General features: G+C 46.3%; 2 protein-coding genes across 2 annotated transcripts; one reads left to right on the top strand and one right to left on the bottom strand.

Moving 5' to 3' along the window:
- Window positions 1–26,941: 26,941 nt before the first annotated feature.
- On the top strand, window positions 26,942–32,000 carry PCBD1 (pterin-4 alpha-carbinolamine dehydratase 1). Its single transcript, XM_058810651.1, has 4 exons — window positions 26,942–27,020; window positions 29,897–30,028; window positions 30,378–30,458; window positions 30,964–32,000. Exons 1-4 carry the CDS (start codon window positions 27,018–27,020, stop codon window positions 31,060–31,062), a joined length of 315 nt encoding a protein of 104 aa, XP_058666634.1. The 5' UTR covers window positions 26,942–27,017; the 3' UTR covers window positions 31,063–32,000.
- A 445-nt stretch (window positions 32,001–32,445) lies between these two features.
- SGPL1 (sphingosine-1-phosphate lyase 1) lies at window positions 32,446–62,944 on the bottom strand. The gene is made up of 14 exons (XM_058810270.1): window positions 62,873–62,944; window positions 54,746–54,911; window positions 52,327–52,394; window positions 49,878–50,025; window positions 48,547–48,626; window positions 47,090–47,218; window positions 40,680–40,768; window positions 39,904–40,009; window positions 39,383–39,481; window positions 38,499–38,648; window positions 37,338–37,576; window positions 36,699–36,845; window positions 35,721–35,841; window positions 32,446–35,646 (listed from the first exon to the last, which is right to left on the bottom strand). The coding sequence occupies exons 1-14, from the start codon at window positions 62,873–62,875 to the stop codon at window positions 35,506–35,508; spliced, it is 1,686 nt and encodes a 561-aa protein (XP_058666253.1). The 5' UTR covers window positions 62,876–62,944; the 3' UTR covers window positions 32,446–35,505.
- Between the last annotated feature and the right edge of the window lie 8,732 nt (window positions 62,945–71,676).

Genomic DNA, 71,676 nt, shown 5'->3' with positions numbered 1-71,676 from the left:
CGTTTTCGGCACATTCCCAACCTTCTGGAGCTCTCCCTGTGCTTTAGGAGCAGTTTCTCATCTGGGAAACACTCTGCTGGTGGGATTGAACAGCACAGTGGAGGGAGGTGCACTGGGAGCCAGACCAGGGCTTCACATTCCCAGCTTGAGGCTTAAAGGAAACAGAAAATAGCCAGCAGGAAAATTAGGCACCAACAGCATGGAATTTCTTGTTCTCACCTCCCCTCTGGGTGCCCAGCATCTGGGAATGCCTAGAGGCCTTTCCAGATAAATCAGTGCAAAGGACAACCTCATCACGGGTAATACCAAACAGCTGAAGCCAGGAACAAATTGTTTTCTGCTCCAAGACTGCGCCTCTCATCACGAGTCCTCAGGGGACAAGAAACGGAATGAGATTCCCTACTGTCAGAATAAAATCAGGATGAGTGTTACAAGGAAATTAACACAACACGATGTCCTCGGCCATGGCAGCCTCCTGATCCAGAGGCGCCCAAATTCGGGCACGTGGAGGCCAAGAAGAACACCAAGAAGCTCAGGGAGGCAGAGCCAACCGTGTCTCAGAAATTCCAGCAGCACGATGGCATTCCAGCTCCACCTGCAGGAATTTCTGGGGCTGAGAAAGCCCCGAAGGTGAGGCGGGAAAGGCGGGAAGCTCTGAAGCGAGGGAGGCTGAGGCCGGTGGGGAGGAACAGGCCACAGGTGAGAGAAACAGGGAAAGTGGGCAGCCTGGGGGTTGTGTAAAAACACCATTAAATACCTTGAGAAGCCGAGAGGGGTGGGTTTCTTGCCATAATCCCAGAGGCAAATGCTGAATGCAGCTTCCCAAGAGTGCATTCCCTCCCAGCAACCCCCAAGAATTCCCTGCTCCAGGCCTGTGTTCACCTCCCCACACAGCTCAAGTTCCAGGAGGAGCATTTCCTGGACTTAGACTTTACTGAATTATTAAAGAACAATGGCAAAATGAAATATCAACTGGCAGAAGGGAACATGCGTGATACAACTTGCATTTAAAAAAATAAAAAGCAAAATAACTGCTCTAGATTGGGGAATCACTATTGGTATGTCCTTGCAAAATTATTCCCTCCTTTAATTAGAGGTTTTGGGGGTTAGGAGGTCAATTAAGTCTCTGTGATGCTTCAAGAATCCTGACATGATTTGGGCTTCAAGCTCAGGCTAAAAGAAGTAGAAATCCAGCTGGTTTCTCAAGTGCAAAACAATAACTAAATAAACTATTTATTGCAATACAACATCAAGTAACCCATTCTGTAGAATCTTTGAGGTTGGAAAGAGCTCCTAGACTGAGTCCAACCCCTAAAAAAGGGGAACACCATGAAGAGGTACAAAAAAGGCCTTCAGTACTTTCACACCTACAAAAAAAACCCCTCAAACTTATTCGATTCCAAGGGAAAACACATCCCAAACCTTCAAATCCGCACAGCTTTAAAAATCTGCAAAATTATAAAATTTTAATTTTTTTTTAATTAAAAAAATTTACTTTTAAAAGGAAGGTATTTCAATGTTATCTACGCAGCAGCAATCACAGGCAGGAAATGTATGAGCATGTTATGGCTCACATGAGAAATCCCTGCAGGAAAAGCAGCCAGGAGAATTCCCAGCATGGATCACCAATCCCAGAGAGAGCCTCACCCAGGGAACAAGGAAAACTGTGACCTTGAGATGAGACCACATGTGTAACACTTCTATAATGATGGCAATCTCCTATTTTTATAAAATAAATATAAAAATGTAAAATGTATATAAATATATAAAATATATATATATAAAATATATATATATAAAAGTATATAAGTATATAAATATATAAATATATAAATATAAAAATATATAAATATATAAATATGTAAATATATAAATATATATCTCCTGTGCAGATAGCTAGGAAGTCATGCATAAAATTCCTGCACCAGGCTTCCAAGAAAACCCCTCATTTTTCTTCTCTGCTGCCATCCCTGTATCAATCCATGGCAAAGCTGTGCCAAATGCCTCCTTTCCTCCCCACAAGACCTAAGTGCTGGTCTATATTCCAATAATTCTGCTTCATTTTAGATGAATTATCAGCATTTCCTCTGCTGGGCTTTACCTATGCAGACAGCAATCATGGGGGGAATAAAAAACGTGAAAAAAAAATTTAAAAATTCTGTACAACTTATTCAAAGGCTGGAAATGCCTCACAGCACAGGCTGGTTTTCTTGCATCTCTCTTCAAGCAGAAAAGCAGCACAATATGGACTCAGAGATCTAAAGTGGCAGCTGGACTGACAAAGAAAAATGTTTGGTGGGGTAGCACACGCTCAGCAAAACCAACAGCATCCTAAACTGGATCATTTTTACCAGCTTTAAAACCCAAATTGAGGCTTGTAGGAGACTCCAGAGAATACTGGTGATTCAGAGTTCAAAATGAGCCTTTTTTCCCAGACTGGCTTTGCAGGGGTTTTGGAGAGGAAGAGATGGTAGCAGTAACAAATATAAGAAATATAAGAAATGTAATAAATATAAGAAATAATATAAGAAATAACATAAGAAATATAACATAAGAAATATAAGAAATGTAAGAAAATAAGAAATATAATCAGTAATATAACAAATATAATGAATAATATAACAAATATAGCAAGTATAACAAATATAACATTAACACACACACGGACAGACTGAACACCAACAGATTGATATTATCCCACTGAAACACAAACAGAAGCCAAAATGCCTTTTGCAAGGACAGAAGCTGTTCTGAGAGAGCCACCTGGGGAAAGAAATCCAACCAAACATCCAAAGGGAACTCCCCACTCCCTGCTCTGCTCCAGCACAGCTTCACCACCAAGAGCTTGGTTCTCCTGTGGCTGGGCAGAGATGGTGCTGGCCAGCCAGAACAGGTTCCTGTCACCCTCCCAGGGCCACCCCTCCCAAATAAGCACACACCACCATGAAGGATCAATTAAAACCAGCAGGAGCAGAGGAGAAGCTGCAGTTCCATCCACTGTTCAACTTCTCCATCCCAGTTTTCCTGATTTTAATATTTTTGGGATTGGTACCTTTTGCCTGTGAGCAACAATAAAATTACTGATTAAACTTTAAAGGGGGGGCTGTCTTAGAACCAGAGGAGAGGCACAGCAGGGTAGGGATGCATTATTGAAAGGAGGGTTTGTGTTTTCTACCCCAGCAGCCACCAGGAGATTTACCAGGCAGAGCACGGTGCTGCTGCAGAGCGAGAACCTGAGTGCCTGGAGATGAACATTCCGTGGTAATGCATGCCTGAATAATCCCTTTATTACACCTTCTGATTGTAACTTTAACAAGGAACAAGTTTTACAGCTCGTATTTTGGAGAGCTGCAACGGGGGGTTTTTATAAGCATGCCAAGAATTCACAGGAGAACGAGTCTCACCTAAGTTAACATCTTCTATCAGGGGACTAAAGAGATTTTTCACATAAAATTACCTATCACATGCTGCCTATAAAAAGATGTCGCTGTAAACATCCTGCTTTTAACCTCGGGGCTGGAAGTGAGCAAAAAATTCCTCTAGGAAACCTGTCTGGCAAGGTCTTCCTTCCCTGCCCAGGTATCCCATTCCAGCTGCTGGAGCAGGGCTGTGCTGAGGATATGCAGCCAGCCCCTGTGTTTGCCTATCATTTAAAGTCCACGTTTCTCCCTTTCTTTTTACCTTCTAAATCAAAGAAGAATTAACCTTTGCTGGGGAAAAGACAAATAAAAAAGCCTGCACAGCCCATCTCCTGCAGTGTTGACAGAATTGTTTTCATTTGCAAGCAAATGGAAGTTGAACTCAAACGTCAAATATTCATTTATCAGCATTAACCCAGCTGCCCCTCCCCTCTTTGTCCTCACTCACTCAGGCCTTTTCCTTGTTTGCCTTTCAGTGGGCTCATCAATGCGAGTGCAGAGTCGGTTTTGTGACACAGATTAGCCCTGAACTCCTCTGGTGGGACTGTCTGTTCTAGGCAGCATTTAAAATAAGTAAGTAAGTAAATAAATAAATAAATAAATAAATAAATAAATTATATATATATATATATATAAAAAATATTATATTATTCTATCTTATAGATATTCTTTTATAGCATTATATAAAATATATTATACATAATATATTATATATAACATATATGTTATATATAATATATCATAAATTATATATTTTATATACTATATATAATGCATATATAGTATGTATGTAATATATTATACATTATAAATAACATATGTTATATATAATATATAACATTTATGGTATAATATATAATATAGTCTTATATAATGTATTATATAAATAATCATATTAAATATAATACAGTTTTGTATACTTTATATAATTATATACATTAAATTATATATAGTATAATTATATATTATATATTATAATATTATATATACAATATATTATATATAAGAATATATCTATTATACATTATATATTATATAATATACAATATAATTTATTATTGTAATATTTTAGCTTTTTAATACATAGAATTTTTATATATGTAAAATTATGTATATTATAATAGATATGTATTCTATAGAAATTATATTCTATACATATAATATATTCTATACATAGAATTCTATTCTATATATATTCTATTTTATATAATATATAATTTTATATTATATATAATATATAATTTTATAATATATATCATTTCATATAAATATATAAATATATAAATGTATAAATATATTAATATATAAATATATTTAAATATATAAATGTATAATTATATAAATATATAATATTCCCTGCCATCCAGGGCAATCCATTCTCATCAATGCTGAGACTCCCAGAATCTGTTCTTCACTCCTTTTTCATTTGGAGATGTCAATGCCTGTTGTCATAGCGCGATTGTTTCCCTTAATCACCCGCAGCACAGCAGTAGAAAGCGCTCATCTTTTCGGGGGGTGGGAAAAGCCACTGGCTCTATTCCCGCCCCTCTCCATTCCAGGGGGATGCTTTTGGCCCTGGGCAATCACGGCTTGTGCTCTCATCTCCCGTGCCAGCCATAAGGATCCTTCCACCGGGAAATTCGGATTTCTCTCACTACAGTTGCTGCTGCCGGAGAGACGCAGACACAAGGAAACGTCCTAGGATGTGCCAGAGAAACCTTAGGAAAAAGCCATGAAAAACCTGGGCATTCTCTTGCTTTGAATGTGGGAAATGGAAAAATAAGTGGGGCTTTGTTGTCGCCTCGTTTTTGCCGAAGCCACAAAGGCGAAGTGCAGAACGTTCCTTTATCGCTCTCCAGAGCTGCTCCTCGGTGCAACAAGCCACTCACCATCTTTTCACTTCTGTAATTGTTGGGGTTTTTTCACCCAGTAATCACAAAGAAAAGCTGCTGAAAGGTGCAGGCAGCAGACTTCTTAAAGAGCTGTTGACAACTCCCAGGAAACTTTTACATTCCGAATGCATTCTGCCCACATTTCCTGCATTTTCTGTGCTTCTTAAGCTCCTCAATTTAGCACACAAAGCTATTTGCATGAAAATAGCATCTTGAGAGTTTCTTACAGAAGACTTACTATACCTTACCTTAAAAAGAATAAAAAATACACCACATAATTGTAGAATTATGTGTCGAACATCTCAGGTAGCCGGGGTGAGAGGTGAATGAAGCACAAAACTGATTGCAAACATTCTTCTTTCACTTTAGATCCCATCAAGCTCTCATTCTCCAGCTGCCACTCACAATGGTGCTCCTGGATGCACTAATCTAGTGCCATTATCATTCTCTGAAGGCAAGAAGCACTTTTATTAAAGCAAATACAAATTAATTTAATGGTTTCGCTGTCTGTGTTTCTAAAAGTACATGTAGATTTCCTCTTGACCTGCAGAGAGAAAATTCTGTATTGATACATTCTTGGGTAAACCCACTCATAATGAAAAACAAACATGCCATCTGGTAAGCACCTTTTCCCCAAAGTCCCGGAGAAATGGAACCTGTGATGCAGCACCCAGGCCAGCTGAGTGTTAGCTGAGAGATTAAATCTCCTTTTAGAGGAGATAATCCTCAATAAATCCACCAAACTACAAATCCCACCAAGATAAAATGTTTTGGGTAGCCAGCAACTCTCACCTAAGGATGCTGCACCTCCAACCAGCATCTTAAATTACACCATGGAGTAAACAGGATAGCTGGCAGTTCAATATCCTCCAGATTAAAAAAAAAAATAAACACAAAAAAAAATAGCCAGAAGGACGTGTTAACCAAATTTTACACTTGCTGGTGTTTCTGGGTGAAAGTCTCACAAAGAGAGGTTGCTCCTAATGCTGGAGGTTGGGATGAGCAAGCAAAATTTTACTTGCTTAGGACTTGGAATCCACATTTCTGCTCCACAATTCCTGGCAAAAAAGAGGAATCTGGCCTCAAGCTGTGCCAGGGGAGGTTCAGGCTGGACATCAGGGAGAATTCTTCACAGAAAAGGTTGTTAAACAATGGAACGGGCTGCCCAACGAGGTGGGGAGGTGTTCAACAAACAGCTTGTGGCACTCGGTGCTCTGGTCTGGGTGACTAAGAAGACCAAACAACCCCAAAAAAACCCAACAAAAACCACCAAAACACCCACAAAGAATATCAAAACACTGGAAAGAAGCCCAGGAAGCACCTGGACTTTTCTTTGTGGACATCCCAGCTCCAACCCTGCCTTTCTCACAAAAAATGTCAGGACCATCTCCTAAAATGGCACATAGGAAGAACTTCTTGTAGTGTGAACAAATGCTGAATTATACTGACGACTGGCAGTATTCAGCACATCACACAAATTCATTTTTTTAAAAAAATCACAAGGACACCTCCAAACAGCTCTTGAGTAGCTATTCTCACTATTCTCATGCAAGTGTTTGCGTGCACAAGTGCCAGAAAAACACAAATAGCAAGAAATACACCAAAAGTTGAAAAAAGAAAAATTAAAAATCATTGCGAGTAGAGGAGCTCTGTCCCACAAGGCAGCCAGGAGACGTTTATTTTTTAACACTTCTGCCTGCTATTGCTGCAAAGGCAGGAAGAAAAGACAAATTAGAAAGATGAGAAGATGGCAAAGCACAAGGTCAGCAATAATGTGACTCTGAGGTATTATTGAATCCAGTCAAGGTTAATCACAGGAGCTGTGTTTTTACCTCGCTGCCTTCACCAGGTGCCTTCACATGATGTAAGGATCCAGCCCAAGAAACATTAGACCCTCTCATTTCTGCCTCACCGAGGAGTCTTTGCGAGACCCTGGGTAATTAAACTAATAAACCACAAGTGAAAGCCTGGGCTGGAGCCACTTTTTGACAAACACATTGTGTCACGTTAAAAACCTTTATCCCACCGTGGGCATGGGAGCAGGGGAGGAGAACGAGACAAACCAGCTGATTTTCAATTAAGAGCTGAAATAAAAATGAAGTGCTTTTAGCACTCGGCCTTCCAAGTGCCAATACTCTTAAATAACACCTTAGGTACCTGGCCATCCTACAGCCCTGGTAAATCACCTTCATTTGTTTAAAGCTCAGCGGCACTTATTTAACAAGCATGACTCAACACAGAAGGAAGCATTTTGGGCAAAGGAAAATGTCCCTGAAGGATGCTGGGAGGAAAAAAATTCTCTTTGGATTAGAAATCACACCGCACAGCAGCTTCTGGCCAGGCTTGGAGCATTTGGAGACCGTCTGTCTCTGCCCAGGGTGAGGCAGGTCCTCGAAATGCTGATGTCCCCAGAGGTGCAGCAGCTGCTGAGGGGCTGAGGTTGGGATTGCAGGCTCCTGCAGGGAGAAGCAAACACCTCAGAAGGTGCCTGAGCTCAGGACACCCTAAAAACCCTCCTCACTTACCACTTCCTCCTAGCTGGCTTTGCTCGAGGACATCTGGAATCTTTAAAGCATCACTGGTGGTTCTGGCCTGGAGGTTGAAGGTTGAGTTTGAAAAATGGGTGCTGATGTCCTTACCAACAATCCAATGGATGGGTGAGGGTCTTTAGGAAAAATTGGGTGTTAATGTCTTAAAAATGGGTTTTATGTCAGTACCTGGGTTTGTTACAGAACCCAGTCTGACTTCTGAATTTTTAATTAATGTAATAATTAATTACATTAATGTAATAGGAGAATTGGGCCCACAGGAGCCAACTGCAGAGCCCAGACAGCCTGAAATTTAATTTTGGGGGAAAATAATATGTTCAAGGGAGGGAATGTGTGATGGGCAGTTCAGGAAAGCTGCACCCTCCTGCTACCTCAGCCAAAGGAAGAGGGCAACATGCAGCCAGGAGTTCAGCACAGGAGGCTGAGTCCTGTGAAACTGAGAGAGACCTCATATGGATGTGCCCCAGTGGACTCTCCCCTTATCCAAATTAATTGCAGTACTCCTCTGTCTCCTTTGTGGACCCTGGCCTTTCTCAGCATGGGTTTTCTGTGCAAGCTGGAGCCCTGTTTTGGTGGGTCAGCAGCACCCAAGGTGTCAGTGGGATCCACTGATGGTGGATAGCTCCAAAGCCCCATCTCTATCACTGTTTCAGTCCCTGTAACATTTCACAGCCCATTTATGACTGTCCCTTGTAATTCAGCCATCTCCCACCATCTGTGCACACACTGTGCAGATTCCAGCTTTTCCCCCATGAGCATCCAGGCATCCTCTGCCAGCTCCCCTGCCCTGGCCTCTCCTTCCTCACCAGCTCCACCTGGGTGGGTGTACCCCAGGCACTGCTGCCACCTCACCACCCTGGCTGCTTAGGGCTGAGGGAAGCTCCTGGACCTTCTCCACCACATTTTAAACGCTTTGAGCCTCACATTTCATTAATGGTGACTCCTCCCTGTCATTATCTTCAGCTCCAGTCTCTGTATCCAGATCTCTTTGATCCATTTACAGTAAGATCCACTTACCCCAGTCCCTGACCCCGCATCTTTTGATGCAACACACAACTAAGTCTTTGTGAGAGCCTCTTTCCTTGTGCCAAAGAGCTCTCAGGAGCAGCTCTGTGTTACAGCCAAACCCATTCAAAGGCCCCTTCACACACTCATCCTGAAGCTCTCTTTCAACCAGTTCTCCTGTGGAAGTGCTCTTGTCCACACATGCTCCAGGCTCTCTTTGTATGTGCTCCATACAAAGCCTCTCAGAGCCTCCAGTGGAGTTTATGGACCAATGTGCATTAACCTTTCCTCTAAAAAAGCTGAATATGGAGAACCAGGCTTATCTCAAAGCCTAATAAGCAGTGGAGAGCAGGAGGAACAGTGTTGAACTGCCTTCTTGGGATGCCTGGATGAGGGAAACAAGCATAGAAGTATTTTGAAAGGGTGCTCCTTCATCTCTCTCAAAACTACCAGTAATCAGGATCTAATTTTCTCTGTCCTGTTAGAGCTTGTTAGATTTCTTGAGAAATTAATACCTGTCCTTAAGGTTAGGATGATACAAGTGCCAATGATTTTTCAATGGCTCAGCTTCAGCCTTTTAGAACAGCAAAATTATCATCATGTATCATTAGGTAAAGCAGAAGTTTCATTATTTAAAGGAAAAAAAAAGCATGCATTAATACTCTCTATAATAAATGCAGAAGCACATCTGATGGAATCATAAAATATCCAGAGCTGGAAGGGGCCCACAAGGATTATCAAGCTGGATTGCCAAATTATTATTAGCTGGATTACCAAATCCTGCACAGACACCCTAACAACCCCACCCCATGGCTGACAGCATTGCCCAAATGCTCCTTGAGTTGTGCCAGGTTTGGGGCCGTGACCATTCCCTAGACAGCCTGTTTACTCTCTGACCACCTCAATTCTGGACACAAACATTTTTCAGAATTCTAATAATTATGAGGGAGGGGTTTACATTTTCCATTCCAGGAGGCTCCTGCCTTCCTTAGCAGACACCTGTCTTTCCAAACCACCCAGTGAGATGTGGCCCTTTCCTTAGGGATGCACCCATACTGTGGGGAGTGGAAAAAGGCCTGGAGGCTTTCAGTGCACAAGAGCACTCCACTCCTCCACACACCCCAGCCCAAAGGTCAGGACGATGCCAAGCCATCCACCCCACTCTCCAAACCACACAACCTGAGGCTGGGAGCCCTGGCAGTCCCAGGACAGGAGCACAGAGCCCTGGGAGGGGGATGCACCCCACACTGCCCCAGCCCAGGGCTGAGTGCTGAGTCTCTGCCCCTCCCTTTCAGAAGCAAGAAGTAGAAAAAGGGACAAGGCTGCCATCATCATCATCATCATCATTATTATTATTATTATTATTATTATTATTATTATTATTATTATTATTATTATTATTATTATTATAGGTTTCAGAAGCAGGAGGGATGGGGGAGGCTGGAAAATGTCACAGGCTTCTTGGGGACGTGACACAGGCTGGCTCGTGGGCAAATTAACACAAGCAGAGAACTGGCTCGGGCTCATCAGGGTAATGAAATGTGATATCCACTGGAGGCAGCAGGGGCAGGCACAGCTGCACTCTGCTGCAGCAGCAGCGATGCCCTTTAGACAAAAGACTCCCTGGTGAAATGCAAAACAACTCTTGGGCAGAGTATGTTCAAACAGGATCCGAGGACAGCAAACCCAAACCTCCCCTAGGCAGATCCCTTCTGTTTGTTTCTGGGCTGCACCAGGATGTGCCTGAGAGTGTTTGGGGAGCAGATGCTCAGCAAACCTGCCATTTTCCCTTTCTCCTCCACAACAGTCCTGTTGTGTAGGGTCCAGAACAAAAGGTCTCACCCCAAAACTCCTTGCTGACTGCACAGGTACAGGCCACGTTCATCAGCCTTTATGAATGACTTACAGCAACTGCTGCACCACTCAGGGAGGCAAATCCACCTGGCAAAAAACTCTGCCCATCCAGACACCTCTTCTCTCCTCCAGATCAACCCAAACCTCATTTCCTGTGAGGACAGACGAATTTCAGCTCCTTTCACACTCTCCTGTTCAAGAGCACCGGTTGTTGGGATGGTCTGTGTCATCTCAGGGCCAGCAAGGGAATATTCCTTGCTAACAACTGGGACTGCCATTCCCACCTCTTCAGAAATGCTTTTTGGTGCTGTCCCTGCCTCTGATCCCATGGCACATCCTTCAAACAGCTCCCAGACTCTCCCCAGGCTTGCAGATGAAGACTTGTCTTTTGAGCAATTGCATTTTTCTGTAATTCAACCTTCTCTCATGCCCTCTGCCTTGCCCTTACCTCCACATCTTCTGTCATTACAACCAGGTTAATTTTTCTAGGAGCAGGATTCCTGGAAAACACTTTCAGAGGAACTTCAGGGACATCCTAGGAAAGGTTCTCCAAAACAACTCCATTTTTGCTCTAACATGGCTTGAGCACTGTACACACGTACAGAGAATGAAAATTCCCATTACCCTATGGGTAACAGCACCTGAGAGCTCCTCTGCCAGTCTGCTGCAGCTCTGAGTAAAAGGGAGTCACCAGCCCTGGGGAGAGGAAAAATAAACAGGGATCACAGCTTTATCTTCACTTTTCACACTTTCCTTCACAGAGGAAATGCTGCATTGAGGTGTTGGGTGAAGGATAACACATCCCACACTCCCCCTCTCAGCTCAAAACGTGTATCCCTCGGTTCCAAAATCCCAAATTGCTGTGCTCAGGCAGGTGATCCATTTGTTAAATCATTTCTTTTGTGCTGCCTGGACTTGAATGAATTTTAGTGAATCCATATCCAAAGATGCCAACCCTTGTTCCTGAAAGCCTGAACTGCTGTGGCATTCTGTTTGCCTCAAAACCACATCCTGGGCCTTGACACCAGCAACAGACAGACATTTGTTTCTCCACACCGCTTGTTTTGGGGGTGTTTTTTAGGGCTTTAAATAAGCTGTTGCCAAAACGTTGACTTTGCAAACAAAGTTTCCACACGGAGCAATTTGTCTGCTGCGTGGCACCTTAATTTGGATGTGTGTTTTGAGGAGGGTTCAGCAGCAGCCAGGCTGTGGGAGTTACATAAATCAGTGCAATATTCACGTCTGTGTGTGCTAACAAGGAATGAATGCCTCCCTCCTTCCCTCCCAATTAGCATTTGTGTGTGTCACAGGCACTACTCCCTGTGCAGGATCCGAGCACAGAGCTTGTCACATGGAATTGCACTGATAAACCACCTGGTTTGGTGCCCTCTCTCCTGTCACACCCCACACCAGCTGCCGGGGGTTTACCTCTCCTGATGATTGACCATGATGGAACAGCACCACCACCCGGGACAGATTTCCTATGCATGAGGGGGCCCCTCCTTTCCTTCTGTGTTTTGTTGTGTGGATTTTCATCCTGCATCACTTACCTGGGAATGCTGTACGTTGAGAATACCTGCTGTGGTTTTCTGGGAGGGACACGGCAGCATCAGCCATGAAGATGTTCTGGGGGCTGGAGCATCTCTGCCATGGAGATATCTGGGGTTGTTCAGCCTGGAGAAGAGCCCAGGGAGACCAGAGAGCCCCTTATTGTGCCTAAATGTGGTTGTATAAAAAGGAGTGAGAGTGGCCTTCTACATGGGCTGATAGTGACAGGACGAGGGGCAATGGTTTTAAACTGACAGAGGGAGGTTCAGATGGGATATTAGAAAGGAATTGTTCTCCATGAAGGTGATGAGGCCATGGCACAGGGTGCCCAGAGCATCTGTGGCTGCCCCTGGATCCCTGGCAGTGCCCAAGGCCAGGCTGGACAGGGCTTGGAGCCACCTGGGATAGGGGAAGGTGACCCATGGCAGGAGAGTAGAACAAGATGGTTTTTAATGTCCCTTTCCACCCAAACCATTCTGTGACTTTGGAGTTTTGCATTTTGGCTCATGAACTGAGTGAACAGCTCTTGATTCCTGCACTGCCCCTCAGCTGCAGGTGACCATCACCTAAACCTCCCAAAAAGAGATACCTGCACTGTGACTTGCCTGGGGGGGGTGACTTGCCAGTGTCATTCAGTGACCTGAACCCCTCAGTTACTGCGCTGTCTCTTCTGCTGATGAAATTTGTCTGGCTCTGCATCCCCCAGACACATCACTGATGGGAATTCTCCATCCCACTGACAAAACCCTTCCTTGATGTCATGGTGCTTACTCATTGCTTGGAAACCTGCACATGCTTTGCCCTCCTCATCAATTTTTAGCAGTGGCTTGGTGCCATTTGCCCTCCCTTGATCATTCCATAAAAAAAGTGATTCTTTCCAAGCTGGGCAGTGCTGTCCCCCTTGGTCCAGCAAATTATTTATTTTTAGTTCTTTAGAGGACACAAAAGTTCTCCATCCAGATCTGTAGAAGCAAAGGGAGACGACCCATCCTTTGATCAGCATCGAACTCCAATTTATTGATCCAACATGCACATTTTATAACTGTGTTAATTAAGTTCATACATATTGCAAAACCCGAGCTCATCATTGGTCACAGATTACACAGCAACCCCTCCTTTTGTTTTCAATACCTGTGGTTTGTTATTGAGACCAAGACTTGTTTTCTCATCCTGTTATGAACGGTCCTCAAGGCCTCCATGTTTGTCACTTTTGCTTTCCCATAATATCCAAGGACAAAATATTTACTTGTTATTAAAAAACAACCTGAGAACTTCTGCTGTTTACAGAAACATGCCTGAGAATTTTGTTGTTTACAGGAACAGGCTTTGAGAATTTGCTGCTTACAGCTGCCCCTTACCTTTCAATCAGCTGTATATGATTATGGCATGTCTGAACAAAACTCTATACGCCATGTCTGAGCAAAATTCTCCAACACAGATCCCCACAACTATACATACTTGGTGTGCCTTGCTCCTTGCAAATAAGGAAAACATCTTGCTGGGCTGGATCAAGCATTTCACAGCAGAAGAGAAGCAGAAGAGTCCTTGTGTCACATTCACATTTTCTGGAAAAATCCCTTCGCCCAGGATTTTTCTCCTGGGAAGCTGAGAAGCCTCAGAGAAAAAGGAAAACAACAATTATCTGATTTGATTCTCCTGTGTTTTGCTCACATGGAATGTGTTTGGAGATTGCTTCAGTGGTTTCATGTGAATTGTTTTCACTCTTTGGCCAATCAGGGCCAAGCTGTGCTGGGACTCTGGAAAGACTCACAAGTTTTCATTATTATCTTTTTAGCATTTTGTAAGTATATTTTCTGTATCCTTTAGTGTAGTTCAGTATAGCATTCTTTAATATAATATAGTATAATAAAATAATAAATTAGCCTTCTGAAAACATGGAGTCAAATTCAAAAAAACCCACAGTTTGGATGTTGCAGGGATCCCACAGCAAGGAGGGGAAGGGGATGGGCTGCCTTGCAGAGTTCAGCTTTCTCCCTCAGCCAGGAAATTTGCAGCATGATTAAAATGAAATGTTGGTGTCTGTGTTGCACATTGAAATATTGATGGAGGGAGGCATAAAGCATTTTATGAAGGGAGGCTTCCATTCTGTGATTTACTGCCCCCAAACACAGTTTTCACAGAACCTGCTTGGGAGGAAAAGGGGAGAGATGAAAGAGCAATTGGGGTTTTATCACTGCAGAAAATGGGAAGGGAATTGGGCAAAGTTAAATACGATGGATTGAGATAGTCTTTGGCTCTGAACTTCACATACAGCAGGGGCTCTCTCACACATGGAAAAGATCCTCTGAAGTCTGGGAACGTTTTTCCCCCTTTCCTGGTGCCATAGCAATGCTGGGAAGGGGCTACACAGCTTTTAGCTGCAGTGAAGAAGAGGTCAAGCCCTGTTTGTGATGAGATTTGCAGTGAAGCACTCACAGCTGGGTGGGAAGGCACAGCAAGGGCTCCCCATCTCCTTTACCTGCCACTCTCTCATTGTCCCTCAGCCTACCAAGCACAGCCAAAATGCTACTTTCAAGTTCCATTTCCTCTGCTAAGCTGAAGAACTTGGCTCTCTGAGCTGACTTTAAACTTTTACATTTTGACCATACCTTTGACTTCAAGTGTTTACAGGTACAATTTTAAACCCCTGGCACAAAGCAGCTGTTGTCCCACAAGTTGAGGTAGAAGGGGAAAAAACACAGAAGCAAAACCAACCAGGTTGAATATTCAAAGCTGGCTGGGTGGAAGAGCCTTTACTAACTACCCATCTTGTGAAAATACATTTCATTTTAAGGTTTCAGCCTGTTTTAACATAGAGATGGGATTCATCCAACAGGGCAACTTCCTTGCAAGATGAATTTTTATATTCCATGCTCCCTTTACAAGTAATTCACTCAGAGCCATGCAACAAAACACTTTATGAAGCCCCTGGATTTACTGGCTCCTCAGCAGAAAATATCAGCGAGAGGTCTGTGGAAAATTAAATATGTGCACATATTGAGAAAAACAGTAAGTGATAGATACCACTCAATGGAGTTTTATGTGACCAATTGCTGTTGGTGGATAGGTGATTTAAAGGTTGCATTAAATATCTGAAGCTTTAACTAATCACTGTATAAATAACTTACAGTGGTGGCTCCAGGAAAGCCACTGATTTTCATCTTCTCAGCAGACCCACATCAACAGAGGAGGATTCCAAGTAAGATCTACAGGAGGATGGAAAAAAAAATTAATAATTCCAGGTGAGGAAACACTTCCAAAAAGTGTAACTCCTCCTTCCTGGTGTTGGGGTTGTGCAGACAGCTTTGGACAGTTTAGGGGTACACATCTGTGTGCAGATGTGGCTCCACCACTGGTCAAGTTAATTGCTGGGACACGGATAAATACTCATCTTCACTTTCCCTCCTTCGTGGCCCCACAGACATTCTTGGATTCCTTACAGATAATCATACATTATTTACCACCTTTAAAGAGCATCCTGTCTCCTTTTCCCCCAAGGATGGTCACTTGGGATGAGGAGAGGAGCTCAAGCTCCTGCCCACCTTCTCCTTCAACTACCACACAAGGGGCAGGGAGGAGAAGAAAGAAAAATATCATCAAGGTCAGTTTTCACAGGGATGAGGAAGAAAAGCGCCCTTTCCCTGTCCCTTTTGGCTCCTGCTCCTGATGCTGAAATCCAGGAGCTAATGAAGATAGATGGGTTCGTCCATACTGGTGGGGTCTGGATGCTAATGAATATTATTTAATGGTCAAGGGCTGTCACGGGGCACATTGATTAATTAGCAGCGTTAGGAGGAGAGTGAGTCCAGCAGCACATCAGCTGCTAAGAATAGAACCCAAATCAGCCAGGAAGCAGAGCCAAAAGGATGAGGCAACTGCAGGCTCAGAGCTCACCTTCACCACCAGAAACAAAGGCAAAAACTCTTCCAGATGCATTTTGTGCACCTCCCACTGTGACCGTACTCACAGGGGTCTGAGGATGAGGGAAGAGACGAGGATCTGACTCCATGTTTCAGAAGGCTGATTTATTATTTTATAATATATATTACATTAAAACTATACTAAAATAATAGAAGAAAGGATTTCATCAGAAGGCTAGCTAAGAATAGAAAAAGAAAGAATGATAACAAAAGCTTGTGTCTCGGACAGAGAGTCTGAGCCAGCTCACTGTGATTGGCCATTAATTAGAAACAACCACATGAGACCAATCAGAGATCCACCTGTTGCATTCCTCAGCAGCAGATAACCATTGTTTACATTTTGTTCCTGAGGCCTCTCAGCTTCTCAGGAGGAAAAATCCTAAGGAAAGGATTTTCCAGAAGATATCATGGCTACACTCCCACCTCCTGCTAGGAGGAAATGTGCTGTTGCAGGGTCAGGTGTCCCCAGGGAGGTGGAAGTGACCAATCCTTGACCGTGGCTGTGGGAGGTTGTCCTGGATTGCCAAGCAAATTGTGTTCTATTTACCATCTGTAAAGCAGCTGTCTTCTGTTCAGTGGGCAGATTTCCTTATCTCTTCCACAACTGGGGAGACATCTGCTGATAACAGCTATTGAATGTCACTGCATAGCTGATAAGAGCTATAACATCCCATTGGGAGACGCTTCGCCCAGGGGGAGGAGCCAAGCATTGCTACCCAGATACAATCCAGAGGGAGGAGCCAAGCATTGCTACCCAGATATAATCCAGGGGGAGGAGCCAAGCATTGCTACCCAGATATAATCCAGGGGGAGGAGCCAAGCATTGCTACCCAGATACAATCCAGAGGGAGGAGCCAAGCATTGCTACCCAGATACAATCCAGGGGGAGGAGCCAAGCATTGCTACCCAGATATAATCAAGAGGTTTTGAGACACCAGCATGGCTTTCTCCTTGGGATTCCCCAGAGGAACAGCAGCTGTCTCTTCTTCCCCTGGATCTTCAGAGGAAGAATACATCCTTCTCTACAGATCCCCCTGCTCCAGCAGAACCACCCCTGACACTGCAGGAGGGCTGCAGCCACATTTCCAATGGGACTGCCACCAACACCCTGACCCACAGGGTGTCAGGTTGGGTTCTGACTCTGTCAGTGTTGTTCTACTGTACTGCATTGTTTATTTTATCCTTTTATATTTTTTCCTTCCCTATTAAAGAACTGTTATTTCCTGCTCCCATATTTTTTTGCCTGAGAGCCCCTTAATTTAAAATTCATAGCAATTGGGAAGGGTGGGGAGGGTTTACATTCTCCATTTCAGGGGAGGCTCCTGCCTTCCTTAGCAGGCACCTGGCTTTCCAAACCAAGACAGAGGTCAGGGAAGGGATGCTCCTTTCCCTAAGGATCTGCTGCTCCTTTTCTGCCAGGGGATCTACACCCCTTGCAGACCTGACAACAGACCTCAGCACAGCCCCTCTCTGTATCCTCACAAGGTAGGCAGTTGTAAAGTTTCACTCAGAACTGAGTCTTAAGCACTGAGGTTTCAATTTCTCCTTGCTTCAGCTCCCTACCTCTACAAAGAAACCTCCCCCACATCAATTTCAAGCATAATCTACTCAAAACATGATATCCTTTTCCCCTGTGTGGCTACACAGCCTAGGAAAAAAACACAAACAACAACCCCACACAACAAGCAGCCTGTTATAGAAGTTTTCTACACTACTGGAAAACAAACCAAGAAACAAATTGACAAAAGTGACCCCTGGGAGGGGAGAGCTGCACTTAGGAAAAGCTTCCCAGGTGTGTGGAGGAGTGCAGGGAATGATGAGGAAACAGCTCTACCACATGTACACGCATTTGTTAGAGCACACACTGACACAGCTGGGAGACACTGACAGCTCTGCAGAGTAAGACTAATTTCTGAGCACTGAAAATCATCTTGGTGGAAGGCTTGGGAGTAAAAATTATCCAGCCAATCTGACAGACTGGTCATAATTTTGGCACCTAACATCTCAGTCATGCCTGAGCCACAGAAAGCAGAGATCTTTTCATGGTTTTTGTTGACATGGCAGACTTGGCTGCTTGCTACAGAGGCTTGGAAAGTAAGACAGGTGGGTTTTGCACTGTGCTTACTGCCAACAAACACACAGGCAAAGAGGGGAAGGATCCTGGCCTGTTCCCCAATTTGCTGGTTTCTCACAAGCTCTAAAATACCCTTTCTGAAGCTCTGTAAGGAAAAACCACAATCCCATGCTCTAAATCACAGCTAAATCTCCCAGCAGTGTAAACAGAAGCAAGTGAAATAAAAGCCAATCCCTTAAATAAACCTGGAGTACATCTCAGGTTGTCCCTCAAATTTTATCAGAAGATGGTGCCACAAAGACAGCAAAAAACTTCTCCCCAACTCCTCCCTCTTTCTGGTAATGAACACCCAGAACCACAGCACCTACAGTCACATTTTTCTGCTTTGCAGCCCAGAAAGCAGCAGGTTTGCAGCAGGTATTTTACAGCATCAATTAACAAAAGCTACGCACCACTAATCAAAACAGGAGCCTGCTGCTGCCGTCCACACCTGAGCTCCAGACACAGCAATTCAGATCCCAAATTTTGCTGTGCTGATGAGATGGGCTCTCACTCCTTCCCTCTCTGTGAGCCTCACCTGTGCCCAGGAGAACTCCAGTGGCACCAGGAGTGTGGCAAAAAATGCCAGTGCTTTTCAATATCCCAGTTCTCCCTCCTGCCCTCAGCTGGATTTGCCCACAAAAGCCAGGCTGAATTTGCAAGGAGTTACTGGGGTGAGACCCTCTCCAGTGTCACAGATCAGTCAGATAAACCCTCGGTTACCTGCTTAAGAAGGCAGAGCAGCTGCAGACACCAGGCTGGAGTGGATCAGAAGAGACAGCTGAGTTATTGCAGAGCTCCCTGTGGCCTCAGGCTCTGCAGCACCTGTATTTATTTCCATGCTGGGCATTTGTTGCATACTGCTGATCAATACCTGGAGAAAAACCCTCCCTTTGCTGAGTGATGCTGCTGCTACTGACACAGAGGTTGCTTTTGGATCCTGCTGCCTTTAGTCCCTGCTGCCATGGTGGTCAATATCACATCTCCCACTTGCCCTGGAGCTGTTCATCCTGTTTGTTATCACAACAGGAGCAGGGGTTTGGGGAGAAAAGTTCCTGTGTTTTGTTCTCCCTCTTCTTCTGCCCTTGGCCACTGGGTCTGTTCCTTCTCTGCTTTGCAGGCAGTTTGTCCCAAGTCACTGATGATGCACTAGGGGTGGATTCCCTGGTGTGCCCTCCCAGTGGAAACCCTCCCATGCCATGGACAAACACTGTGGGACACACTCCCCCTCCTCTCCTTCCCTTTGTGGGGACCTCTCCAAGGACAAGCACCTTCTGAGGGGCTCAGGGCTGAGAGAAACCCTACAGGACACAGAGCTCCTGCATGCTTTGGGTTGGAAAGGACCTTAAAGCCCTTTAAGCCATGAGCAGGGACACGTCGCACTAGCCCAGGGTGCTCCAAGCCCTGTCCAAGCTGGCCTGGGACACTTCCACGGATGGGACAGCCACGGCTGCTCTGGGAATCAGTGTCCCCACCTGTCATAGACATCTTTTATGGAAAATCCTTTCCTTGGGATTCTTCCTCCTGAGAAGCTGAGAGGCCTCAGGAACAAAATGTGAACAATGGTTATCTGCTGCTGTGGAATGCAACAGGTGCATCTGTGATTAGTCCATGTTGGATGTTTGTAATTAATGGCCAATCACAGCCCAGCCAGCCTGGACAGAGAGCCAAGATACAAACCTTTGTTATCATTCTTTGCTATTCTATTCTTAGCTAGCCTTCTGATGAAACCTTTTCTTCTATTCTTTTAGTATAGTTTTAATGTAATAATAAATAAAGCCTTCTGAAACATGGAGTCAGATCCTCATCTCTTCCCTCATCCCAGAACTCCTGTGAACACCATCACACCCACCCTCAGAACAATTTCTTCCTAAAATCCCATTTAAATCTTCCTAACATCTGAATTCCACCCTTGCAGGAAGCAGCCAGCTCTGTCCCAGCACTGTGACCACCACCCTCCCTCATTCCCCACGGTGCCTGGGCCAGCAGCAGCAGCTCCCTGTGAGAGCTCTCCTGCCACAGGACACGAGCTCTGTTATCTAATTTGCTATCCCCAGCAGGTGAGGCACGGTGGCTTTTTGGCTTCTCAGGATTGCCACTACACAGTTTTCCCATTAATTTTGATCCTGCTTTGAACAAAGAGCGCAGACAGCATGGTCCAGTGGTCCTTGCCACTAATAGCAAGAACAAGCAGAGCACAAGGATTCAGTCTGTGAGAAGCAGCACAAAGCTCATTAGGCTGGGGAGGAAGGGAAGAGGTAAGGTAAATAAAAGAGTAACCTCATCAAAAGAGTATGTTTAATGCTAACAAGGGAAAAAAAAAACAGTGCTGCACCTGACATGAATACCATGAGCTTCCAGTAGCAGGTTCTGCGTTAGGAAAAATGCAAAATGGGACAGTGTGTCTGCAGCAGCTCCACATACACCACGCTCTGTGCCGGGGTACTTCCAGCAGTGTGCTTCCACAGCTCCCCTGCTCATCCACCACCCTCCTGGCGTGGCCACAGACGAACCCATCCAGAATGAAACCATCCCCAGGTGTAAAATACCTCACGAGTCTCTGAGCACCCAAGCACACTTCCACAGACAATCTGTGAGAGACAGGCACACCCCCAGCCACCATTTATCACCAAAAACCCCACTCTGTCTGCTCTCTCAGCCCTGATCAGGGGGAAAAATACTACTATGAAACCCACCCAGAGGCAGATTTAGGAAATAAAATCCACAACTCTACCGTACAGCAAAGCTCCTGGAGTTGGGCCCTGTCCCCTCATCATGTGCCATGACCTATAAACTTGTCTTTCTCCAAGGAAATGGCTGCCTTAGCAAATCTTTTATCCTCTCACCTTCTCCTGTGTGCTACAGTCACTCCTTCCTCCCAAACCATCCCCAGGTGTTAAATACCTCAGGAATCTCTGAGCAACTCTCCTCACCTGGCTTTGCAGCCTGACAGGTTCCTGGTTCTGATCAGAGGCCTTGTTTGCCCAAAAGCTTCCCTGCCTTCTCTAATCCTACCCCATAAAACATTTGCACAGACAGACCTCACCTTTACATCCACACCCAGGGCCCCTCTCCTGTCCCCTGATTTCTTTTTCCCTGCAATTGCAAAGTTGGGAATAACATTCCAGGAATTCCAGGACTTGAAAATAGAAATGGCAACCCAATGATCTGGGGTCACTTCATCAGGAACTGGAGTGATAGGACGAAGGGGAATGGTTTTGTGAAAAATGCATATTTTATGATTGGCTTTTCATAAATATTAAAAATGAATATAATATGTGTTGTGTTAGAAAGTTACGCTGTGTTAATTTTCCTAAGTAGTGTGTTAAATATAGTTTTAGGTTATAACATACTGTTAAAATAGAAACTATGCTATGTAAAATACTTTTTTTAAAGAAAGCAGCAAGATAGCAGCCACAGGACACCCGAATCTTTCAGAGAAAGAGAATTTATTGCTCCATTATTGAGTTCTTCCTGCCTCACTCAGCCATGAAGACTCAGTCAGGATTCAGAGGAAGAAGCTGACACTGACCAGACAGAATCCTGTGTTTGAATGGAATTTATGCATCATGGATGAGGTGTAGGAATATGCAACAGGCTGCTGCTTTTAAGGGTTAATCCTCTGTTAACGTGGCTCCTTTTTTGGGCTTTTTTTGCCCAGAAGAGGTACCCACACTGTCTATAACTCTTTGTTCTTATTGTCACATACTGTCCGAAATCTTAATTGTCCAAATTATTATTACTCTAATTATATTACTATTTATATAACCATTTTATTACTGCTAAACTTTTAAAATTCTAAAAACAAGTGATTGACATTTTTCACAGTTTTAAACTGAAAGAGGGGAGATTTCAAGGGGATATTGTGAAGAAATTCTCCTGTGTGAGGGTGAAGAGGTGCTAGAGCAGGGTGCCCAGGTCCTGGTTTTTGGGACCAGGTGGGATGCTGAGAGTCCTCACTCACCCTGTGCTGTTTCAGAACATCTCGGTTTTCCAGCATTTTCCTGACCCCTAGTGACAGGACGTGGCTGTACAGCAGCAGCTTAACGTGCAGTGCCGAACCCTCCCTGAATAAAACAGGAAACAAAACTCCTCAACGTGGGAAAACACTTTCCAGATCTGTCTAGATACTCACTGTGAAAAATGTATGTATTTTATGACTGGCTTTTCGCAAATATATTAAATGAATAGTATATGTGTTTTGTTTGAAAGTTATGCTGTATTCATTCTCTTAAGTAGTGTGTTACATATAGTTTTAGGATATAACATAATGTTAAAATAGCAACTATGTATAGGTGATATTTTTTTCAAGAAATAAATGAGATTTCAGCCACAGGACACCCAAATCTTTCAGAGAAAGAGAATTTATTGCTCCATTAGCAGAAGAAATGAACTTCTTCCTGCCTCACTCAGCCATAGAGACTCAGTCAGGATTCAGAGGAAGAAGCTGACACTGCCCAGACAGAATCCTGGGTTTGAATGGAATTTATGCATCATGGATGAGGTGTACGAATACACTGTTGTTTTTAAGAGTTAATCCTCTGTTAAATGGGTCCCTTTTTGGGCGTATTTTGCCCAGAAAGAGGTACCTGGCCTGTCTGTAACTCTTTGTTTTTATTGTCTCATATCATCCTAATCCAAATTATCCAAATTTTTATTACTCTCTATTGCTATTTTTATAACCATTTTATTACTATTAAACTTCTAAAATTTTAAAAACAAGTGATTGGTGTTTTTCACACTCACTCACCCTCCGCCACCCCTGCAAATTTGCCAGAAAACCCAACCTGTTCAACAAAGAAATTTGGGCTGAAAGTCAGGAAACAAACTGGATGGAATACAAGGAGCTTCTTCCCTTGAGCACAGAGCTCCAGGACGAATCCATCAGCAAGCCAGGGCAAACCAGGCAGTTCGGATGGATTGCCTTCCCCTGGCACAATCACATCCTGTTGCAGGACCTGGGTGACCTTGGCAAGGCCACAGCCTCTGTGATCTCAGCCCTGTCTGCTGCAGACCATGGGGCAAACTCCTGGGAAGCAGAAAAGATCTGTGACATGGGTACATCACCTGCCAGAGCCCTTGTGTGTGGCTTCAAGAGCAAACACAGAATGCAAACAGAATTATTCTGTCCCAACCCTGAGTTTCCTAATCTCAAATTTTTGGAGGATGCAGCCTCCTTTTTACCCCAATTTTCCAGCCGCATTTCCCTTCTCTCTTTCCCCCTTGGCTGAGGCACTTGAGAGGTTCAGACTCCCAAAATGCCTGATACCAAAGATTTCCCTCTAATGCACAACCCTCTCTTTTAATTTCAATTTTTATGGAATTTAGGGAGTTTTCTTCCCCATTGTTTCTTTCATCTTTCAATGTCTATTTTCATTGATCAGCAAACCTAAAGTTTATTTGTAAAAGCAAATCTCTTTTTTCATTCATCAATCAGTGGAACCCTTCCCATTGTTCTTTTATCTCTCAGTGCTGGTTTTATCTACCAGCAGACCCACAGCTTGTTTGTAAAGACAAATCTGCCATTCCTCTCAGGATCCATGGCAAAGCACTCCTGGATACCTTGGATTCAGGTCTGCATCATCATCCTCCTCTGGGAAACCTGAGAAGTATTCATGAATATGGTGAATCATTTATTTGTCACTTGTCTCTCTGAATTCAGTCAGTATTAGGAAAATCAAAACAAAATGAGCTCAGTTCTGAATTATTGTTGTTCTGATCTAAAAGCAGGATCACATTCCATGGTTACATGTGAGTTACATGGATTTAAGAGCTCCCTAGATACCAGATAATTCATGAGACATCCCATTAAAATGAGTATCCCAGCTAGCAGAGGGAATGGGGACTGAGGACGGTTAAGCAGTTTATCCAAAGCCACTTGTAAACTGCAGCAAAACTCAGATTTGTCACAGAATCACAGAATCTCTGGGTTGGGTTGGCGGAGACCTCCAAGATCAGCCCCAACACCTCAGCCAAACCCAGGCACCCAGTGCCACGTCCAGGCTTTGTTAAACACATCCCTGGGCAGGCCATTCCAGAACTCCATCACCCTTTCTGTAAAAATCTTTTCCTAACACCCAATCAAGACCTCCCTTCAGCGAAACACTGCTCACTCCTGTATGCCCTGATATTCCTGAAAGCAGGAATTTCAGAAAGCACCTCCCCTCCCACTTTGGGATTTGTGTTCAACATATTAGAAGTGGTGATGCCATTTTACTGCTGTTTTTTTCACCTTATTTTCCATGCAGGGTACTTTGCCTGAGACAAAAGACCTTAGCCTGACACACAGTGTGAGCAGAGCAAAGCCCCAGTTTCTGCCAGCCTCCAATTTATTTTGGTCATTGCTCTGAGAGCCCCACTGGTTTTGATAAAACACTGCTACAAGAGGGAATCTCGCACACAATTAATTAATGATTCATTTCTGTTTATTGGGCCCTTTTGTCAATTTAAACCTGTCACACCGGCCATAAATCCCCTCCAGTGCTAAGCAAGCTCTTTAATTAAATCTATTTTGCCATGAGAGCAATGTTTCAGATTGCAGATGATGAAAGAGTTTGGCCCACCCTGGTTTAAAACACCCTTTGGGTCTCAGATTCTCTGGGCACCCTGTGCCAGGGCCTCCCCATGCCCACAGGGAAGAATTTATTCCCAATATCCCATCTAAAAGCAAATTTTGAGATGGGAGACAGAACATTGCTCCCAGGCAAAGCAGCTTTCAGGTCAGGCATGTTTTGTTAAAAAGTTATTGACAAAATAAGAATTTCAGTAGTGATATGAGACCTCCCTCCAAATATGCAGAGTCCTGTACACGTGTGGGGTTAGCTGCCACCAAAAGCAGCACAGCTGTACAAGAGACAAAAAGGAGAGGGGCAAAAGAGCAAAAATCTGTTCCCAGTACACAGGTTTGCCCCTTGCACAGGGTGCAAACTGCTCTGAGCAAACACCTTGCCCAACACCCCTCAGTTAATCATTAAACACAAACCTAAAGGGTCCCATTTCAGATGGGGCAATTAAAGCTGTGCAGAAGGGGAACGCAAACAAATCTACAGAGGGAAAATTTTTTAAAAATTAAAAAAAAAAAAGAAGTATTTGCTTCCCTCTAATGTGCCTGCTGGAAAAACAAATCATCTCTGCAGAACCCACAGTTCCTTACAGTAGAAAACAAAATGTGCACAAGAGTATATACAAGGGCTGTATATCATGTTGCACAAAAAAAAAAAAAATTAAATAAATAAATGTGGAATTAGTTGCTTCAGAGGTGAAGAAAGCCATGAGGGAATAGCAGGGGGCTGAATTGCTGTCTGCCACGTACAGCAGCACAATAAAAACTGGTCAGCACTGGAAAACTGCCCATCATGTGCGTGGGCTGAACAGATGACGAGCTGCAGGACATGGGCACAAATCCATCTGGCCTGGAGAGGGAAAATGCCAGGGAGCAGCACTCAGCATCCATGAACACACAATTCCCTTGGCAAGGGCAGAAAATGCCTTAAAAGCGCTGGGAAATGTTGTGTGGGGCATTGCTCCTTCTTCTCCTCCATTTGCAGGGCTCTCAGCCAATATAACCTGGCCTAACCTGGACAGGCAGCCAGGGAGTAGAATTAGAGTAATAAAATTTGGACAATTGAGATTAGGACAATACCAGACAATAAAAACAAAGAGTTACAGACAGTCCAGGTACCTTTTCTGGGCAAAATAAGCCCAAAAAAGGCCCCACGTTAACAGAGGATTAACCCTTAAAAGCAGCAGCCTGTTGCATATTCATACACCTCATCCATGATGCATAAATTCCATTCAAGCACAGGATTCTGTCTGGGCACTGTCAGCTTCTTCCTCTGAATCCTGAGTCTCCACGGCTGAGTGAGGTGGGAAGAAGTTTGTTTCTTCTTATAATGGAGCAATAAATTTTCTTTCTCTGAAAGATTCGGGTGTCCTGTGGCTGCTGTCTGGTGCAAGTACCTCATTCCTTTCTTGAAAAAAAATCCCCCATACATAGCTGCTATTTTAACATTGTGTAATATCGTAAAACTATATTTAACACACTACTTAAGAGAATGAATACAGCGTAACTTTCAAACAAAACACACATAATATGCGTATACACATACATATATATGCATATACATATAGATACACATATAATATATGTATACACATAGATATACCTATAATATATGTGTATATATATAATATATGTATATGCATATATATAATGTGTATATATATGTATTTATATATATGTGTGTATATATATAATATGTATATATATGTATTTTAATATATATGTATTTTATATATATGTATATATAGATGTATATATATAGATGTGTGTATATATATATATGTATATATATATATATATATATATATATATATATATATATAAAATATGTATAATTCATTTGAATGTGTGCGAAAAGCCCATCACAAAATACCCATTTTTCACATTAAGGGAGCGGCCCGCACAGAGGGGTGCGCGTCTCGGGGCCCAAACCCATGGCGGCTTTGGCGTGCGGGGCTCCCGGAGCCCCTGTCCGGCCATGCCCGGTGAGCGGGGCTGGGAAGGCTCGGCCGGCCGGGGGCGGACCCGGTGGCCTCGCCACGCCTCCGCCGCCCGCAGGAGCCGCACGGGATCCGGCACGGCGGGAGCGTCCATCACCGGGCGGGCACGGAGCAGCATCACCGTCATCATCACCACCATCACATCACCCAGGACCATGGTGAGTGGCTGCGGGGCCGCTCCGGAGGCAGCCGCAGGGTGCGAGGAGCGGCAGGAGGAAGGGGAAGGAGCGAGCGCTGCGGTTAATCAGTAACGCGCAGCTCCGCCGGCTCCTGCCGCTGCTTTTCCAAAGGCAGCGCTCGCTCTCCAGGCTCCCCGAGGGGGAGGGAAAGGATCAGCCAGGAATGACCCCCTCCCCGCATTCTGTAGGGCAAGGGCGACCCCCGCGTGTGCTCCATCTGCGCGGCCCCGTTGGAAATCGGATTTTCCACCGCAGCCAAAGACCCTCGTGGAACAGAGTATTCCAGGGCTGCCCCCCGTGCCTTTGCCTAGGTGGAAATTCTGCTTTTCATTAGGGAAAAATGGTTCTCTGGGAGGGTGGGCAGGCCCTGGCACAGGGTGCCCAGAGCAGCTGTGGCTGCTCCTGGAATCCTGGAAGTGCCCAAGGCCAGGTTGGACAGGGCTTGGTGCCACCTGGGATAGGGGAAGGTGTCCCTGCCCATGAACCGGATGATCTTTAAGGTCCCTTCCCACCCAAACCATTCCATGGTCCTTTAAAAGGGAAGATTTTAGAGCAAAGAGGGTTCAGATTCTCCCAATTGCCCTTGCTGGTTCCTTTCCCTCTGTTGCACAATGCATCTACTTGGTTTCCTGCTGGCAAAAAAAACCCCAAAAATTAAAATCCCAACTTTTTGGCGGTTGAGAGCCAGCAGAAGAAAACAAAGCTATTTCATTCCCCTAATGAGAAGAGTGTGTTTTTAGGGAGTGAGGGCACATGAAAGCATTAACACGCCATCCTAACAGAACCAGCAGGCTGGCCCATGTCCTGGAGTGGAGAAGGATGGATTGGAGCAGGAGGGCACGGGGTGCTCCAGGGTTTGCCCTCGGACACAGCCAGAAGAGTTGGCTCCGTGTGCCAAACCTCAGCCTGGCCATGCCTCCCGCTGGTGCTGGGAGGAGCTGGGCTGGAAAAAGCCCCGGGGCCACCCTCCCACAGAGCCACGACAGAGAAAAAGAACAATTACACCACGTCCTTTTGCTGCTGTGCCCGGGGAAGGCTGGTTTGGAACCCTGCATCCCTCTGCTCCAAGCTACAACTCCAGCTTTACCTTTCCTCCTTTTAGCACCGATACGGAGCAGGTTTCAGCCCCTGGTCCTAAATGCTGGTGCAGGAATCTCCTGCCCTGCTCCCTTCAGAGCCCCCGCGGGTGGCTTCCTGCCAGCAGAGCCATCCTCTGTCTTTCCCCACCTCACCCAGTTGCTAAGCTACCTGTGCCCGGCTTATCTCCCCATCAGCAGGGAAGGGCAACGGCTCCGCGTTTATTGAGCTCGGTCCTGTTTGCTCACTGCCTGCCCTGCCAGCACAGCGTTGACATTTGGGGCTGGGGACGGGGGTGACAGAGCCAGGGCCGCCAGGGGGTCATCCAAAATATGCAGAGGCAAGGAACACCCTTCCCCAAAAATCCTGCAGAGGCAAGGTACACCCTCCCCAAAAATCCTGCAGAGCCGCAATGCCCGGGGATGGGAAGCATCCCACCGCCAGTGACACTGGCACTCTCCATTCCATGCAGGGATACACAGACAGGCACCATAGGAATGGGGTGTCGTCATTCCAGTCTTCCCCAAAACATGCAAGAGCCACCCACAAAAACATCAGTTTCACAGCTGGTCCTTTGGGTTTGTGCAGCGTGTGAACAGGGAAAGCACAGGAGAGGATGATTTGCCTCAGTTGCCATTTCTGAGCATTGATGCCCAGGCAAAGCATCTCAAGGGGCTGCTGATCAAATACCCACCAAAAAACTGAGCCAGATTCGTCAAAACTCATATCCAACTTGCCACACTTGGCTCTACAGCACACAAAGGAAAATAAATTACAAGGATCTCTTTATCATCACTAGCTGGAAAGATCAACTCACCCAAACCAGGGCTCAAGGAGTGTTTGGACAATGCTTTCAGGCACGTGGTGAGATTCTTGGGGCTGTGCTGTGCAGGGCCAGGAGCTGGAGTTTGATGATCCTTGTGGGTCCCTTCCAACTCAGAACAATCTTTGATTCTGTGAAAGAATTTCAATTGCCAGAACGTGACATTTCAGAGAGCAGTGCCCCTTTGCACTCACTCCTGCCTTCCCCACTGAGCCAGAGCAGAGCTGGCTCAGGCAGCCCCCATCCCCAAGAGCTTCATTTCAGCTTCATCTCTGCCCATAAACACTCCTCAAAGCCAACAACTGCTGCCTCCCCACTACCACCCCTTAAAAAACAAGTACCAGCAGCTCTGCCCGAGGCACAGCTCAACCACAATCCCTCCCTCTGCCCTTTGTTCCTCACAGGCTGAAACAGCCTCTTAAAATCCATTGTAACATAAAGGAGAGGGGGGGAAAGGAGCTGAACTGCAGCTTAGTGTGACTCATCTCTGATCCACAGCACTTCTTTCTCCTCAAAAGCAGGCTCCCAATGAAAGAGAGAGAGAGGGAGAGAGAGAGAAAGGGAGAGAGAAAGGGAGACCCTCCTACTTCAGGAACCCTAAAGCAACTCTCAGATCTAGAAATGATCACAAGATCTTCTGCTTTTTAAGTTGTTGGTTGTTTTTCTTTTTTCCCTAGGGGATTATATGTATTTTGGGGTTTAACTTCACACAGGTATCATTTTTTAGCACCTCAGGCACCGTGGGAGGTGTTGCAGGTGAGAAGACAGAGGGGACCAGCGGGACTCTGTTGGTACATGCAGGATGTACTCCAGGCAGGGAGCAGAGGACATGGACGTTCCAACCCTCCCACCCACTCCACAGCTGCAACCCCACAACCCATGGGATGCCTCACTGCTCTCAACATCTGCTTCATCCCACTGCTGCCACGCTGACCTGCTCCTCTTCCCTCTCCAGGCAGGCAAAGCCCACAGGCTGAGCACGGAGGAGAGGGAGCAGCTGCTGCCCAACCTGAGAGCTGTGGGGTGGAACGAGGTGGAAGGCAGAGATGCCATCTTCAAAGAGTTCCACTTCAAGGACTTCAACCGGGTACGAGCACCAGGGACACGGAGCTCTGCACACTGAGAGGCCCCTCTGCAAAACTCAGCCAAAGAAAGCTCTCTGGGTCTCTCCTGAAATTGAATGGCTTGAGCAAAATACCCTTCCTAGGACACCAAAGGGACCAACCCCGCACAGAGTTTGTCTGGGAAACACTCCTCAGGAAGAGGAAAACAGATAGAAAACCCCCAGAGTAGCCCAGGCCTTGCATTTGGTTGGGTTATGTAGACACAGGCAGTGTAAAATTATTAGTAATGGGGTGAAAACTTTTGCAGGGTATATATTGCAGGGTAACATATTGGTTAACTTTTGAGAGTTAACTTTCCTTCTTACCTTGCAGGCCTTTGGCTTCATGACCAGAGTGGCTCTACAGGCAGAAAAACTGGATCACCATCCCGAGTGGTTCAATGTGTACAACAAGGTGAGGAACACGATGGTGGGGACAGAGCAGAGCCCTTCAGGGAGCAGCTCCCTTTTCTGAGGGACAAAACAGGAGCAGCAAGTGCTGTTCTCATCTCTCTTCCTTCGGATGCTATTCCCATATCACAGCCAGCCTTCAGCTACCACAGATCCTTTCCTGCTCCTTTTATCCCATCCAGCTGAGCAGTAGCTGCCAAAGGCTGGCACCAGCACTGCTTATTAAAATCTGTATCAAGTAGCAGCCACAGGAAAAGCTTCTGGGGAAAAGAGTGAGTTGGAAATGGGCACAGGTGGCTGCTGTGACCAAGGCAGGGGTGGCAGTGACAGTTTGTGGCCAGCATGAGCTGTAGGAAGGAGGAAAACCAGGCAAAGTGCCAGAGCGCCTCTGCCAGCCCAGGGACTTTGCTAACAAGTGTGGAGCTCCTGCCTCATCATATGCAGCACTGGGGAGAGCAGCTCTGCTGTTTCTGCCAACAACTCTGAGCCTGTCTGTCTGTCTGCCCTAGGTTCACATCACCCTGAGCACCCACGACTGCGGGGGTTTGTCGGAGCGGGACATCAACCTGGCCAGCTTCATCGAGCAGGTGGCAGCTTCCCTCTCCTGACCAGGGATCCCACTGACCAGCCAAAACCCCACTGTGCCACTGTGCCCTGCACCCAGAGCCTTTTCCCACTTCCAAGCCAGATCCTGGATCCAGAGAGCTCGGATGGATGGAGGCACTGCTCAGGGTGCATGTATCCATCTCTGATCTTGCAGGTTCCATCCTCAAACCCTTCCTTAGCCATGTGATCCCACGGCCCCAGCTGCTGAGCCTCTTATGAGCAGTCAGTCACATCACAGAGTCACAGGATGGCTTGGGTTGGAAGGGACCTTAAAGATCACCCAGTCCCACTCCCTGCCATGGGCAGGGACACCTTCCACCATCCCAGGCTGCCCCAAGCTCCATCCAGCCTGGCCTTGGACACTGCCAGGGATCCAGGGGCAGCCACAGCTTCTCTGGGCACCTGCCCACTCTCACAGGGAATAATTTCTTCCAAATATCCCATCTAAACCTATTCTGTGTGAATCCATTTCCCCTTGTCCTGTTACTGCCTGCTCTTGTAGAAAATCCTTCTCTGTGTTTCTTGTCAGTTCCTTCAGGCACTGGAAGGCTGCAGTGAGGTCACCCCAAAGCTTCTCTTGTCTGGGCTGAACAATCCCAGTTCTCTCAGCCTTTCCTCACAGCAGAGGTGCTCCATCCCCTCTGATCATCCCGGACTCGCTCCAACAGGTCCACGTCCTTCCAGAGTCAAGTTACACCAGTAAATCTGTCCAGAGCCTGCCCCCATCCTGCCCCTGTTGTTGCTCCTTACCTCCTAGAATGTGCTTAAACCCATTTTGTGACCCCTTTGGCTTCTCCGTAGCGAAGCAGCAAGGTGCTGTGCAGTTTGTCATTGCTGTAACCCCTCTCCAGCAGTATTACACCAGGCACGTGGTCTCACCCCCACTGGAGCCAGCCTTTCCTGGGATACCAACTGAAAGTGTTTACAATAAACATCTCATTTAACCTGGTGGCTCTTTGCAAAGAGGCCTCACTGACCAAATGACACCAACAGGTTTCCCTGGCTGCTCTCAAGGTGGTGATGCTGCCACAAAAAACCTTCACACAGAAGTGGCAGGTGCCTTCACCTCAGAGTGACTGGGCTCTGAAAGACCGAGAGAGGATCAAAGCCAGGGCAGGTAAAAACGGCTTGTGTAAAATCACAGCCAAGGCACAAATACAGGGAAAGGACAGCCAAAAGGCACAAGAGCAGCATGGCACCAGGGCAAGGGCTGCTTATGGTGGAATACTACCCAAAAATGGGGTTGCGGTGCAGGATCTTCACTGATACAATGATCTCACGTGAAACCAACAGCATTTGATTTCAGCACCACAGTCTGGGGAAAAGCACTACAAACACCCAGTTCAAGTCTCTTTTTGATTCTCTTTTTTAAACCCTTTTAAATTCTACAAAGTATTAATAGAAAATCCATAGCTCTTAACTTCCAGCATCCTTAAACATCACACACAAGATGCAGACATGGACAGCACTTTCATTTTGACAGAAGGACAGAGCAGCCCTCAGGCAGTTAGTGAGATTCATAAACCATCCTCCCTGCCACAGACCAGGCTGTGCATTAGCAAATTCCAGGAACAACAGGTCCACATTCATTCAAACAAGCACTGAAGCAGAAAAATAAGAGCTCAGTGAGCCTAGATAGCTAAATGCACCATTTTAATACAAACGAGGCCCATTTTCACCATCTCTCCAGCCATTTCAGCCTCCAGTTCAACCAGGGGCAAATCAGAGCAAAGCAGAAAACCGCCATCAGATCAACTCATCCCATTTGTCCATTAAAAAGTCCTCGTGGATTTATTGGGCAAGGTGTTATTGTGTTGTACGCAACCCTTCCGCTCCCCTCTCCCCCAAGTCATCAGAAAAGTGCAGATGAAATCCATGGCATGAAGACACACATCTCTTCTTGGTCCATCCCATTGGATATTCTTCATTCTAGTACCTAAGAACAGGTGAATCCCTTGGGAGTGCTTTGTACAAGCCACAAATTGAGTGTCCTGCTTGGAAAACCAGGAAATCCCACAGGAATTAACACTGGCAAGGATCCCTCCAGGTCTAAAAGTACCGTCCAGTTTCAGATCATAATCCAGTTCATCAAATTCTTCTCCTTTTTTGTCTTTAAAACAATCACACAGCCTGTAAATCTGTTTTTCCAGGACCATTTGGCATGATAAAATAGATGCAGATTACATGTTAGGTGACAAGGATGAATAAAAACTACACACCAGGGAATTACAGTGGCCTACTCCTGACCACAGGATTACACTTACAGTACAGGACAAATACACATGGAACAATTAAACCCACAAATATTAATAAGCAAAGCCCAGAATAGAGTACATTGACTTACAAATAACATCTTCAAATACATCCAAAAGTGTGAAATGGAGCACTGATCTGTTAGATCCACCTACTTCCTGGGAGGAAAATGCAACCAGGGAAGGAAGAGAAGGGAGTTTTGCTCTCCTTCAGCCCACCCCAATCCACCCCTTCTTTCTTTTAAAGCAGAAACAAAAAGAGTACCTCCCTTTTTTTTTTTTTTTTTTTGTTTTGTTTCATTAAATCTCGGTTCCAAAGAGAACCATCACAGCAGCCAGACACTGAAGACTGTCTCCAAACTCAGAGATACAGTAATGGTCACATTGGCAAGACCTTGAGAGAATAAATAGGTCCAGTACAAACTACCAGAGCTGATATCACCATCAAGAGACTCTCAGGCAATTCAATGATTTCAAAAGGGCTCAGAGACTTGCATGAAGTCATCAAGCTCAGGGCAGATGGCCAACATGCTTGTGTCTCCTAGCACAGGGAATAAAGCTGTTGGAAAGCCAGGATCCTTCCCAGAGTGGCTGGGCTGGTTTGTGCAGGAGCTGGTCAGTGACCTTCTCATTCCTTACAATTCCTGTGCTTCAGGCTAACAGGCTGGAGCAGAGAGATGCCTTCAGGTGCTCTGCACAGGACTGTGCAGACACGGCATGAAGTCTTCACCCACGTGTGGGATTCTGCCTGGGAAACTCTGCTCCATGCAAAAAGCTGAGAGGAAACATGGGAAAGCCCTGCAGGAGTAACTCCAAGGCTACTTGAGAGATTCTGGCTTGTCCTTGAGGCCACAAGGCTGTGCTAGGAAAACTCTCTCACGCTAAAAACAGCGGGGAAAAATAGGAAGGCTGAGCCATGCCCAAGGCTGGAACAGCTCTGACTTGCTGCATCCTTTCCCCTGCTTCTCCCAGCATCTCTGTAATACTGTGAAGGGACTGGCTCATTACAACTACTACCTAACAGGCAAGGGTGCTTCTTCCTCTGAGGCCAGCCTGCCTTTGAGGTTTGTTTTCAGAATTAGTACCATAAAGAAACGACCAGAACGAAGGTCATGGTCAAACAGCTGAACCCTCCAACCCTCCCTGGCCTGCCACAAAAAAAAAGCCAGAGAAGCATCAAGGCACAATGGTGAATGCCCTTTTGAGAATGTGCCTTAAAAGAATCAGTGCAAAGAGCTGAGATTACTGCTATTACAAAAGTCACCTTTTTGATACTAAAAGACCATGGTTAAAAAACTATCTGCACACGACGTCCCTGGCTGTGACAGGGGCCAGGGCCCTGCCACAGCATCCTGAGGGGACAGTGTAAAACCTTCAGGTTCTGAACAGTGAAATGAGCTTCGCACCTCCCTCCAGATTTGTGCAAGGGAAAACAGCACTCCTGGGTGGTCAATGCATGTCTTCTACGAGAGGCAGGGGAGCAGAACAGCCACGATGTACCCAGGGGTTTCAGTACCTTCCAGTTCCTCTCCCTGCACCACCTGCTTGGTTTCTACTTCTGCTGTTGTTCAAGAGATTCCAGGAAAGGAGTTTGTGTTGTTTTTTTCTCCCCCTCGGCAGATATTGATTGCAGTCTCACTCAGATTTCAAAGGGAGGCCATGACTACCTTCCCTCTGCCAATTTATCAGCTCTGCATTACACAGGTATAAGGCTCCCAGCACGGTCTGTTAAATGCAGAAGCTTACAGCAATACTCAAGAGAAAACAATTTCCAATTTACTGTCTGCCATTAGCTTCCAGGAAGACTGGAGCCATGGAACACGATGTGAGAACTCAAATTTAACACTTGGCTGGACACTGGCTGAATACCAGGTCTGAGGAGGAGAAATAACACGGAATGAAGTGACACACAGAATACCTAAGGAATTCGGAGCTGTGGAATGGACATTCAATTCACCATCAACAGCCATGATGAAAACAGACAGGGGGGAGGGAGGAAAAGCCCTAAAACTGAAATTGGGCATGAAAACAATGCAGATTTCAGAAGAGACTAAGACAGGGAAGGAATTCTTCCAGATCAAGCCACTCTCAGACCTGCAATTGTAGGAACAAAGGAACTGCAATCTCTTTCCCTAGGAAACCTTTGGAGCTACCCCAGTGCTGGCTGGCAAGGCACAGATTGTTGCACTACAGTCAGTGGTGGCTAGGAGAGCCGTTCATGTGCTTTTCAGTGCTCAGAACATCCGTGCTGTAGAGGCCATCCAGGTAGGCCTGGGAAATCTCTGCCACCAGGCTCCTGTCTGGGACGGACTGCGCCATTCCATAGATGGCTCCCTGAGCAGAGAAGAGAGGCTGTTACACAGGAGAAACACCAAACACCCCCTCCTCACGGTGTGCTGGCTCCTCACCATGCCCGTGGTCTTGGCGTTGAGGTCCTTCATGATGTCCTGGATGCTGTCCCTGACATCCTTCAGGAACTGCTCGGCCACGCCGGGCTTGGTGTGCAGCTGCGTGATGCAGAGATGGATGCTGGCAGGCAGGCAGAGGGCAGACATTAACCACCTCCAGCACACACAGCTCCGTGCTTCCTGAGCCCTTCTGTGGCCACTGAGAACTGTGCATCTCCTTGAAACAGCACTCCCACTAAGGGCAATCCCTGCAAAATGCTTGCTAGAACCAGCTCCTTCTGCCTTCCTTCCTTCCTGACTTCACAATTAGGTTAAAGTTTCTCACTTCAATCCAGGTATCTCTGGTGAGAAAAACGCAGCTGCCTGCAAGCATGGGGACCCCGCCATCATCTCCCTCTCCCTCCTCTGCAGCTTCTAAGCCATCACCAGAAGGAAGCACCCACCTCTGAGCTACCACCTCAGGCTCCCTGGACTTCACTTCCCATGGCCACTCACAATTCTTTTCAGTGCAGTGCAGTTGCATCTGGGAGCACTGGCCCCTTCTGCCCACAAAAGTCCAATTTCCTACTTAAGGAAAGTCTCTGACAAAGATTAATTTTACATTGAAAATGATCAGCCATTCACTGTTGTTTTGATTTCCTTCATCTTCAGCAGGCAGAAGGAAGACAGTAAAAATCAATAAATCAATCTACAAGCCCTCAGTTAACTAAACATGAGATAGAGTCTTGGTTATTTACATTTTTCTGCTTGTATTAGATAGAGCTAAGAGAAAGTCCTCTGCCAGGCTCATTAAATTTACTATTATTTTATCTTCAATGCTGTATAATGGCAATTATGAAAGTGATTCCTGCTCTGTGGAGGAAAATTCTACATACAATTTATCAGCTATGGACAACAGTATTCAGCAAATCACGAGAGCTACGTGGCCTGAAGTTGAGCATCTTGCTAAATACATCACTCCCTGGTCTCCACACTCACCTTGGTGGGAACTGTAGGACATTCAAGTTCCATCCTTTTGCAGCTAAAAAATTAGATAATCGATAGATGTCGAAAGTGTCCGAGCCAATGGACAGGACAGACACCTCTGGCTTCCCAAAAATGAAGATGCTGTCAATTTTTCTCAACCTTGAAAAGAAGGAGGAGAAATGACTGACCAATGTTACAGGGTTCAGACATTCCGGAGCCTTAAAGGAAAAGCTACAAGAGGGAGCAGATGGCAGCACATTCCCACCCAAAAATCATGCACCCAGCCTGGGCCATTGGGGCTTGCCGGAGCACCTGGGTTACTACATACCCCCTAAGGTCAAGTAAACCCAGGAAGAAATGGAAAAGAGGGAAGACAGAAAAGCAAGGGAAGAGAGAAAATCATCTTCTCTTACACAGCCACCCAAGCACCCCAACAAGGAAGAGTATAACCCTTCTTTTGTCCTCCCTCCAGATTCCCCCTCAGCCATGGCTCAGGCAGAAGGGATTCTCAAAGCCAAGCTGAATGAAGGTGCCTGCACCCCTCAGCTATCTGGGCGCAAACAAATGTTCTAGAACTGCCCAGCAGGTACCAGGGAAAAACAAACCAAAAGCAGTTTGTGAGGAGGGGTCCAGCAGCACCCAAACCCTTACTCTGACTCCAGGAAACGAGCTGTTTTAATGATCCTCTTGGTAGCCTCAACGTAGCCCGACTCTCCGATGTGCAGCAGGGTTGCCCAGCATGCAGCTATGATCCCACCAGGCCTGGAGCCTGCCACCGAGGGGGAGGCATAAATTCCTCCCTGCCAGTCAGGGGCTATGAAGAACTGGTACTTTCTGTACTCCTTGTCACTGTAGAGCACCACCGAGGAGCCCTTGGGAGCGTAGCCATACTGCAAGGGGCACAGAAAGGGTTAGAACGCAGCAAGAGGGCACAGGAGTGCACCCAGGTCCGCACCAAGATCCCTTTTGTTGATGTGCTGGTGAGCAGAAGGCTCTGCAGAGGGCTTGGGACAGGCTGGATCCAAGGGCTGAGGTTCAGCAAGGCAAAGTGCAAGGTCCTGCCCTTGGGTCACAGCAAGCCCCTGCAGCTCCAGGCTGGAAAGCTGGAAAGGGCCTTGGGGTGCTGGTGACAGTGGCTGGACATGAGCCACCACGTGCCCATGTGGCAATGGCACCTGGCCTGGATCAGGAATAGTCTAACCAGCAGGATCAGGGCAGTGACTGTCCCTCTGCTGGGGACCCTTGAGGGCTGTGTCCCGTTCTGATCCTCCAGCCAGAGAGCCCTGGAGGGGCTGGAGTATGTCCAGGTAAGGGAATGGAGCTGGAGCCCCAGGAGGGGCTGAGGGAGCTGGGAAGGGGCTCAGCCTGCAGAAAAGGAGGCTCAGGGGGGCCCTTGGGGCTCTGCACAGCTCCTGACAGGAGGGGACAGCCAGGGGGGTCCGGCTCTGCTGGGAGAAAACAAGGGGCAGGACAAGAGGAAATAGCTTCAAGTTGCGCTAGGGGAGGTTAAGGTTGGAAATCAGGAGAAGTTTCTTTGTGGAAGGGGAAAAATGGGCTGTCAGGGTTGAAGGGGCTGCCCAGGAAGGTGGTGGAGTCTCCATGCCTGGAGGTGTTCATGGAATGGCTGGATGTGGCACTCAGTGCTCTGCTCTGGTTGATGAGGTGGGGACTTTGGCACACTGCACAAAGCACATGAACAGAGCAGCCCCCACCCCTGCACCTCAGTGCTCCTCCACACAGCAGGGAAGAAATGTCTGAAGGCCAGGATGGAAACATGATTCACAGCCCAAACATGAAGCCCCTTCTCCTCACCTTGTGGGTGTCAGCAGAAATGCTGGTCACACCTTCCACACGGAAGTCAAAGGGACGCTTGAGGGGGAACCCTGCCTTGTCCATGAAAGCAATAAGGAATCCACCCAGGCAGGCATCCACATGGAAGGGGATTTTATACTTCACTGCAAGCTGTGGGTGAACAAGAGATCAAAATGATGTGGCTGGAGCACCCAAACTCCAGTCACCAAAACGTATTTGGCATTGCACAGTCAAATGGTCACTGAACCCTTTGAGAACATCACACCCCTCTCAAGCAGTGGAGGACAGGAGATGTGGAAGGGCTGGCTGGCTGTGGGAAGCCTTTTCCTGCCTTCCACACACAGGAAAAACAATGTGGCATTTTGGTAGTTTGCTGTGTTTGCCAAAGGAATGTGACAACATTGTCTGAAAGGAGTATCTACAGTAAAATAAAAGGGTGTGAGCCAAATGAACAGAAGGTCAGAGGCCCCGGCTGGTCACATACAAAATAAATAACTGGAGTACAGAGAGGAAAGAAATAAATCAAGAGGTGTGTTCAGAAAATAAGATCCCAGGCCTTTGACTCTTTCTCCCTCCACACCAATTTTGCTACAACCAGCAAAGCCTTTTCACCAAGTGAGCCATTTAGGTGTTCTTTCCTTTCAGGTAGCAAAGCATGAGCACTTCTGGTTGGTCTCACAGTCACACATTGCCCCTCAGTCCCAAACTGCATCCCACGTACCCTGCTGCTGCTCAACAGCTCAATTTGAGGACAGTAATGCAATGCCCTTCCAGGCAGTGGGATCCCCCCAAATTCACTGCTCAGCATCCTGGAACCCCTCCACTCCTCCTGTGCTGGTTTTACTGCTGCAACACACAGGTTCCTGGAGGCAGGGGTATCCTACCTCTGCCACCTCTTCAATGGGGTCCATAATTCCATGTGGGAACTGGGGAGCAGAACAGACCAGCATGGCTGTGTTCCTCGAGATGGCTCTCCTCATTGCCTGAAGATTTAAAGAGAGAAGATGCTCACATTCCATTTACCAAGTGCCATCCTGCCAAAAAAGATAAAGAGTGAGAACATGCAGAGTTCAAGGCATACAAGAGTACAGAGAGGAAAGCAAGAAGCTACAACCACTCATCCTCTGGGAAACACCATAATATTTTTGTTCACCCTCCTCTGAAATCTGGGGCTATTTAAGAAATACATAAATTATGTGAGTCTAAATGAATCCCACAGGAAAAAGGGTTATCCAGTTATTTCAAATACAACTTCATCTGCAATGACACTTCCTCATGCTGTTTTTCATTGTTTCCACAAACATTCCTCCTTCTTTATCCACTGACTCACTACCTGGACAGGCAGATTTCTTGCCTAGTTGCTGTGCAATGTTAATTTCCTCACAGAGAGAGACTGAAGTGATACCTGAACATCCACTTCCATAGCCTTGGTCAGTGGTATTTGGATCAGCTTCATCCCAAAGTAGTGTGCTGCCTTATCAAAGGCGGCGTGGGCACTCACAGGCACCAGCCTGGAAAAGGAACAGATCAAATGAATGCAACATTTGCTGTCTCACATCTCCAGTGGCAGTGGCTGAACAGCCTCAGTTAACCCTGTTTTCTGAGGCCTCACATCATTATCAGAGCCTTAAGTGCTAGAGAGGGAAGAAAAGAACCAGCAGTGTTTTATTTGCTTTAGCATTTTCCCCTTAAAGCAATTAACCAGAGAAATATTTCCCATGCACCATCTAGAAAAGCGACAGCACATTAGAGACAGCAAATCCTCTATTAGCAGTGTAATGATTAGCACAATTCCTCATTTGAGCTCCAACTCCAGCCTCAGAGTTTTCAGGCTAAGCCTTCTTTGATGTGAATAAATCAAACCCCTTGAATACTTCAAAGGGCCTGACAATCTGTGCTCAAGAGCAGAGCTGATCTAAGCAGCTGTCTGGAGCAGCAGACAGGTATTGCCAAAATACAAAATACAGCTGCCCCTGCAACATCTGTGCCCCCCAGGCTGCTTGATTTAGAACTTCCTATGCTTTTTGAACTCTTCCTTCCTTCCACACAGAGATGGACAAGGAAGAGGTGGCAATGAGCTATGAAATGAAGGATTACTGAGGTCCAGCAGCATCTCAGCTCAAGGGGACAGTAAATCCCACCAGCCCCCCCAAAGGAAAAAGCTGTGGTGGCACAACTCACATTTCTGGCTGCTTGATGCCTCTCTCATAAGCCAGGTCTCTGTACGCCTTGCAGGCCATCAGGATGCTCTCAGTGCCCCCAGATGTCATCTGTAACCAGAAAAGAAGCAAACAGGAAAAATAACAATGGGTGTTACATGAGGGAAAAGCAAAACGGGGATGCAGGAACAGCATTTCTTGACTCTGCTTCAAAGTGCACAGGACAACTCAGGGTTTAAAGGGCAGCAGAAGGCACTGAACAGCACGAGGCAGCTTTCTGACACTTAGCTTGAAAATGCACATTTAAATGCTGAATCCTCTATTTAAAAGGGATGGGGGAACGGGAAAACAAACAAAAAGTATAGAATTCCAGAGCCCAGCAGGAGGGGACACACTGTACAGTCACCTCACCAAACTGCTGGTACTTAAGCTCTTGATTACCTGGGGATGTTTATCTGCATTACAGATTAATTGTGCCACGTACACAGAAACAAGGTTGACTCTGTGTTAAGTCAGCTGCAGTCCAGCAGGGTTTATTAGGTCTGGAGCAGTGCCACGCTGAGGCACAGCCAGCTCAGGGCTGGCACGACTCCTCAGCTACAAAACCTTCCCAGAACCTGGAACGCTGCAGCACTTGGACCTCTCCCACCTCTCCCGTCTGCTGAGGCCAGTCCAGGTCTGCTCAACACCAGAGCTCCTAAGGCCTCGGGGACACGAGGAACTTTACACCAGGAGGAATTTGTGCATTCCTCTCCCCAGCCAGCCCAGTCAGTACCCGTACCACCCACTGAGGCTGCTGTCCCAGCCCTCTCCACCCTGACCACAGCGTTTGCATCAGGAGGTGGAGGAGAGGAAGGCACACACAGGTTTACTGTTGCATACTTGAACTCAAGAGCTGCTGCAAATACACAAATTGAACCCTTCACAGGAAGGAATTCCTCAAGTGGAAGGTCTCCTGTAGGTCAGCTTCTGTGAGTTCTGGCATGCAGGGGACACTGGGTACAACCTTCCCCAGTAAAATTTTAACCTGGGAAAATGTGAGGTTGGCTTTTTAGGCAGCCTGAAGGCTGACTTACTGGGTGAGCCAAAAACTGAGGATATTGAGTACCTGGGACAGTTATACAGAGCTTCACATAAATGAGGAATCAAAACCTACTTATACTGCTTATGGGGGACTAATTTTGCTCCTCAGACCTGCTGAGCCAACTCCAACTTCCCCTTTTAAACCTCCTCCCCCTCAAAAATAAACACAAAAAGGAGCCAATCACATTTGTGTGCCTTATGACATTTGGGTTTTCCCTGCTGACATGGCTGCAAACCCTGAAAACGCCAAGTGACTGTATGACAATGACTAAACACAAAGTATAGAGATAAGGAACAAAGTTCACAGCCTGCCAAGATTTGTTCCTAACACAGTCCAAGCCAGCAGCAGCTGCTGCCACAGGCAGTGTAGAAGCAACTATCACACCACAGACAATTCCTGCTTTTTGGGGGAAGTTTAAAAGCAACAGCTGTCAGAGATAAAACCTTACAGAGCTTCTCACTGGGTAAAGACATCTCTGCATTAATTGTGGAGCAAATGGATGGCAGCAGGAACAATGTTTTAAAGGTTTTATGGGCTGTGACACTCACTTCTCAATGCCCTTTATGAATAAAGATCTGTCAGGTTGTGATTACCTTTGGGGAAAAAAAACCCAGCTGGTGATAGACTGCCTTCCTACTGGGTGGGAGAAGAGGAATGGGATTATTGCATACTTGCACCTATCCTTGCAACACTGCTTAGAATAATGATTGTGAAAACTTTGCTAGGAAGGACATGGGGATCTTGGGATTCATGTTACTGAACACCAGCTCCTTGTTGGGCAGCATTCCCTGTGCTCACCTAGATAATCTGCTCTTTAAAAAGCAGCCTCTGTACAGTCTTATTCCCATTTCAATCCTAACACCAGAACACCAACATCTTGCCTTCGTATGTAACAAGCCTTTCCCCAAAGTCTGGCTCTATCGTGGGAATGCTGACCCACACACAGTTTTTGGCAGGCCAGAGCCAGCACTTGTCAGCAGCCAGTCACATGCAGGGTAAGGAAAAGCATCCAGGATGGATCTTCTCCCAGGCACCCAGACTGGCAGATGACCACACAGAAAGCGTGTTCAGACAGCTGAAAATCCACCCAAAAAAGCTGAATTTCAGCCAGCTCAGCTTCCTAAATTGGCCCAAGTCAGCACACTGCGAGTCTGCAGCACAGAGAAGTGCCCAAGTCTGGAACAGCACCTTCAGCCCAGCACAGCTCCAACACCAAAATCCACATGGATGACACCTGTGCATGGAGGCTGCTCCTTTACAGGAGGCTTTGTCAGCTGAGCCACTGACAGCAAACTCGTTGTGCTGCAGCCAGAGCCTGAATCAGTGTCACAGGATCAGTTCCCCAGTGCCCGAGGTGATTCAGCACCCGCCCAGGGCTCACACACACACATTCCTCTCTCCCTTCAATGGAACACACAGGCTTTTCCCTGCCATGGGAAAAGGGGCTGGAAACAAGCATTGTTTAGGCAGCTCTGCAGCCCTGCACTATCTTCAAAGGCCAGGCAAAGTGTGGGGGAAAAAGGAAGGTAAACAGACATCTTGTGTTCTTGATTTATTTGTTGTTTTGCGAATGGGAGGGGAGAGGAGAGAGCGCAAGGAATAAATATCCCTCTTGCTGTCCAAACTCAGTGTATCATTTCCATTGCTCCCTCCCTCCAAATCCCAGTGCTCTGGAACCTCAACATTACAACAGCAATAGGAGATATGGCCTCGAGTGCAATATTCCTTTGGCCATGTGACTGTCAAACTGTCAGACATTAAAGAACCATTTTGGTTCATGGTCTCTGAAGTTTTGCTGCCATTTTCACCTAACAACATGACAATCAGACCCTGGAGACAAAGCTAACCAGAAGTTTCACCAAGCTGAACCACCCCATGAATTAAAAAAAAAAAAAAAAAAAAAAAAAAAGCAAACAACAATTTATTTCTGGGGTAACAGAGTAAAAAAAAAAAAAAAAAAATCACACCACAATCCACTGCATGGTCATAATGTTGTGGCAGCCTCCCATAAAACCCCTGGAAACCTGCAGGTTGTAAATTCCACAACTTGTGTCTCTCAAGGTGACCTGCTCATCACTACAGATAAAATCTGACAGATCTGCACAGTTTAAGCCCCCCTCAAGACATGTTACTCACATCTCCCTACTTCAAATGTGCAGCCAAAGTTTGTAAGCCACAGAATTTGGGGAGAAGAGACAAAATGGGTTTCTACAGGAAACTTATGCTTGCATCTGGTGATTTTGCCTTCTCTCTCCTGTCCTCAGCTGTAGAATAAGTGGAAGAAGAATTCCTAAAGAAATCCACATCAAACACTCAAATGTCTCACATGCACACAGAATTTTTCCCTACACTTCAAAGCTGCCCTTCCTTTTTAAAGTTCAAAAAGCCACTTTAAAACAAAAATACTGCAGCTAGCATAAAAGTGCTAATTTCTCCCCAAATTACAGGGGAAATCCACACAGCTAACACTGCAAAACAAAGCACCTTGTGAACATGAACACATCAGACAAGAACAAACTCCCCTGTTCCTCTTCTATGTGCTGAGCCTAATTAGTCCTTCCAAATCACTGCAGGAATGTGATTAGAATCTTCCAGGCACCCCAACTCACTGATCCCTGTCTCTTTGCTCTTGCATAACACAATTAAAGTAAGAACAATAGTAGTAATTAGTGAGAAATAGGAAGCATCAATCCACTGCTGAAAATGATTACTTTTAAAACTGCTTAAACACTTGAAGCATCTCCCAGAGCAATTTAAGGCAAAGGCATGTCTGAACCTTTAGCATTAAAACCTTTCTGCTTTACAGTCTCACCAGTTCTAGAAGTATAACTGCAGCACTGAGCCACCAGCTGCAGCAGGGCCTTTCCAAGACAGAAAGCAAGTCATCAGTTTGAAAAAAAATCCTCTTTTTAAATGAGTTTGCAACTGTCCAAGCCTCCAGAAATTTTTCTGAAATGTTAATTCAGTTTTGGGGAGAAGAAAAGAAGGTAAGAGAAGTCTTTGAGCCCAACTACTTAAAGAGCATGTGACCCACAGGTGATTGTTTCACTGGTTTCTGCTGTGAGTTGTTTTCACTCTTTGGCCAATCAGGGCCAAGCTGTGCTGGGACCCTGGAGAGAGTCACAAGTTTTCATTATTACCTTTTAGCATTCTGTCTGTATCCTTGCTGTATTCTTTAGTGTAGTTTAGTATAGTACTCTTTAATATAATAGAGTATCTTAAAATAATGAATTAGCCTTCTGAGAACATGGAGTCAGATACATCATTCCTTCCTGCCATGGGGCACCCTGCAAATACAAAACTCTGGATCCTTCACAGTCAGGAAGAGCAGTGGGAGGAAGACAAGAAGTCCACTGGAAACACTCACTCAGACATGGTAATGCAGGAGTGCAATTCATCTTCTGTTTCTGGCTGTTAAGCTTTCCAGCCCTCCCCTTCTCCCTGCCACTGGGACTGTGTTTCAGCAGCTAGGACAGAACCCCGCAGCAGGCTGTGCCCTTCCTTTGCTGTGTGGCACCATCCTCAGGAGGGAGAGGAGGACAGAAGGAAAAGCAGGATCACCCAGAACACATTCATGCAGGTCTCACTTGGGCTATGCAGTTTTTTACCTGTTCTGACCCTCTCTTAGGCAATCCCACTTTTCCATTTCAGCGGGAGAGCACCCAAGGCCAAGGCCGACACCTTCACATTGTGTTTTACATAACAAAACCCCAAGGTTCCCCATGCAGGCTTCAGCAACCAGAGTTCCCCAAGCACCCACCAGGGGCACAGAGCTCTCTGCCTGCTGTGCTGTGCCAGTTGATGTCCCCACTGCTCACAGAAACCAGCCCCAACAGCTTCATCCCAGCCCCTGCCCCACTCCAGGGATAATCTCAGCTCTGCAAGCCAGGAGGCAGCTGAGGTGAGGTGAAATGGTTTTTGAAAGCAAAGAGGCACGCTCCTCCTCTAAAGCTTGTGAAAAAGAGTATTTTATGATTGGCTTTTTGCAAATAGTCAAATGAATATTATATGTATTGTGTTAGAAAGTTATGCTGTATTAATTTTCTTAACTAGTGTGTTAAATATAGTTTTAGGTTATAACATACTGTTAAAATAGAAACTATGTATGTGGGATATTTTTTTAAGAAAGGAATGAGGTAGCAGCAACAAGACACCCAAATCTCTCAGAGAAAGAGAATTTATTGCTCCATTATTGAGTTCTTCCTGCCTCACTCAGCCCAGGAGACTCAGTCAGGATTCAGAGGAAGAAGCTGGCACTGCCCAGACAGAATCCTGTGTTTGAATGGAATTTATGCATCACGGATGAGGTGTAGGAATATGCAACAGGCTAAGGGTTTTTTAAAAACCCTTGTTTTTAAGGGTTAATCCTCTGTTAACGTTGAGTCCTTTTTTGGGCTTATTTTGCCCTGAACTGTCTGTAACGCTTTGTTCTTATTTTCTTGTATTGTCCAAAATCCTAATTGTCCAAATTTTGATTACTCTAATAATATTACTATTTTTATAACCCTTTTATTACTATTCATCTTCAAAAATTTTTAAAACAAGTGATTGGCATTTTTCCCAAGCTGAAGGTGGTACGAGGAGCACAGTCCTGAGAGGACAAGTCAGATCAGAGGGTGTCACCTCCTCTCAAACACAATCACATCTTGCACTCCCACACAGCTGAGCTCATCTTCAGTCCCCCTGGGAGTCTGATCCCAGCTACACCTTCTACAAAGCCACTCCAGGACTCAACTGCTCACCACAAGCAGGTCCTGCCAGGGAGAGCCCACTCAAGGCCAGCTCAGCTCCTAAGCTCTTGTGTCAACACTGCCCTCCACCAGCTTAAGAACACACATTTGGACTCTTGCTGGGAATTTTATCAAGACTGTACAACTGGTTAGCACAGGAAGGCCACATGGAAATGCAGCTTTCCAGCTGGACAGCTGACAATCCATGCCATGCCTGCCTGTTGGTGGGCAGCCAGGCAGCCAGCTGGCCTTGCCCTCGAGCTCAGCAATCTGGCAGGCTCACACATCTCCAGTTCAGAGAGTGAAACTGAGGGGAGTTCTCAGAGTGACACCTGTCTGCTCACAGCTCCCCGCTGACACCCAGCCAGGCTTCTCCTTTCCAACTGCCACCAAGCCTGTGGCACTTAAGAGTGGGGGAAAAAAAGCTGAAGTAAATGGTCATGTTCAGAAAACTGTTCCTCTGAGTGAAACTGTCTCTCTCAAGAAGAGGAATTAAGCAACCTCCACACAGCTGGCATGGAATACACCAGAATGAGCTCACCCGGAGAGCACAAGGTGCATTTGCACTTTAAGTCAAAAATACCCAAAATGTTCAGGAGGCAAAGACATTTCACTTACAGCACCACACGATTTGGGGCCCCCGTGGAAGAGCGTGCAGGCAATCCTCACTACTTCTGCTTCCATCTTCCTCAGACCAGGGAATATATCTGGATGGAGAGGATTACTCCAGGCAAACTCTTCATACACCTTCAGAAAACAGAGAGAGAAAGTCAGACTTGCAGATGAGGCTTTAAGAACTCCCCATGTGCACTCTAGAAGGAAATGAGCTGCATTTTACCCCAAGAATATTACAGGACTTAACTGCTCGTGCAAGTAAATGCCAAAAGCTGGGAAGCTGAGGAGTAAAATAAAGAAAAAAATAAACGTTTTTCTAAGGCATTCAGACCTCTGCAGTGGATTCTACAGTACAGCAATATCTCTTCTTGTAAGGACAGATCTAATAATTTTGCTGTTTTTAAATAACACAAGATACATCCTGCAATTGCTTTACACGAATCAGGAAAAAAAGAGGTGACTTAGCAGAACTTGTTCTCAAATTTGCTGTTAAGAGGGGGTTCTGAAGCAGGCAGTAAAGCACAAATGCCCACCCACAGCACAAGGAAAGTGGCTGTGGAAACCAGTATTTCTGCTCATTCCACAACTGTGGACTCAGAGGGTACAAGGCTGGAACAGGCCAGCCCCAACCTCCTGCAGTCCAGATCAAAAAGCAACTGCAGGGATGTTAAATGAAATACAGCAAAACAAACCATGAATAATCAGCACAAACAAAGGGAATGTTTCCACAAAGTGATCCAAGCCAAGACCCCTCCAGAAAGGCTGCTCTGAGCTTTGTTCCTCCAAAAGTGGCACAGAAAATGTCAACATGAGGAAGAAAACAGCAACAGGAGCCACCCAACAGAGCCTGCAACAAAAACTGTTCCCAGGAACAAGGCGGCCAGACTTCCCTTTCTAGCAAAACAACTCTGGAAGGAGATGTACTTGAAAACAAACCTTTAGGCTGTTCAGGTTATTTTGCAGCCTTCTCAAAGAGGGGAGTTCCTGAGCAGGCAAACAGACCTCACAGAAACACCACTGAAGCATGCCAGGGCTCCATTGTCCAAGTGCTCCACTGCACTTGGACACTGTGATTCAGTGCTCCACTGCTCAAAAAGCATTTCCCAAAACTTCTCTTTTGCTCAAACCAAGAGGAGTTTAGTTTTGCTCAAAACATTGAAAGCTCAAAACAGTGAAAGCTGTTCCAGTACCAGTCTCCAGTTCACCTGTAATTGCTAATTATTTTCTCACTCAACACCTCATCTGATTAGATCCCAGTTATCTCTACAAGGTAAGATAACTTGTAGAGTTATCTTTCACAGGGACAGTTACCTGGCCAGAGTCACACTGCCCAAACTGCCACTAATTCCCCTTCCCAGAATTAAGTTTTAGATCCTCCTTATTTACTGTGGGATGCTGGAACAGCTCTGAGGGGTTTCTGGTCACCCTGAAAACGCAAAGTTGGCCTGCTTGCACCTTACCTTGACCAGCAGGTGGGTCAGTTCCTCTTCACCGCTGTACACAGTCCCAGAGACTTTCCCATCCTGCCAGCGCACATCTCCTGCAAGGGAGGGAAGAGCACACTGCTCATAAACTCAGCCATGCCCAGCCAGGGTGGAAAAGCACATAGAAAATGCCCTCAGGTCCACAGAGAAGGACTCAGTTTTTGAGGTTTCCCTGAGTTTTGTGGCCCAGGGACGGCTGTGTGTACAGCTGAGCCACTGGCACTGTGTGAAGTTAGCAAACAGCAAGAAAATGATGACTAAAGAGTCAGCACATAACCAACATGTAGCTGGAGCAAGCAGTTATATTAATAAATAATCCACTTAATCCCCAGCAGCCTCCCCAAACTGCTGTTCAACCAACTGGACACTAAATTAAAGCCACTTTCAAAGAGCACCCACCACCACAGTAAGCTGAGAAGAGATGGAAAAGCCAAGTTTGTACTGCTCAAATCCACAGTGCTGGCACCTCAATTAAATTTCAATTAAGTTTCCAGGCAACTTCCAAAGGGGTGGGGGGGGTGAAAATGGGAGGGAGGACTTTAGGGAAAAAAAAAAAAAACCAGTGAAGGAAGGAAACAAAAATTTAAGAGAAAACACAGACAGAAACAATATTAGCAATACACAGCAGCAGAAAAGAAGGAAGTTGTTCCAGGATACTGGAGCATGAAATTGTGTGTCTCTGAATTTGCAGCAGAAAATTCAAGGCATTTCTCAAATCTGGGACAGGAGCAGGGCAGTTGTATCTTCTGCCCTGGACAGGAAGTCACCCAGATTTGCTCATTGGGAGTAAGAAGCACACAAATCAGGGGGAACATGTTTACATGAGAGAGGCAGCTCAGATGAAGTGTCAGACACCCCTTGTGTGGACTCAAGCCAGGAGAACACCATCATCACTCTGCCTTAAAAGGCTTCTGCAAGGCACAAACCATTGTCTCTTAACTGAGGTCACAGTCTTGGAAATTCCCTAACAATCCTGCTTGGAAACTGCTTTTTTTGATTTTGAGTATCTTCTGGGGCTTCACATTTCTGTTAAAAGTCAAACATCAAGGCAGCTGCTCAGAAATGCAATCCAAAAAGAAAACCTCCTCCATAATTCTCCTCTCCCCATCAGCCTAGAATTTTTGTGGAAGGAACAGAATTTCAATGTAAAGCATTAGAACTCATAAATCTCAGTCACATCCAGAAGAAAAACAGACAAGAACTTGCAAGGGGACAAAATCTTTAAGCTGAAACCATGAACAGGAGTCTCGGGGACTCATTTAAGAGAGGAAGTGTCATGTGTGGTGCCTGCTGCAGTACAGACTCACCTTTTGAGCTGTACTCTTTCATCTTCTGCAGCACTTCAGGCTGGCTCATTCCCTGTTCCGGCAGTGCTTTGATATATTCCCTTTCATCTTTCAGGAAGGATAAACTGGAAGTGACATCATTCAAGGCCTCATCAATCTTCTTTTGAATCTAAAAAGAAAGAAAAAAGCCTATCAAACTATGGCACTGGTCAAATTCTAAATAACTGTTGAGTGTGTGCAGGACTGGAGCTGCTGCCTGTATCTGTGGTGCTGATGGAGCAGACAGGAACTGCTCCATCCCCTTTCCTTAGTGCTTGAGAAAATAAAACTCAAGGAAAAAAACCTGCATTTTTTATCCAGCAAACCTTTTCAAGTCACAGTTTTTAAATTGTAGAAGTCTTCAGGAGCATTGGTTTGGACTTTGCCTCCTCTCCCCCCACACACAGCTTAGAAACTCACAAAAATGGAGACATAATAAAGAAATCTCAATGAAGAATCAATAAAGAGAGATTTTCTTTCTTCCCACCCACACCCTGCACTCAGGAAACCCCAGACTTCTTCTCTCAACACATTCCAAAGTAAGGATTCTTCTTCCGGGCAACACAGGTGTTGGGGTATTGACTCTTGGACATTGGAATGCCTCAAAGTCAAGGCCCCTTGTGAGCACCTGATAAGTTATCAAGGAGCAGGAAGAGGACACAGATAGGAGACAGAGGAGTGCTCTGGCACAGGGGAGCAGGGTCAGCCCTGGGGAGGGAAGCCTGGACACAACAGGGACTGTATAAAGTGTCCTTTCTAACAGGCAGGCAAGAAACAAGCAGAGAATTTGCTTGACCAAGGACTACTCAGGTTAGGAGGTGAAAGCTGGGGCACTTAACAGGCCAGGGAGGGGATTCAGTCCCTTCCAGAGGGATGTGGGAGAAACTGGAGAACTCCTTCTGTCCCACATCAAAAGGAAAAAAATCCTCTGTGTCACAGTCATATTTTCTGAAAAATCTCTTAGCCCAGGATTTTTTCCTGGGAAGCAAAGAAGCCTCAGAGAAAAAGGAACACAAATTCTTATTTCATTTGCTTCTCTTGTGTTGTGCTCACATGTGGGATGTGTTTTGAGATTGTTTATCCAACAGGTGATTATTTCACTGGTTTCATGTGAATTCTTTTGTCTCTTTGGCCAATCGATGCCAAGCTGTGTGAGACTTTGGAAAGAGTCACAAGTTTTCATTATTATCTTTTCAGCCTTCTGTCTGTATCCTTTCTGTATTCTTTAGTATAGTTTAGTTTAGTATTCTTTACTATAACATAGTATCATAAAATAATAAATTAGCCTAAGAACATGGAGTCAGATTCACCATTCCTCCCTTCACCCACAAATACAATTCCTCTGTGCTCCTCCTTGGATAAAGCTGCCTGGAAGAGATGTGACCCCTGGAATCAGGGTGCAAACACACAGCACAGCAAGCAGCAGGAAGTACAATCAATGTGATGCCGTGGTTTACGAGGTGAAATAAACCCAGCTGTGCATTTCTTCAGCCCCAGTCCTCGGCCTGATAAAACATGCTGACAGTTGTGGTTCCAGGTTTTTTATGAGGGGAAAAAAAAGAAAGAAAACAACAAACACAATTTAAAAACCCCCAAACCCTATAAAAAAACCCCTGAAAAAATAAAAAAAAAACTAAAAAACAAAAAACCTAAAAAAAACCTCAAAAAAAACAAAAAAAAACAAACAAACAAAAAAAAAAAAAAAAAAAAAAAAAAAAAACCTCAAAAGAAAACACTCCAAAAACTCAAAAACCACCCCAAAAACTCAAAAAAAAAACCTGGAAAAAAAAAACCAAACTCACCACAAAAATACTCCAGAAAACCCGTCCAAAAAACCCAAAAACAAAGCAAAAGCCCAAACAAACAAAAACCAAAGAGCAGCTCCCAAACACTAGAGCTCCTGGGACATTTTAATGATCACACAAAGTGCTGATATCCTTCTGCTAACTTTTGCTAATAGTTACCTGAGCCTTGAACAAATCCTAGCCAGCTGCTGGAGTAAAATAAAAACACATTGCACAACAGTGTGGAATTGCTGTGAGTGTGACAATTGCTGTCTCACACTCCACACTGCTTCAGAAGAATAATTCCAGTTCAATCCTGAACCTTCTTGCAGAATTAAAATAATTTTCTTAAAATCTAAAATGTTACTGGCGAATTCACTCATTATTGAGTTTATGTTAATATAAATAGCTCAAAAGTTAAAAAGAGGTGGAACCCCCTTATTATGGGAGCAATGCTATGACATAAAAGGTGGGATAGAAATTACATCTGGTCATTAAACCAGAGGCAGCAGAAGACATTCCAGATGTGTGTCCTGGCTCATTAGGATCACAGGGACATGACAACAAAGATGCACTGAACTGTATATTCTCCAAAAGAGCTGAAAAAAGACCTGGAATAGTCCTGTAATACTTGTTCAAATACTTACTATAGTCCCAACAAACGGCATTTTCCTCAGCAATTTAAAGAACTGTTTTTTAGTTCGGGATGTCAAACCTGGAAGACAAAAAGCAGAAAGGAACTTAAGGAACAAAAAAACAAAATAGAAATTTCTGATGCAGCTTACAATCCAGGCTCAGCATTCCTGATCCAAGCTGAAATAACACAGGGTGAGACAGATGAGTGAATCCAAGGGCAAGGTTTTCATGGATGGACCATGCCATGGAAACATCTGGACTGCAGGAATCAGTTACTTGTTTCTTACTTACATGGGAATTCACACCCACATGTGGATTTTACGGGGAAAAGAGGGATTTCAGGGTTTGCTAAAGGTAAGGAATTATTAACATTTCCTGCCTCTAAAAAGCAGAATAGTTACTTAAAAACAAAAGCACTGAGCAGTGTGAAACAGGCTCCCAGACCCAAGAGGGAACAGGGGCATGTGTGAGAATGGATTTGCCCTGTTGGATGCACTGGGAGGTGACTCAGGGAAAGGGGATGGACAGAGGGAAGAGCAGAAATTCCACAGAGATTCAAATGAGAGAAGCCACTGATGACAAGCATGGAAAACTCCTCGGGCAGTTCTAAAGGCAGGAATGAAATCAGGATGACACAGATGCTTTACAGCCACCAAAAATGCCTTCTCAGTCCTGTCTGCACACCAGCAGTTACAGGACAAACCAAAAAATAACCAAATAAAGCTTAAAAATCAACCATTTGAAGACTGAACTTTTATCTACACTTCATATACATTTCACTTCATATATACAATTTGGAAAGCTACCAAGGATACTAACTGGCACATTCTGTAATAAATACTTGTTAGTGCCCTGATAATTAAATTTCTGTTGCACATCTCAGTGTGCACATTGTTCCATCAATAATTTTCACAGCAAGAAAAGACTGCAAACTCCTGAAAAATTCTGACAATCTAATCAGATCTCCTAAGAGCCAGTCCATACTTAAACAAAATAGATTGGGCAACAGTACAAATACTAGCTAGGAAGATAACTGTCCTGAACAGAAGTTTCACAGCAATTTGTTCTTTACAGACATTCAGAAAGGGCTGCTTCAGAAACAGACACAGAAGGATAGGTTAAAAGCTTGACTGTTTTTAACAAGCTGCCACCAGAGTGCAACCCCAAGGCCTGTGGGAACTGAAATGCACCTCTGAAGGCATCACACCACCAGAGGAAACTGCAGTTCTGCAGAACTCAGCTCCACCGAAGAGCTGCCACTACCACAAACCACTCAAAACAGGAAGATACTCCGGAAACACATCTTTAAAAAAAATTACTAATTTCTTCACACTGTCACACACAGTTACATCTCGAACATTTTGGGGATGAAATGTGCCCCCAAAATGCATGGAATCAAGGCCACAGCTCCTCGCCCAGCAGGAAGGGAAACAAGCAGGAGTTATCCAGGCACTCCGCAGCAGTGACTGAGCTCGCAGGAACCCAGCTCTCCATAAATCCCCCCAGGGTTTGGGCAAGAAGAGTGTGCTGTGACAAGCACGTGGTTTAGGCAAAGGAAAAAGGGAGGGAAGGGAAAGGGAAGGACGCAGAAGCACATTCCATGCACCCTCTGACAGAACAGGGGAGCTTCATTTACCTGGCAGGCCTTGACCTTAATTCAGAAGAATTTGGTAAATATTAGGTGACAGCAGAAAGTCTTGTAAAAAATGCCAATCACTTGGGTTTTTAGAATTTTAAAAGTTTAATAGTAATAAAATGGTTATATAAATAGTAATATAATTAGGGTAATAATAATTTGGACAATTTGGATTAGGACAGTATGAGACAATAGAAACAAAGAGTTACAGATGTCTGGGTACCTTTTCTGGGCAAAAATAAGTCCATAAAAGGCCCCACATTAACAGAGGATTAACCCTTAAAAGCAACAGCCTGTTGCATATTCCTACACCTCATCCATGATGCATAAATTCCATTCAAACACAGGATTCTGTCTGGGCAGTGTCAGCTTCTTCCTCTGAATCCTGACTGAGTCTTCAGGGCTGAGCAAGGTGGGAAGAAGTTCATTTCTTCTGATAACGGAGCAATAAATTCTCTTTCTCTGAAAGATTCAGGTGTCCTGTGGCTGCTATCTGGTGCGAGTCCTATCTTTAAAAAAAGTATCTCGCATAGCATAGTTTCTATTTTAACAGTATGTTATAACCTAAAACTGTATTTAACACACTATTTAAGAAAATTAACACACCATAACTTTCTAACACAATGCATATAATATTCATTTGAATATTTGTGAAAAGCCAATCATAAAATACAGATTTTTCACAGTCTGTTATACCAAGTTTGGCCTTGTTCCACCCTCCTTCCCTCCACTGCCCAGGAGCAGCTCAGGGCCACCTCCCCTCCCTCAGAGGTAAGGAAATGTCCCATACTTACTCTCAGGCTGGCAGAGGAAGCCATGCAGCCACACACTTGCAAGCGTGGAAGAAAAAGTCAGCCCAATGAGCTGCCAGGGCTCCAGCCCCTCACAGCGAGCATTCACAAAGCCTGTCACCTTCTCCCAATACATCTGCAGGATTTCCTTGTAGGGAGTAATGGCATCCTGTGCACAGTTAAGGAAAACACAAATGTAAACAGGTAGGGCATCAAAAATCCTACTGCTGATTAAAAAGAGGCTTTCTGGTATGCAGATCCCATGCTTTCCTCAATTCCTAAAAAAATTCGTTTGAGTTCTAAAGTGTGTGTCCTAGAGATACATTTCAACTAAACTGGGCATCTTCTCCTTTTTCTTCAAGTAAGGAAATATTTCTGTTTGCCTTTCAAAGAAATCAAATTATTCCAGCCATTTTTTGGAGCAGTAGATGATCTGACCTTTCTAAATCAGTGCTATAGATCCTAGATACACTGCTTATTTCCTTCTAGAAATAATTTTAAGCAAGTGTGCTTCTGGCTATTTATTTCTGAAAACTGAAACTCTGTCAGTGAGGGATTCATTTTTTTGGAAGCTGTATTTTGGATCACTGTTTGTAGTACAAATTTAGAGAACAGATGTATAGTGTCAAGCAGTCTGCCCATGTGAGATTTGAGGTGACGATGAAGAAGAATAGGCGAGTGTCCCACTCTGTGAGGAATCAGAGGATTTTGGTATATGAGCTGCCCAAGGCCATTTGTGAGCTGTGGACCTCACTGAAGGACCTGTGACATAAAAAGCAGAGGTAGGAGATAGTTTTTATTCCCTTCCACTCAAGAGTCACAGATAAAAGCACACACACCTTCAGAGACATCAGACACTGAGAGAGAAGCACCAGGAGCAGATGAGTAATGCAAGGCTCTCTGCACAGTCCCAAGAACCACCACCAGATCCCACCACTGCCCAAGAGAAGGAACTGTGATAATTGTTTTCCAAGGAATTCTCAGGCGGTGAGTGAAGGCACCACCAAAACAGGTCCATTAAGTACCTCGGGCTGGATTTTCAATGAAGATGGAAGCACTCAGCAAGTCCTTAATTTAAAGATGTAATTAGCATGTTACACACCGAGGGGGAAGGGAGAGGAAAACACTGCTGCTGCCAAAATAACCCCCAGAAAACGGTGATGCAAGCACAATTACAGCGTCACAGCAGGAATTACTGTCGGGACACAGCCCAGGCTCCTAATCAATAGCTCCAAACCAGATACTCTTCAAGAGGGTCACAAAAACTGGATGTGCACGGGAGAGAAAGGACATTTCCCCCTGAACAGGGTCCTCCATCCAACCCTCTGGGAAAGGGTTTCTAGAGATAAAAAGAATGAGCAAGGACTGAGCCCTGTTCCAAATCCCTCTTCCCTTTTGACCAGCCCTGTTTAACTGGGGAGATTTCCAGCACTTGAGAGCTTCACCCTCTAAACAACAAGCAAAGTATGTTCAAAAGATTTGTAACTAAACCTGGGAAGGAATTAATCCTTGGCTCCTGTGCTGTTGGATTTCGGGGGGGAATAGAGCAGTTTTTTCAACAAGCACTAAATTAAAAAGTTCCCTTCTCAGGTCTCACTTCTGGGTCAAGCCAACAACTGAAGCATCATTTCATTAACTTTTATTTAGGGGGTAATGTGTCATTCCAATACAACTGGAGAGGCTACTAACAGTATTTTTAAAAAGCCAAGGTTTTTTCCAATAACCAAAGGAGGAAGGCAGGTTTCCTTACGAAAAAGCAACACTAACTAACACTCACTACATTGGAAAAGCAGTAAAATGCATATAACATGGCAGAGTTTGAAAGTATTTAAGCAACCGAAACCTATTTTTAATTAATAAATAAATTTAAATAAAATTAGTAATTAATTATTAATAATTAAAAATAAACAGACAAATAAATAAATTTTAAAACAGAATTAACAGCGTTTACCCTTAACAGAGGAGGGTTTTCATCCATGTCCCAGCACAGGCTGAAGGGACAGGGACAGAATTGGGCAAAAGCAGGCAGCGCTGAGCTCTGAGAAGGCAAATTAGCACCTATTCACTTAGCAAAGGGCAATTTAAAAATACATCAGAGCCGCTTCAGCCTCCAAAACAAGGCAGCCACACAAACCGCTGCAATTAGGCAATGTCCCAGCTAATGAATGCCCCGTCCTCCAAGCCACTCACCACAAAGCCGATTTAACCCCAGAATTCCACAAAAGCCACCTTTTCCAGCTAACCGGAGGTGCCACTTAAGTTCCAGTTTGCACAATCTTCACTGGCAGGGCCCTGGAAATGAGCGTTTAACCAGCAGCAATGACTTTGGTTCTTTGCCTGCCTGGGATGAAATTCCAGGATATCGTTCTGGTCTGGAGCTGCACTTAAAGGATGGAAATGGAGCCACTAATGGGATGTGCCTCAACAGCTGTTCTCAGCTCATGGCAGGAAAATGCTGCAGCATCAAATATAAAGCGGGCCGTGCCCTTTTTATTTTATTTTTTCCCCTGAAGATGGAGGACACTGTAAGCCCCGAGTCAAAATGGAACACGACCTTCTTGACAGAAGTCACTCCAGCCAATGGCCAAGCCAAAATAAATAAATCTGGCAAGAGATTGACCTCACCCTCGGGGAAAGCTCGGGACACAAGATCCCAGCTGTCCGCACATTTTGTTGTCACTGAAACCCCTGAGAAATTACATATAGGAACTCAATGGTAAATCCAAATTTTGAACAAATGAGAGAAGATTTTCACTATGTTCATAAGACATTGAAGAATTCTTCCCTTTTCTTGCTTTTAAAAAAATCCCAATCTGAAATCAATCCACAAGCGTTACAGTTTGACCAGATAAAGTTCTCTGTGTTTCCCACTTTCCTTCTTCACTCGCTTCATACTTAAATGAGTTTGAAGGATGAGGTTGATCCATTTAGGAGGATAACAAAAACTGGGATTTAAAAACGCAGTGAAAATTGGCATGGAAGATGAGTTAGCAGTGAATTACAATTTCTCAGCTCCCTGGCTCAGTTTTTCTCAAATGCTCCTTTCCCTGAAAGTATCCAGCACAACATGAGAGACCTTTACGTCCTGAATAATTCACTTAATCCCACAGAGGGCATTGAGAAGGTTGCACTCAAATGTCTTTATTACACCCAGGAACGCGCTGGGTTAAAAGGGAGCTTATAGAAAAGTGACTTTTTAGAGGAGCAGAACGACAGGACAGGAGTGTGTGGCTCCTCACTGACAGAGGGATGGATGCCAGGAATCCTTCCTTCCCTGTGGCTGCCCCTGGAGGTGCTGCTCAGAGTGAATAAACTCTTCCTGCTTCCCCAGCTGGGCTAAAGACAACAGGCCGACCCGATTTCAAACCTGTCTACAGGACAGGATTTCATGGAAGACAATAAACTGCTTATTTGTGAAGGCATCAAAAAAGAAAGGTTTCCCTTCCCATTAGAAGAGAGTGGATAAGCTGCTTTTATTTCTGAAAGAGAACCTTCCCCACATAAAAGCTTCCCAAGCCACAGGATTATTTCAAAGCAGTTTAAAAACCTGACTTATGAGCACACTAAAGTGCAGGGAGAAAAAAAAAACTCCACTGGAGGATTTGATTTTATTCTCAGAGCAGCAAGACAGACCCAGGTATCAGATAAAATACTAATTGCTATCATTAGGACTTGCAGTGCTCATTTGTACTGATATTAATGCACTCAGCTACCTAAGCAGTTTACATATTGAATTTTTAGCTGCACAGATTAGGAATACATCCTTAGTACTTTATTTCTAAAAGTCATTAGCTAGCTGAGCTGGTTCCAGGGACAGCACTTATGCCACTACAAAAGAGCACAAATTAACTGCAGTAATGCTCTTCTGTCTCAGATGATGGAAAAGGGAGGGGGGAGGAATGCCAGAGCTAATGAGAGCACATTTTGCAATTCTGCCAGAACAGCATTTCCTCAGCTGCGAGTTGTAGGACACAAAAAAAGCTTAAAAGAAAACAAAACAAAAATGAGAAACAGAATGGCAATAAACTGGAGAACCTCAGCCTTTCATTACAAGGGCCTTCTGTGGAAATTGAAATACTGTCTGAGCTTACCTGTGGGAAAAACAGGAAGAAAGATTTTACCAGCTGAACCTTCCTCCCGCCAAAAGAACCTTTAAAGTGGGTTTAAAATGGGGCCACAGAATAAAAGCAGCTTTTAAAGGCAAGCTTACGTTATGCAATACCATGAGGCTGACTGTCCAGGGAGGAAGTGCTAAGATCAATGAATCACAGAAAGGACTGGGCCAGAAAAAAACCTTAAAGCTCATCTTGTGCCAAACCCCTGCCACGAGCAGGGACTCCTTCCAGTATCCCAGGTGGCTCCAAGACCCACCCAAACCGGCCTGGGACAGTTCCAGAGATCCAGGGGCAGCCACAGCTTCTCTGGGCACCCTGTGTCTCCACCCTCTCAGGGAAGAATTTCCTCCTAATATCCAATCTAAACCTGCTCTCTGTCAGTTTATCCCACACCCTCAGCTTTCACCTGAATCCACACATATTCCCAAATTGGGGACCCTGTGACCACTTCCCCACACAGCCTAACCTGAGCATCTGTGTCTGCCACCAGCTTCCCTCATGTCCCCAGAGCTGAGAGGGAGGAGGTGGCACAGTGTCGCACAGTGACCCAGGCCAAGGGAGAACGCTCCAAGGGCCCGAGCAGGTCAGCTCCGATTACGGGAGCAGGCGGAACACCGGTGCTGCCACTGTAATTGAGGCCTCTGCCCCAACACAACGAGTTCTCCCCAGGAGAAGCTTCCTGACTGAAAACAAACCACACCACACCAGCAAGCACACAGCAGCCTCATTTATTCAGCTCCTAAGTGGAAGGAAGACTCCAATTAGCCCTGCCTTCGCTGACACCTCATTGCCTGCACGTGTGCTGGCCACAAATCTGACTGGAGTAACCAGCCTGGACTGGGAGCCACCAAATCCTGCTGGAGAGACAGCTATGGGATTGAGCAATAGCACAGAGCCACCGTGCTGTCCCATTCCTGCTGGAGAGTCTATAATGGGATTGAGCAATGGCACCGAGCCACCATGCTGCCCCATTCCTGCTGGAGAGTCTATAATGGGATTGAGCAATGGCACAGAGCCACCGTGCTGTCCCATTCCTGCTGGAGAGGCAGCCATGGGATTGAGCAATGGCAGCGCAGCCTCCTCAGAGAGCGCTGGGTGCTGCCTGTGCCTGCGGTGTTTTGGTTCGCTCCCCGGCAATGACTCTGCTCCTGCTCCCTCCCTGCCAGCCCCAGCCTGACAAATACCTTTGCATAAGCAGCAGGCAGGGAATGTTTGTTAGTCAGCTCCTAATTGCAGCTCGAGGTTTGGGCCCGGTGCTGCCCAGCAGGACCAGAGGATGTGGGCAGACAGAGCAACACGGGATGTGTGATCGCTCAGAAATCAAAAATCATGAACTTTTGGGTGTATGGACTGAAATGAAATTAAAAACACATTCAGGCCACACTCATCTTACCACAGCTCCCCAATTCCACCAGTTTCATCTGCATTGCATTTGTTTCCACCACTGCCATACTGAAACTTTTTCTTTTTCTAGAATGAGAGCAGCTGGGGGGAGGTTTGCCACGTATGGCATCTGCAAAATGATTGTATACATACTGTACCACCAGCCCTAAGAGCCCAAGGGGAGTGGCCACACAACGGCTAATTATAGCTTCAGCACAAAAACAAACAAGGCAGCAAGTCACAGTAAGTACAGCAGCATTCTAGCTTCCATTGCAGACATGGAACGTAAAACTACCAAAACAAAAAGGGGAAAAAACTGATTGGTGGCTCAGGAAAAAAGTACAATTTTACAGGAGCCCAAAAGACTCCAAAAATCAAATTCAAATTTCATTTAACCCAAAACACACACAAGGTGTCACATTCCCATTGCTCCCTTAGGCAAAGGAATGTATAGAAGATTCTACAAACACTCCGGGCAGCACAGACCCCACAAGAGACAGGATCCACCCAATGGTGAGCTCACCAGCTGTGGGTCACCAGCTCCAGGAACGTGCAAGGAAACATCCTCTGCTGCCACCCACAATAATTAGGGCAAAAGAAGTGCCCAGCTCCCTTCATGTGGGGCTTATCTAGACACATTTCATTCCTGCACACCTCAGATCCCAGAGAATAAAATGGGCATTTCTTGGCAATATTAGCGAGCACCTGAGTGCCACCGAGAGGTACCCCCAGCACTGAGCCTTGGCAGGAGCAGTGTGGAAGCAGAGCCCAGCGTGGCAATTGTTCTGGGAGCAGGCATCCATGGAAAAAGGCAGCAGCAGGGAGCCCTGGCACGGCTCCCCAGCAGGGTTATGCAAGCCTGGAACACACAAAGCCCGCACTATCAGCACAATCTGAATGCTGCCACTCTGCAGGAAGGGCCCTGCTCCTGGGCAGGTCCAACCATGGGGCAGAATCCTCAAAAATTATCAACACCCGCACACAGAGCCCTTCGACCCCTGCAATATCCATCACATGTCCTTCCTGATACGGCAGGGATAAATCCTGATGAGCAAGGAGAGGCAAAGGTGACAGAACACAATGATCCTGAGGGACTTCCGCACACAGATTCCTAGGAAATATATATTGTCCTAACACAGAAAGCTGTATCACAATCACCACAGCAAATAGACCAGGACACCTGCAGCTGGTAGAGGAGAAGATGGAGACAACTTTTTATCGCCAAAGTCGCGTATTTGGAAAAAAGAGACGAGCAGAACCCCAAAATCCTTACTCGGAAGTGGGGTGCTCCACTCTGAGCCACAGCCAGGCTGTGATTGCTGCCACGCCACACACAATAAACGCTGGGACTGGGGTTATCTCCACAGCACCCAGCACTGCTGCAGAAACCCCAGGCAGGAAGTGAATGAGGCAGCACCCCAGCAAACCCTCCCCTGCTCATTCAGATACAACTTCTCGGGGTAGAAAGAGTGTGGGAAACTCTGAGTAGGCTGGACATAAGCTGAACACAGAAAAACAAAGATTTTACCCTGTCTACATAAGACAGAAAGAGGCTGGACACGAGCAGAACACGGAAAAAGAAAGATTTTACCCGTGTACGTCATAAAATTTCCAGTGCTTCACCCAGCCTCTTGCTAAGGTCACAGGAAGGATGCCAGAGTGAAACCACAGTTCAGGGAAAATGTTGTGTGTCAGTGTTTCTCCTCCTTCCCCGAGCACAAAGCCAACTTGCTAAGCTTTCCAGCAGCCGGGAATCCCGTGCAATAGCTACTGCCCAATCCAGCGAATACAAGAGCAGACCTGAGCAGGTCTTTCAGGTGAAATAAGCAGCAATTTCCTCCGCAAAGCTTTGGCACAGCAGGGCCCCAGCAGCCCCAGGCCAGTCTGGACAAGCAGCCCAGGATTTACCCAGTGCCAAATTTTGGCAGCTGAAAGCAACCCCAGCACAAGCTGTGCTGGGCTGGGCTCTGAGTGCTGTCCCACGGCACTTGGGAATGCCGTAACCAAGCGGGACAAAGATAATGCTGCTTCATTTATCACTCAGCAGCTGTGATTTCAATTCCCCTTGCTGACGGGGGAGGGAAAAAGCCCCAACCAAACAACCAAAAAATCCAGTGCCCCTTCCAGGTTTGAGGAATTGCAAGATTCACGCCAATGTGGGCTATAGTCCAAGCAATCCCGAAGTTTGCTTCCAGCTAAAAAAATAACAGCCAATTAGCAACCAGCGTCTCTAAAAAAACAACAATCAATCAGCAGACACGATTTCTCTCGGCCAGATCGGCACCTTCAGCAAAATCACGAGGAAAACATCACTGCGCCCCACCCAAGGGAAATTAACCAAGACAGGCGAAAACACCGCTCCTAACCCTCTCTGCCCCGAAACCAGGTAATTGTGGAAAAGCAGTGTGCGGATAAAAGGACATATTTAGGCTCAGGGAAAGGGTACGGGCCTCAGATGGCGGACAAAGTGAGGACCTGACCACAAACGCTGGGCCAGGCATCCCCTGAAGCGCGCCCGGGACCCCTCAGCCCGCACCCAGCCCCGCCGGACGAGGCCCGGGCCTCGCTGCCTCACACAGGCCACGCCGGGACGCCACTCCCAGCCCGCACCAGCCCCGCAGTCCCCGCTCACCATCGCTGCTGCGGCCGCCAGCTCTGTCGTTCCGTCCGCCCTCCTTTTCTTCTTCCCCGCTCCTCCTCCTCCTCCTCCTCCCGCTCCCCGCGGGGTCCCGGCCCCGCTGGCCACGCCCCGCCCCGCTGGCCACGCCACGCTGGCCACGCCACGCCCCTCTGGCCCCGCCCACAGCGGCGGGAGGCCACGCCCGCATCGCATGACGGTCACGCCCCCGTAATTACAAGCCGCGCCCCCTCAGAGCGAGGCGGCGGCGGGAGAGCAGCGCCCTCACGTGGAGACAGGCGGTAAAACCTTAAATTTTTTGTTAAAATACCAAAGAATTTTTTGTTAAAATACAAAAAAACCTCAAATTTCTTTGTTAAAAAAAGAAAACAACAAAAGCAACACTCCACAAACAAACGACAACAAACAGTTTGTTAACCTGTCCTGGTTATTAATTATCTGGATATGGAACTCCTCTGCTTTGGATGCGGCCTGTGAGAGCTCAGGATGTCCACCTGGAGAGGAGAAGTCTCCCGGGAGATGAGACCTTAGAGATGCTGCAAATGCCTGAACAGGCTCCAGGCGAGCTGGAGAGAGATTTGGGACCAGGGGAAATGGTTAGGTGGGATGTTAGGAAGAAATCCTTCCCTGAGAGGGTGGAGATGCCCTGGCACAGTGTGAAATATGTTATTTTATTAGTGGCTTTTAGCAAATATTCAAATGAATATTCTATGTGTTGTGTTAGAAAGTTATGCTGTGTTAATTTTCTTAAGTAGTGTGTTAAATACAGTTTTAGCTTATAACATAATGTTAAAATAGAAACTATGCTATGTGAGATACTGTGTGTGATACCCACATCACACTGAGATAGCAGCCACAGGACACCCAAATCTTTCAGAAAAAGAATTTATTGCTCCATTATCAAGCTCTTCCCACCCTGCTCAGCCCTGAAGACTCAGTCAGGATTCAGAGGAAGAAGCTGACAGTGCCCAGACAGAATCCTGTGTTTGAATGGAATTTATGCATCATGGATGAGGTGTATGAATATGCAACAGGCTGCTGCTTTTAAGGGTTAATCCTCTGTAAACGTGGGTCCTTTTTCAGGCTTATTTTGCCCAGAAAGAGGTACCCAGACTGTCTGTAACTCTTTGTCTTTATTGTATCATACTGTCCTAATCCAAATTGTCCAAATTTTTATTATTAATTTTTATTATATTGTTATTTTTATAACCATTTTATTACTGCTCAACTTTTAAAATCTTTACACTCCTAAAATTTTCTTATTAACCATTTTATTACTATTCAACTTTTAAAATTTTAACACTTTAACGTTTCCTGCACTCTTTTGAAGCAGACACAGCAGCACCATCTCCTGGCATTTGGAATTTGCTGTGTTACAGGTGGTGGCTGTTTGTCTGCTGCCACCTCTCACAAGGTGACACCTGCAGACACTGCTTTAATCTCAAGCACACATATTATATTAAAACTATACTAAAAGAATAGAAGAAAGGATTTCACCAGAAGGCTAGCTAAGAATAGAAAAAGAAAGAATGATAACAAAGGCTTGTGTGATGGAGAGTCCGAGCCAGCTGACTGTGATTGGCCATTAATTAGAAACAACCACATGAGCCCAATCCCAGATGCACCTGTTGCATTCCACAGCAGCAGATAACCATTGTTTGCATTTTGTTCCTGAGGCCTCCCAGCTTCTCAGGAGAAAAAACCCTAAGGAAAGGATTTTTCGGAAAATATCATCTGCCCAAGAGAACCCCAAAGGAGCTGGGCTTTCCCTCTGCAAAAACCTCTGCAAACTCCAGTGATCCCAGCCTTCAAGAAAAACAGCTTTAAAACCCATATTTATGCATTCTAAGTGATGTCCTGCCCTCGGGGAGGAAATATGAGAGGAAGTTTTGTTTGTTCCTCCAGCCCTGAAAAGAATCTCTGCAGGTGCATCACTGCTAATCTGCACAGATCAGCACCAAGGAAACAGAGATGTTGGTGTGTTTATCATGGCTAAAAGGCACAGGTATAAGGGAATATCTTGCTGTGAATACCTGGCTAGAGAGGACAAGCCACACGAGGGAGGGACAGGAGCCATTTGGGTGAGGGGACAGCAGTGGCACGAGAGCAAAGGGGGGTAGGCTGGCCCTGAACCCACTTCCATTTTATTTTGGTCAGTCACACAGCCCAGGTAGAAACTGGCTTTCCCACTATTCAGATGATTATTTGAAATATCAGAGTGGCTTGGCTCTCCTCACAGGTGTCGGGATTGGTGCTGAGGCTGTGCCAAGGTGGCTGCTGTCCCACAGAAGGGAGCTGCCCTTCCCAGCAGAGGCCAAGCATCCCCTGGCACTGCTAGAACTCTCACCCCTCCTTTAAAGCCCCTTGGAAGGGGGATGGAGAGAGAAAAAGCCAAGTTATTCATGGTTGTGCAGGGCTCCAAGGTCCTCTGGGGGGTTGGCATCGACCTGTGCATTGGTTATGTGTTTATGAGAGAGGAACTGTCACAGAGATCCAGCAGGACCAATCAGTTCATGTTCTGTTGCAAAAGTCAAGTCTGAAAACAGTCAAGTTTGAAAAAAAGGAGGGCTTTTTCCTCTTTCCAGAAAGAAACGGGAGGGAGAATTATAACTGCTGTCTGAATGGACTGCTCCAGGATCCCTGGGGCCATCTGGGAGTGCCCAGGGAGGGGGACCTGGAGGAGGTGGCTTTGGGATGGAGAGAGGGTAGTATAATAATAATAATAATAATAATAATAATAATAATAATAATAATAATAATAATAATAATAATAGTAATAATAATAATAATAATAATAATAATAATTAGTAGTAGTAGTAGTAGTATCATAATTATTATCATTATCATTATTATAATTATTATTGTTTATATTTATATTTATATTTAATTTGTTGAATATTGTATTAATAGTAATATTAATTATATTCATATTCATATTCATATTTTAATATAGTATTACGATATTAGTACTATATTAATATATTGTACTATATCAATATATTAATCTTATCTTAATAATTATATTAAGATTAAATATTGATTAGTAATTAATATTAATGTCTATATTATTGAATATAATAATATTAATTATATAATATATCATAAGTAGTAATGATATATTATAATAATATTATAATATTAATATAATAATATTTATAGTATAATAATATATAATAATATATTATATTATTTTATTATTATAGAAATAATATATAGATTATATATAAATATCTATTTTAATATTTTATTTATATATCCTATTATTTTATGATCTATATTATATTAAAACTATACTAAAAAATAGAAAAAAGTATTTCATCAGAATAATAATTATTATTACATAATAATAAGTCGCTGGTTTTATTATTATTAATTATTTGTTTATTTATTTAATAATAATTCTTATTATATTAGAATTATTATTATATAAGAATTATAAGAATAAGAATTCTTATTATATAAGAATTATATGATATTTATTTAATAATATTTATTTAATAATAATTCTAATAATGATGATGATGATGATGATGATAATTATAGTAACAACCCCCCCTCTCCCAGCATCCTACCCTCAGGGTCCCCAGCCATGTCCCCAAACCCTTCCAAATCCTTCTGTGACCCCCAGAGGTGGGGAGAAACCCCCAGAAGCGGGGAGACCCTCTGGAAAAAAAGCGGGAATCCCCCAAAAGCCTCCTCAAACTGGGGATCCCCACCCCGAAAGCAAAGCAGCAGCGTTGTCCCACGTAACATCCCTCGGGAATGGGCTCCAGGGAGGGCAGCAGGTGGGAAAATCCTCGGGTTTGGCCCCGCCAGAGAGGTCTGGAAAAGAATTTTAATTAATTTTTCGACAGGTTCTGGAATTTTGGAAGGATTTTGGGGAGGGTTGGTATCTTCAAGTGAGAGCTGGGGGGCGCCAAGGTGAGATGGAGTCAGAGCTTGGGGCAATGGTGATAGAACGGGGTTAAATTCATTAAAATTTTGGGGATTTTAAGGGATCCACGGGACGGATCGATTGATACATTTCCAGATTTATCTGAAAAGGGATATTTCGTTTTGCAGAGCTCACGGCCCGGCTTTCCCAGCCCTGTGCGTGGAGCGGCACCACCTCCGAGAGGAGAGCAGCCCTGGGGCCTCACCTCTCCTACCCGCTAATTAGGCGCCGTTCATTAAGCTAATTAATCGCTGTTTGGTTGTCCTTGGTTCTCTGCACAGGCCAGCACGGGCTCGGAGGTCGCGGGTGCCGAAGGGGGGATAACGCCTCCTAAAATCGGGAATATCCGAGGATTGCTCCCAGACAAAACTGCCAGGACCGGCGGCTGTGGCTCTCCTTGGATTCCCTTTTCTAAAGTGCCCCCGACACGGGCGACACGACAGGGACACGGTGGGGAGCACAGGGGACATGAGCAGGGACACTGCGGACCATCAGTCTCACGTTCCGCCCCTCCAGCTGAATCTCGGATCATCCCTGTGCTAAAACACCCCTTAAAACATCACGTTTCTCCCTTTCTCCCTCCCTCTTCCCAATGTTCGCCCCAAAAGTGCAATTCTCCAAGTTATTATAAGGTTTTATTCGGTTTTTTAGTCGATTTCTTTCCTACATCGCCCGCCTCGGGGGTACTTCCATGGGCTGCGGCTCTGCCCATCCCCGGGGGATGCTGGCACCGCGGGAATCGGGATTTTTCCCGCATTAACGCCGGTTTTGGGGTGCAACGGAGGCTCAGATCTCGACCGATTCTTTCTGGCAGATCCACTGCAGCGTCGTGTCGCAGCTCTGAGGGCTGATCCCATTTCCCTTGAGCGTTCCGCAGGATCCAGGCGCCTTCCCGAGCTCCAGCTGGAACCTGCGGGTGAGGCAGGAAGGAGCCCGTGTCACCCTCGGGGGTCCCTCGGGAACAATGGGGTGGCCTTGGGGACAATGGGGTGCCCTGCCGACCCCCAGCGCTCACCGCTCCTGTTCGAGGTCGGAGCCGTTCTCCCACGTCCAGCCCGTGCCGGCCACAGGCACAGAGAGGCCGATCCAGAAGTGCCGGGTGGGATTCTGACGGCTTTCGTTTAGGAATTCCTGACCCGGGAAAGGAGAAGTGATGATGGCGCTGTTGAGGTCACCCCAAAATGGGGACCAAAATCGGAGGATCGGAGCCCCACCCATGTCCCTCTCACTCTGCCACAGGCACTGGGGTGGGGGCTTGGACACAGAGAGGGGGCTGAGCTCAGGATTTTGGGAAGCCCCTCACCCTTGCATGGGTGGGCTGAACTCGGGATTTTGGCAAGTCCCTCACCCTTCCATGCCTGGGCCGAGTTCAGGATTTTGGGAAGCCCCTCCAGCCCCTCCGGCAGCACCAGCCCCCTGGGTACAGTCACATCCAGCACCCCCATCATTCCCTTCCTTCACCAGCTCATCCTGATCCCAGGGCATCAGCAGCTCGGAGCCCCGATCCCTGCAGTCCGCCCGGCTCCTGTTCCAGGGGTTCATGCCGTCGGAAATCCAGTAGCACTTGGCCCCGAGCAGCCTCCAGCCCACGGCGCACAGCCGGCACCCCTCGCTCTCTGCGGGCACACGGGCGGGTCCCGGCGGCTGAGGGCATCTCCGGCCTCTCTTTACCGGGGGGAGGCCCCAAGGAGCCCCCCGGGGGTTGTGTTACCTCGGGGCGGGCACAGGACCCTCCGCATCTCCCTGAGCACGCCGTCCCAGCCCGAACGGGCAGTTCCCACAGAGGCGTTCCCGTAGCCTGCGGTCCCCTCCGACGGCCACTGCTGTGCCACACACCAGGAGACTGCGAGAGGGGGATGCCGAGCCCGGTCAGGGAAATCGGGGCTGGGCTGGGCTGGGAAGGGGCGTCCGGAGCCCTCTGCCACCCCCAAACTCACGGCAAAGCAGGAGGAACAGCGCCAGGCCGGCCGTCAGGGCCACGAGGAGGCGGCGGGGACAGCAGGGGGATGCTGCGGGGACCCTCTGGGATCCTTGATAGCCAGATCCGGCTGCTGGGGAAGGGATATGGGAAAAAGAGCGCAGGAGCGCCTGTCGCCTCCCCGAACCCCCAGAGACCAAGGCAGGAAGCCCTGGGGCAAAGCAACTCAGCGAGACTCCCCCTGCACAGGTGAACGAGGAGTTGGGTGACCCCAAAATCCCCTCTGCTCCATCTTTTGGGGACAGACAACCACAGCATCAAGAAACGCCCCCCCTCGAGCCGTGCCTCAGTTTCCCCACCCTGGGCAGCTCTTGGTGACTCCTGGGTGCCTTCAGTCCGCACCCACCCCCCTCCAGTTCCTCTCCCCCAAAGATCGGGGGGACCCAGCGGACACAACCCCCCAGTACCTGCACCCTGCCGGGCCGGGCATCTCCCCGCAGAGCCCCGCTTGTCCCCCCGCTCTAAGATCACGTAGCCGTTCTCGTCCTCCATGCCACGGCAGAGCCCGGGGGACACAGGATGGGGACACGGGGGTGGTGGCACTGGCTTGGGGGACGCGGGGGAGGCGACAGGAAGCCACAGCATCTCTGCCCGCTGCCGCTGGCCCGGTGTGGTGCGAGCTGGCGGCGGGGCCGGAGCTTCCTGCCCCCGCCACAGCACGACAGCGACCGGGGGGACTCACCCCGGGGAGGGGACCGAGGGGCTGGGGACAGTGGGAGCTTGTCTCCAGAGAAGGAAAACCGGCATACGGGGCTGCTGCCCATGGGGAAAAGGACAAGGAGCTACTGCGAGAGAAAAAAAAACCCTGAGCCCCCTAATATGGTAAAAAATAAAAGACCAAGATGCTGGTCCTGATCTCTAAGAGATCGGCCTGTAGCCCCCATCCCCCGGGCCACTGCGGAGGTCGCTGCCGGCTGGGCTCAGTTTATCCCTGGGGATGGATGGCAAAAGCTCCAGGCGCCGAGCGATGCCCCGGCAGTGCCTGTGCCGCGCCCGCCGGATCCAGCAGCGCTGGAAGCTCTTCCAGGGACACGGGGCAGCGGCCAGGGCTGGTGCAGGACCTTTGTGACACTTTACACCATTCTCTGTGTAATGACAGTCTTTCTTTCAGCGCCACCGCCACCCCGACTGTCTCTCCGTGCGGCTCTTTCAGTGACACGGAGACCCTCGCTAGGCGCGGCTCTTCTATCGCACTTCATTCTATTCTATTCTATTTCATTTCCTTCCCTCCCGGTGGGTTCCTCACTCCTGGCCATGGGCCGGCTCTCCCCGCTGCCCTCCGCAGCTCGGACACGCAGCCGGCCCAAACCCCGGCTTCCCAACGGGATTCGCCCGCCCGGAGCTTGTCCCGCTCCTTCCCGGCACTAAATGGAGCTTCCCGCCAGTGAGGAGGGGGAAGTGCCCCCAGTCCCTCCCCAGCGCCTCCAAAAATGGGGGGTTACAAGGACAAAAGGGGATTAACTTGAGGGGAAGCAACGCCTTTTCCATAATTGTCTGTTTGAATTGGGGAGGATCCCCCTTCACCTCCGATTTCCACGGTCTCAGTTGAAGGAAAATACAGTTTCTTCATGATTTTCAGTATTTCGGTTGACTGGGAATCAGTTTTCCACTGTTTTCGTGTTTAAATGGAAGGAAAATACCTTTATGGTGCTGTTTGAATTGAGGGAAAGAGCCCCACTTTCATCATCTCAAGGTTCAAACTGAGGGGAAACACCACTGTCCCTGATTTTAAAGGGCTTCCCTTGAGAGGAACCTCTTGATGTGCCACTGTGAGATCCCACTGCAATATGCAGATCACTTCCAGAATGACACGTGAAGGGCCCCCCTCTTCCAGCCACCCCCCCATTCTTTTTAGCAAAAAGCCTTCCCAGGACCCTGAGCTGCATCAGCACCCCTTTAGGAAACAATTAAACTCAGCAATCAGAAGGTTCATGCACTAATAAAAATACGGTATGGTTAGTGGGCCAAGGGGTTTGGAGATGGATTTCCTCAGCCCTTTCCCTTTTTTTCTGGGGGTAGCAGTGCTCCCTGTCCCCTCCAGTCTGGCCCTTTAAGTAACTTGAGCCTCCAGGCTGCAAATCCCAGTCTCCAGCTAAAAGGATGGAAAAGCTGTTTCCCCCTTCCCCCTTCTGGGTCTTTTCTTTTGAAAGCAACTGCTTGCTATCCTGTGGTGGGAAGAGAGAGATCTCCAAAAGACAGAGCAGCTTTCTGAGCATTCCCCTCCCATATCAGGACAAACTGACAACTCCTCCTCTCAATGCTTCTGGCTGCTCTTTTTCTTCCAGCTTTCCTCCCCTCCTGGCGGCTGATTTCCAAACCCTCCGTGGCTGCTGGGGGTTGGTACACAGGTTTAATTATTTCCCTTTCCTTGAGTAAGACGGGGACAGGGAGAAGGTCGGGCCCCATTGCCCGGCACTGCTGGTCTTGGCACTTTTGCTGTGAGGTTCCTCTCTCCCGCCCCCCTCCCTTCCCTGCCTCCTGCCCGGCCCCTGGAGCCCACCATGGACCCACGGGCAGTCTGGGGATGCATTTGTCTGCTTTGCTTTTCCCTCCCGAGAGCAGCAAAGGTAAGAGAGGCTTCGGGCTGGTTTAGGTCCCGGGACTCGATGGGGTCCGGCTGCGGGGAGAGGTGAGATGCTCTCCCAACATTTACCCTCCCAGGCTTCAGCCAAGCAGGGAACAGGGACCGGCAAACTGCCAGGGCATTTGGGGAGGGACGGCTCATTACCAGGAGGAGCCACAGGACAGCACCTGAGCTCCAATCAAGGTGTGAGGATGTGATCTCCACCAGCAGATGGCAGAGAAGGAGCTGACTGACAAAACCCTGGGAGGGGCTGAGGGTATAAAAGGCAGAACATCCATTTTGTAAACGAGCTGTGGCTGACA

The sequence above is a fragment of the Ammospiza caudacuta genome, chromosome 9 (genome assembly GCF_027887145.1).
Source record: "Ammospiza caudacuta isolate bAmmCau1 chromosome 9, bAmmCau1.pri, whole genome shotgun sequence".
NCBI lineage: Eukaryota > Metazoa > Chordata > Aves > Passeriformes > Passerellidae > Ammospiza > Ammospiza caudacuta.
This window is presented reverse-complemented; position numbering and strand designations above follow the sequence as displayed.

Excerpts from the sequence above, each read along its gene's own strand:
- PCBD1 (XM_058810651.1), top strand. Across the intron at positions 30,029-30,377 it reads ACTTCAAGGACTTCAACCGG|GCCTTTGGCTTCATGACCAG; the intron begins GTACGAGCACCA and ends CTTACCTTGCAG. Across the intron at positions 30,459-30,963 it reads GGTTCAATGTGTACAACAAG|GTTCACATCACCCTGAGCAC; the intron begins GTGAGGAACACG and ends TGTCTGCCCTAG.
- SGPL1 (XM_058810270.1), bottom strand. Across the intron at positions 47,219-48,546 it reads TGACCCACCTGCTGGTCAAG|GTGTATGAAGAGTTTGCCTG; the intron begins GTAAGGTGCAAG and ends TGTTTTCTGAAG. Across the intron at positions 35,647-35,720 it reads ACGCCAAGACCACGGGCATG|GGAGCCATCTATGGAATGGC; the intron begins GTGAGGAGCCAG and ends TTCTCTGCTCAG.